The sequence below is a fragment of the Coturnix japonica genome, chromosome 2, assembly GCF_001577835.2.
Source record: "Coturnix japonica isolate 7356 chromosome 2, Coturnix japonica 2.1, whole genome shotgun sequence".
NCBI lineage: Eukaryota > Metazoa > Chordata > Aves > Galliformes > Phasianidae > Coturnix > Coturnix japonica.
Window position 1 is genome coordinate 131,586,399 of NC_029517.1, and position 60,948 is coordinate 131,647,346.

Below are 60,948 nucleotides of genomic sequence, written 5' to 3' on the forward strand. Positions count from 1 at the left end.
AGCTAGACTGATTTACAGCAGTTAAAAATCTGCCCTCCACATCCTGCGAAATAGGAGATTATCTCATTAACCCCCAGACTTTCCTTGCCACACTGGGCAATAAACAACTCAGTCAGTGCATCATTGTGCATCTGTTGCTTTTTCCAGTGGAGCAGATGTTTGGAGACTGCCTGCGTGAAACACAGATGCTTACAGCAACATTCTTGAAGCCAGACTGCTGAGCTGAGCCTTCCTATTGAAATTCTCCAGGGTTTTCAAAAACTTCTTTGTGAACCCATCCATACAGTTGGCCTCCACGACACCCTGTGACAAGCCCCGTAAGTTTACTGCACACACCAAGTAGATGAAAAGACCTCTCCTTTTGTTGGCATCAACACCTTCTCCTTACTTTCCTTTCAGTACAGATTGGTTTCAAGCATGATCAGCCATCAGAAATCATTCCTTTTTCTTTTTCTATTTTTTTTTTGCCACGCATGCCATGCTTTAGACTTGCTGGTCTCTAATTTAAAGATCTCCACCTCTGAAATGGCAAAACTTCTGCATACATTGCATTGGGATCTGAATGTGAACGTGTGCCAAATGAAATGCGTGTTGTTTTTTCATTTATTGTCTTTCAAAAGTCAAATGATTCTCACATGCCTTTTGTGTTTTCCTCAGGCAATCTGTTTTTCTGAGAACTAAATACATAAGGAGAAATTGACAAAAAAAATGTGTTCTTGCCAGTAATTGCTCAAGTGGCCTCAAGTTGAACTCTTTCCTTTTAGCTTTCTGACCACTTTAGACTAAGTAGCAGGTGTTTCTACCATACAAGAAGGAGAAATTGATATATTGCCATAAACTCATGCCCAAAAAGGCTTCACATCTTTGAGCTTCATGACTGTCCTTAGGAAAGAACTAAGAACAATTCTGAAGGTAATATTGGCTGTCAGCTTTGGTTTACTCCTAACCATCAAACCTTTTCCAAAGAGGGATGTTTCTTCTTGATGGGTTGATTGTTGGACTAGATGATGTTAGTGCCTTTCCGATCTTAATGATCATATGATTCTGCATGTGAGCTATTGAGGAAAGCAAGGAATGAACAAAGGTTTGATGCAGGAACATGGCTGAACTAGACGCAACAGCTGACAGGAGCTCTGACCAAGACAATGATGAACAGCAGATCTGTGTGTGTGTGTGTGTGTGTGTGTGTGTATGGGGTGAACCAAGGAAGCATCCATGCATGTCAGAATATTTTATTTCCAAAATTCTGAAAAATTCATTCAAGACAAAGAACGGCTTTGTCGGCCATCTGAGGCTGTTTAGGCTGAACTGGAGAGATTGAGAAACAGCATCTTAAGAAGGAAGGAAGTTATGTGGAACACAGATGGGAAAATCATGTTGTAACCACTGAAATTTTTAAGTCTATACCAGTCCTTTCTGTTTGTTTTAGCCTATCTTTATCCAATGAATAAACAACACTGGGAGGAAGGAAGTCTTTAGTAAGGATTCAAACTCCTTTCATTGCTCTGAAGAATTTAGAGATTGCAATAAAAATGCTTTTGACTCCAGAAGATGTTTTTCATCAAAACTATGGAAGGACAATTCTAACTCTCTTAATCAAATAAAGACAAACAAAATCATTAAACACAAAGCTTTCATGCCATGTTTTTACATCAGAAAAAATGTTTTCTGGGTACAAGCTGAAAACTCAGATCCTTTTCCAAATTTAAGGAAAGTCTTCTGTGTATCTTTTGAGGTAAATTTGTCTAGAATAGGCTGGAATGCTTTCTGATGAGTATTTGTTTTTCCCATCAATAAATCCTGTTTTATTGGAAACTGAGTCTTTCCATTGGAAAATAACAATTACAATGAAAATTCGGTTGAGAAGAGCTTCTGAGGTCCCACAGTGAATTTGTGGTCAAAACTGGAGAGGAAGGGACTTTGTATACAGTTTTATTTGAGTGTGGCTAATACAGAAATCCCATAGCAGAGGGAAATACAAATCTCTGCTACAGTAAACACTGGCTTTTGCAAAATGAAGTAGTTCAACACAGATATGAGCCAGCAGTGCATCCTTGCACTAACCCAACACTGGACACTATTAGCAAAGATGTAGCCAGCAGGTCAGGGGAACTGACTATTCACCTCTGTTCTGTGCTTGAGATGCTGCTGCTGCTGGAGTACTGTGTCACGTTTGGGGATCTTCCAGGACAGAGGCCAAGAAGATTTTTGTGGGGCTGAGCCCACGTGTGCAGCTGCTGAGCGAATGGGGTTGGCTTTGAAGATAAGATGAAAGGAGGATGTAACCACTCACTTCCACTGTCTAGAAGGGAATTAGTAAAAGCTGTAGCCAAGCTCTTCTCAAAGGTGTAAGAAGCAACAAGCCCAAATATCAATAAAATTTCTAACTAATATCAGAGAAACGTACCCTGAGAGTAGTTAAGAACTGAGATAGATTTCCAGACAGCTTGCAGGATCTCCAGCTATAGGGATATTCAAAGTTTGACCAGATAAGGTTCTGAGCAACATGCACAGCATGTTTGAGCAGGACAGGTAGACTTCTGCAATAGTGGGGGTAAATGTCGTGGTTGAAAGTTGTGTTGTTGTGTTGTATGAGAATGAAACAGAGCTGTAGACTATCCGAGAGATGTAAGTGACTTGCCTATGAACTGGCCAAGCAACAAGTATCATAGGATCATAGAATTGATAAGGTTGAAAAAGACCGCTAGTTCAACTATTAACCATTAAGTTGTGTCTGCTCCACTCATTCTGTTTTTCCATGAAAAACTTAGCTTCTTCTTTCTTTTCTTCTCTTTTCAGACAGAATTTATCCAGCAGTTCTGAGAACAAGGAAACCATTTCATTACCTGCCCCACTCAACACAGGGGTAGGCATGGCCAGTATGGCAAGTACTTCCAAGACACCTTCATCCAGCCCTCTATGGTCCTTTCCTCATCTCTTCCCCATGCCAGATGGTGCTCATCCTGTCATGCAGAGGATTGATACCTCCTCTGCAAAAAGCCAGGCTGGCTGGAGGGATCAGCAGAGTCATTAAGTACATCACTCCTAAATTCCTTGAGGCTTTCTGGAAGAGAAAGGTGGATGAATTCCCAGTGTGCTCTGCCACTGATTTATATAGCTTGGTTCCATAACTGCTAAACAATGAGTGATCAGGGTTTGTTTGACAGCATGGTCTAAACCTTTGCACATGTTAGTGTTAGCACATATTTTCTTTCTGATGCAGAATTCCCCTGAGATCAGGCTGTTGCTTGCAGGGGCAAATGAGGGATTAAAATTTCTGCTGACTGAAAGCAGAGCTTTTAACCCACTAGAGCAGGTGGTTATTATTGCTGTGGGAAGTGCCAAAAGACATGTCCCACTGAGGTTAGATTGGTTTCTTCAACCCAGCCACCTCCATCCAGACCCATCCTTCACCTTTGGGTAGAAGAGAGGCCAGACTCCTCTCTGATCAGATATACTGTTCAGGAACAAGCTCTGCAAATTCAATTGCTCTTTACTAGGTAACTCCCTGTCAGGTTTTGGGTTCACTGGGGGTGATGGAAATGTTCATGGGTAGGCAGACCATGGTGCCTGCAGCTCAATTCCCAGAGATGGGCTTATAGGAGCTTCAAAAGACTCAAAGGCAGCAGCATCTGTTTTACATCTCTAGAAGATTGGTACCACAGCATATGAGGGCAAAAAAACAGAGACCAGAGGCCTGTGCAATCTGTTTTCATCCCTTTTCTATTAAGGTGAGGAATATTTAGATTAGATATAAGAAAAAAGGCAGTGAGGCAGTGGTGCAGGTTGCCCATAGAGATGCCTCATCCAGAGACATTCATGGTCAAGCCGGACAGAGCTATGATCTCCCTGAACTTGCTGTAGATGTCCTTGATCATTGCAGGGAAGTTAGATTATGTGACCTTTAAATGTCCCTTCTAACTCAAATGATTCTGTGATCTACCAGGCTAAGGGGCTATTTTGTTGGCTGCTGAACCCTGATCTTGCTCCTGGCATGTTCCAAGGCCACAGAGTGAGCCCTTATATCCAGCTGTGCTTTTCACCTATAAAGTGTGCCTTGTCCCAGACAAATTAATGGTCCTCTCCTCCACTCTTCTCCTCTCTTCTTTCTTTTCTCCCAGGATATTAGCAAAACTGAGCACATAGTGCCCAAGAAGGTCCACCTAAACATGGACAATCTGGGACACTTGCATGGTCCAGGCATTAGAAACTAGCACACAAAAAAACAACAAAACCCAGACAATTCAGGAATGCTACAGTGCTTGCCTCTGCAGTATCTTAAGTGAAGCTGGAGATGGGCCGGCACCGCCATCTGCTGTAAGAATATGTGAATTAACCGATTTTGAGCAGCTCCAGGATGAATACCATTGCCTGCGATTTTACAGCTGATCAGTGCTGGTACTGATGGTTCTAACCCAGCAGTGCTGATCTGAACGACTCAACTCATTCAGGCATCATTCAATGACATCAGTCTGGTCCTCTGTGTTTTCTAACTTGATTTCCTCTTCAGAAACACCCAGAACATCAAATTGCAAGATGCTAAGTGGAGGAAAAAAGAAAGTGATTGGCAATGGAGGCCAGACCCCTGTCTTTTATAAGAAGTGTTTGAGTCTATGGGGTTAGTAAAATTTGGGTAGCTGTTGTCTTGAAGATGGCTGCTAGGTGTGCTGAGTGCCACTCTGAAAATAGCAGTGTCATCTCCTATCTATGGTAGCAAAAGGCAACAGAAGTCCCTATATAAGACTTAATGGCTAAAGTTTAATTTTTCTCAGTCTCCTCAATGCTTTCATCTGCTTCTTGTCTGGCTAAAGCAGGGAGCTGTCTCAGCTGTGTTCACAAGCAGTTGCTCTGTGTATCATGGCACTGAGTTAAAAGCAGATGTCTGGCACTAAACTAAACCAAACCAGGACACTTTATTTGAGCTTTGAGGGAAGAAAAAAGAAATCAGACACACACAGAAAAATAGAATTACTTGAACAAAACCACAGCTTCTTCTCATAGTAAAACCTGATTTTGCCAAGCTTGCCTTTCCTGCTGAGCAGTTGTTCCTACAGACAGTTCCCACAGACATGTCAGAAAGGCAGGGAGTCACAAGCTGGTATCTCCTGGGTTGCATGTTGTCAATTAGTTCAAGCCAGTTAAGCAGTTACTGGGTGTTACTAAACTGGAGTTGATTTCAATAAATTGAAAGCATTTGAGGCATTTGGCATCAAAAAGTAAATCTCAAAGATTCCATTTGTGTTTCCCAAATAAAGTATTTCTCTTTCTCCCTTAAGGTTTTCAAGAAAAGGTTAGATGTGGCACTGAGGGACATGGTTTAGTGGGGTATGGAGGTGATGAGTTGATGGTTGGACTAGATGATGTTAGTGGTCTTTTCCAACACTAATGATTCTATGATTCTCCACTTATTTTCTTAAACCTTTTCTATGATACTGGCCTTGCAATGATGAAAAAACCTCATTGCTTCCCCAGTAAGTGAGATGTAGTCTGAGCTCATCATAAAGACAAAAGCCCTAGCCTGCATTCTTTAACAATCTTAATGTTTCTATGATTCCATAAATTAAGGCCATTACTTAGAAATAATACTATCCCAAGTGATATAATTCAAGGCACTCTGTGGGATAAGTGTCACCCAAGCTGTCCTGAAGTTTCTGGGGCATATAGAGAATAATCCAATTACCTAAACATATGGTACATTTTGAGATATTTCAGGATGCCTTGAAGATATGGGGAGGAGGCCAGGGTCTGAACACACAAAGCTGGTTGCCAGCTAATGTGATATTTCTGTGTCCCAGCTGAACAAGATCCTTTATTTTCTTCCAGGTGCTCTACAACCTTTGAGTTCAGCTCTCAAACTGAGGGAGCCCACATTTAGAGTGCTTTTCTTTCAGATCCCTTTCTCCTCTGGCTTTCTGGCCTGCCTTGTTTCCCAGAGCCCTACAACCCAGAGACCAAAGGCAACAGAGCCAATCCCTATTGTTCTTTTCACAAATCACTCATGTTATATTGAGTTATGGGCCTAATTGGCCTAAAACCATGACAGGCGTCTTCAGTCTGTCATGTGAACTAGATCCACACAATCCCGAACATCCTCATCTTTACAGAATCATAGAATCACAAGGTTGGAAAGGACCTACATGATCATCTAATTCAACTGTCCTCCTACCACCAGTGCTACCACAAGCCACTAAACCATATCTTGTAGCTCCTGCAAACTTACTGAGGGTACACTCAATCCCCTCATCTAGGTCACCAATGAAGATAAACAAGATGGGCCCTAGTACTGACCCCTGGGGGACACCACTTGTAACGAGTCACCAGATGGACTTAACTCCATTAACCGGCTGGGCATGGCCCTCTAGCCAGTTCATTACCCAAAGGAGGTTATACCTGTCTAGGCCACAGGCAACCAGTTTTCCCAGGAGAATACTGTGAGAGACCATGTCAAAGGCTTTGCCTTTGTTTAGGTAGACCACATCACCAGCCTTTGGTCTTCCTTATGGCCAGCTGCAAAGTAATCCCACACATTCATTTGAAATTGAATTCGCAGTATCAGAAGACCCTCAAAATTAAACAGAAAAAATATGTTATTGTGGGTTGGACTGAACAGATCTGGTCTCAAAGAGGATCCTTTGCCATTCTGTAAGGCACTGGGCAGCAAAATGCCTGTTGAATGCTATGGCAAGCGTTTGGTTGCTTCTGAAGGATTTGAGCTGGTCAGTATGGGATTGAGCATAGGAACTTGTGTTTGTTCTCAATGTATTAATTTTCAAAGGGGATTCCCTAGGGAAAAAGCAGAGAGGATTTGGAAGGTATCAGGTAGCTAAATATATTCCAGCTCAAAGCTGACAACAGCTAGAACCACATGTGATATGCCTCTGGAATCCTAGCAGGGTTGATTTATCTTGGTGTTAGGCCTAATATACTTAAAAGCCCTTTATAAATAACTCAGGACCTTCTGCACTTGCTGTTCTACAGACTTGCTTTGTTTATTTGTCTGGTTGAGCTGGACCTGTCATGTTTAATGAAAATAAACTCCTTGTCAGAGACCTTTTCCTTTTGGGACCTTCAAAAGGACACATAGAGCAATTCTCTGCTTCCCAGCAGCCCTATTAGTTCTCATCTTTTTGGCTTTGAAAGGCAAAGTGGTTTGGGGAAAGGTTAACTGTGCCTCTGTGGGTTATGTTTCTTCTGGCCCAAAGAACTTGCTTCCAAAGCTGAACCGTGAGGCTTTGTATTTTGGGCCTGTTTTCATGGGGTGTGTGCCCAACATGGTGGTAGGTCCAAGAAATCCACTCTAAAGGACAAGGCATACACAGAGGAGTGTGGATAAAAGACGTATCACTGTCCTGACCGTAGTTTTAAGACTGTTTAAGAGGGTGAAACCCATCTGTCCCCTTCTTGCCTTGTCTTCTATCACATAATATCGAGCTGCTGAGGGCCACTATGACCTGAGCATTCACTGCAAGACGGGGAGAGGAAAAAGGAGCAAGATACAGCATCTCTGAGCTTCAAAAGTAGAGGTGGAGAAGTGGAGATTTGCCTCCTGCCTTTCCTAGCCCAGCCCTGACCACTCCACTTCAGTCTGGATCACAGTAGCAGATGAGACTCGAGTTTGAAGCCTTGTGAAGTGTCCTCACATACTGAAGTTCCTCAGGGGGCAAGTTGAACAGGATAGATGCTAGCTCTGATGGTGCATCCATTAGTGGTGGGAAATGGGTCTTATTGTCCTGACCTGCAAATGTAGGACTGTACCAGGCATAACCAAAAGGGTTTTTTGTCTTTATTTGCAGGAGCTCTGTTTTTCCAACTCTGTGTGCTATTGATTTGGTGTATGGATGCACTAGTGAAAGGGAGCTGACAGCTTTACTTTCTATACCCTGATGCTTGCTTCCAAAGGCTCATCTGAACTTCCCTCAGTATCCAGAATGACTTAGCTAAAATGATAACAAAGACAGACATGCAGGCATCTGCAGTCTGATACAGCTCTGGCTGTGCCAGCCCAAAACCACATTGCTGTCTTAGACATGAAATGGATTACGGGCACGTTGTGTGCTTTACATCTTTTTTTTTCAGGTAAGCTCCAGTTTGTACAAACTGTTCCATTTTCTGTTATACAAAAGCGCCCCTAACTTTGCTCAGCTCTGGCTCCGGCATTTCTCTATTTTAATAGAACATTTGGAACGGCAGAGGGAGTGCAAGAGCAAGGAAAAAGAAGTGAACACACTGAATGTAAGAAGTTTGGTCCCCCAGGTGAATAAAACAACTGCACGGAACAGAAGCCAAGTGCCACATCAACATGTTTCTTGAACACCTCCTGGAATGGGGACCCTACCACCTCCCTGGGCAGCCTGTTTCAATACCTCACCACTCTTTCTGAGAAGAAATGTTTCCTAATACCCAGCCTGAACCTCCCCTGGCACAACCTGAGGCCGTTGCCTCTCATCCTGTCACTTGTTATCTGGCAGAAGAGGCTGACTCCAGTCATCTTTTGTAGAGGGAAGACTCAGCATCCTCTCTCTAGCAGGCTCTAGGTCCTTAAACATTAGGTAAACAAGCAGTGTCTAGGAGCAGACTTGAGCACTGGAATTTGTCTATCCACCCTGGTTAATTCATAGGGTGTGTCCTGAATAGTTCTGGTCTGGGGCACACAGCACAGTCCTTTGGCATATACTGGGACTCCCCTTGATGGAGTCCAGCTAATCCAGTCATGCTTGATTTACTTGGACACACATACCTTGGAGAGATGGCTTGGACTTCAGCAGCCATTGTGTGGTCCACAGATTGTCTGGGCACCTGGTACACTATTGAAGGTGTCCTGGTATCCTTATGTATTACCAGGTAGGCAAGTGGACACCAAATGGGATGTAGCCCATTAAGCTACAACTAAGCCCTCCTAGCTCAGAATCCAGACTGAAAGTGCTTCATACAGGTCAGATAGAAATCAGCATTGCTACACATACACACAAAAGGTAAAAACACATAAGATCACATTGTCAGTTACTATTTCACTGCTTAAGAGAGAACAAAGTGATGAAGAACATTGTGCTAACTAGCAAGATGACTTCATGATACTTATTTTGGCAATTATGAGAACATGTTAATTTAATTTTTTGTAATCCAAAAAATCCAAGGTCCTTAAATTCAGCAAACTGCACAAGGTTGCAGTCAAGTGACACTGAGGCCAAGAGATTTAAGCACTCTGCCAAGTGAGAGCCTTGGCCTGAAAGTGTTAGCATAGTTCAAGGAAATAGGGAACGCAAATCTGATGAATCCAATGAGTAATTGGTGCAGCACACAAGACACCCAACCTGTTCCATTGTTTAACCATAAAAAACAGACTTGAAACAGCTATTCAAGTGTCTGCTCTTTGTTAGTCTCCTCCCTAGTTCAGTACTAGTCTAATAAGCAACAACATCAGATTGCTATCTATAAACACAAGGCATTATTACCTGATCAGCTTGTACTGAATAAAGCAAAGAAGAGCATTCAGATTATGTAATTAAGATACAGACCAAAACTCTCATCTGTTTGTCTCACTTCTGTGTCCCAGAGACATGGTGTTGGAAGGTTTGGTCAACAATGTTGTTGTTACCTGCATCAAGCCTGGAAAGGTAGGAAATGTGGAGGACTCTGTGTTGAGACAGTTCCATGAACAGGACAGGCCCCAATATCTGCCCCTGGGGAACACCACTCACGGTCAGTCACCAGCTAGATTTAACTCCAAGAGAGCCAGACACCATACTGACTGAGCAGTGTGTTTAATTAGCCTACAATTGATTCTATCCCTTTCCTTTAAAAAACAGTTTAATGTAGGAGAGCTGTTAACTTTGATCATCTGCTTTCCACTCACTTGGGTCATCTCATAGATGATGAGGTTGGCCTTTTGCATGTACTGTAGGGTCTGCCCAAAGACAGGCCATAACAACTAGAGCTACAAAAACCTGCTCCCAGGTGTTTTTAGTGCCTGCAGTGTGCAGCCCTGTCCTTGCAGCATGTGACGGTGCCTTAATGGTTCCTGCAGAGGGCATTGATGCACCATGCATGGCTGGGGGAATGACAGCTGAATGGGCAGTTTTATCCCCTATACCCTGAGTCACAGATCTACTGCTGTCCTTCAACACAGTTAAGTGGCAATGAATTCACAGCAGGGGATGGGCTCTGTTTAAACAGCTTATGGAGGCCTGCAGAGCAGATGCTGGTCTTCACCACTCCTGAAGGTGGTGGTCCCTAAAGCCATGCCAATCCCAAGTGACTTTTTATAGCCACCCAAAAGCTCTGATTGCAGAATTGGGTTGCAAACCACCAGGGAAGGTTTAGTAAACCCAGTAGGGATGTGTTTGGCACAACAAACTGCTTTTACACTACACCCCAGCTTTTTCCCTTGTTTTCCTAAAGAAAACATACATAAAGTACCTTACTTTAGGAACAAGATGTTAGACAAGATGTAATCCAGGTCTACTGTGCTGGGCCGAACCAAAGATTATGGAAGGGTGCAAGCTTGGAGCCAGCTCTTTTGGCTGTTCACATTCTCTCCAAATCCAAGTTCTGATTGCAAGAGCCTGTTTTACAGGAAGAGACAGCAGTGAAAAAAGAGACCATAAGACTAGGTGATTCTTCATCCAAGCTGTCTATTAAAACAAAGTGGTTGATGTTCTGTGTAGGATCTCAGGTCAGTTTGGCATTGCATGCACATACTAGACAACATGTCTGAGCCCATCCATGGTCTAACAAGAGAGACTTTGTGCCATCTCCCTCCACTAACAGTGGGAAAACAAAGCTGGGACAGCCTCTACTTTCCCATGGGAGGACACAAAACAAATCCCTAATTCCCTCAGATGGGACTGCACATGGGTCCACTGAATTTGCCCCCATGTGAAGGGGTGGCTTATTGACTCAGGAGATTACAAGACTGGGTAAACCCAGCCATGTGTGATGAGCAGAAGAGAATTGAAAAGGCAGGGTGCTTGGATTCATCTCACTGGGTTGTCATCTCCCCCCCAGATTTATCACCCGCTGCTAATTAGAGGCAGCCAGCTCTGACTGATGTGGATAAGCTCTGGCTGCGTGCTTGCAGGCAGGGAGAGCAGGGCTTGCCACCTCCAGGCAATGGGCTCTTGGCTTCTCAAGCTCAAGTTCGTGTCCTCAGGAGCTCGCAAGCTGAGTGGGGCAGTGGAGAAAAATGAAGGGCAGCAAAAGCGAGGCAGGCTCTGCAGGGGTGAGCACAGCCCAGAGCAAAGCTTTTCTTCTGGCAGCTGCTACCAGATATTCAGAAGGAGACTTCTTTGAGTAGATATATGTATATATTTTTTTTTTGTCACCCAAACAGAACCTGGAGGGGAGAAAATTATTTAAACCCACTGTGTTCACTCTGGTCCTGTTTGAATGCTGCATCTGCTTTCACCTTTCCATCCCACTCACCAAGAATTACAGATCCCAGCCTTCACTCAGCCTCGCCCTTAATCTCCCTTGCCAAATGGAATCAGAGGAAGCAACCAGCCATAGCTATTGTCTGAGGGCAGCCTATGCTGGACCCAGGATCTCCTTATTGTCTTCTTCTCCCCATTGTCTTCCTAACACCAGGGAAGTCCCCATGACACAGCTGGGGATGATTCCCAGTGAGCCTTGGTGGGAGGAATATCGGATGAGTTTGTGAGAAGCGGGAAGGACCTGCTGTGCAGTTTGGTTTGGCAGCTCCATATGGACAATAAAAGGTCAGACTGCAGAGCAACTTGTTTTGGTTTAATTCCCTGGCTTTTGTTCAAGGCTGTGTCCTTAAGGACATTGATTCTCTACCCTGGAGGTAGGCAGCTGGCTTTTTGTGCTAGCTGATGGTTTTAGTGTTTTTTAGCATTTTACTGGAGCAGAAGAGAAGGTTGGGTTAGGTGCATGCTCAGGTTGAGAAAAAGATGAAGGGGTCTGTAGTGGGACAGGTACCCTTTAAGATCTTTATCAATGACATAGATGATAGGATCACGTGCACCCTCAGTAAGATTGCTGATGACACCAAGCTGAGCAGTGCAGTTGATACAGCAGAATGTGGGGTTTCCTTCCAGAGGGATCTTGATAAACTCAAAAGGTGGACCCTTGTGAACATAATGAGGTTCAACAAAGCAAAATACATGGTTTTGCACTTGGGTCAGAGTAATCCTAGGTATGTACAGAGACTGTAAGAAGAACTTGAGAGTAGCCCTGCTGAAAAAGACTTAGAACTTCTATTAGATGAAAAACTTAACATGAGCCAGCAGTGTGCACTTGCAGCTGAGAAGGCCAACTCTATCCTGGGTTCCATCAGAAGAGGAGTAGCCAGCAGAGAGAGAGAGATGCTGGTTGGATGGAGTTGGATGGGGCCCTGAGCATTCTGCTTTAGTACTTGATCAAGTGTGTGTCAACCCTGCCTGAGGCAGGGGGGTTCAAAGTTGATAATATTTGAGGTCCCTTCCAACTCTATGATGCTATGACTAGGATCTGGCTTGGTGTTGAGTTCAAAACTTGAGACCTCTTCTGCTTTAGATTCATGGGAATTCGATTGAAGATTTGATTGATTGGGTATTTCTTGGAAGACCTGACAGAACAAGACTTCATGCCCATATTATGGAGGAAACTGCACAACTGGAATGAACTGGGAGCAAATCCTTGCCAGACAGTCCCAAGCAGAGGCTGAGTTGAGGCAATAAGGAGGATCCATATGGAAACAGTGAAGTTTGCTGATCTTCAGCTCCATGGGAGATGCAAAGACTTCAATACATGTGCCAACATCTTCTCAGTCTCCAGCCTCCATACTAATGTGGTGCTAAGCCTTCTGAATAGCTCAACAGCCTTTATGGGCCAGACATGTCTAGGAGTGATGTCAGGATAATAACAACAGTCTGATTGTTAATAATAACAGTCTGATCTAGAATCTGATTAATAAAAACATAGAGAAAAGCAATATAAAAAGTGCCGGTCAAAGTGATTTTGTAGAAAAAAGGTCCTGTTGGACCAACTTTATTTTGTTCTTTTAGATCAGAGGATCGGTTCATAAACATAACTGCACGTGCAACATGCTTGTGAAATATTTGATTTATACAAAGTGACGTTCCAGTGGGGGGAAAAAAGCAACACACAGCATCAATAGAGCATATGTTATATGACCTAAGAGTTGGCTAACTGACAGATCTCAAGAAAAGATGATCAACGTGGAATCGTTAGTGAATGGATCTGTTTTGTCTGAGGAAAATCCAAAGCCATGCAGTATTCTCCACCAGTGTGCTGGAAATAAAACCCAAATTGCTCCTGATGGAGCTGGGGAGGGATTAAAAAGAGTGGAATGATGTGAATGAGGAGACACAGCCACAGAGACTCATCTTTTGTATACAGAGTTCAATCCAGCCAGTTGGAAAAGTTATATCTATGGGGAAGAGAACCACGGTGATTGATGAAGGGATAGAAATGTGATGGACTGAAGCTCAGCTTCACTAAAGGTGTGATGGACTGTGTGGTGACAGCTGATGGAGACAGAAACATCTCTTTGCAGAGCTTCAAATTTGGAAAATCTGAGTTTTAGGATTAAAAGAGATTACAAATTGAGTAAGAGGTGCACGCAGGGAAGAGGTTTAACTGTTGTACAAAAAGCAGATTAGATGGGTCTTCATAAGTATCAGTGAATTGTCTGGGTGGGGAGCATTGCAGACCAGACTTAGTTCCTTTTAATGCTATGGACACCTTGACCCTAACACATGGAGCTGGAAGAGACAGTGTCAGTGTCTGAATGTGCATGCTCCAAGAGGAGTATTTCTCTGAAAACTCTTTCAGCAACCCAGCTTTGCATTGTATGAACTGCCAAATATCCTTTACTCTGTTGAGATCTTCATGGGACTACAGGGTAACACAGGATGGAAGGGACTTGAGAAGCTTCCAGTTCAACCTGCTGCTGAAAGCAGGGTCAGCTATGGAGTTAAGACCAGGTTGCTCAGGGCTTTATACTGTACCCCTCCCAGAATGGAGAGTGCAGCTGTCAGAGGCTGAGGAGCTGCAACCACAAAACTCAACTTCAGGCCATGAAGATGATCAGAGGGCTGGAGAACCTCTTCTATGAAAAAGGAGAAAGGTTCTTCACCAGAGGGTGTTGGGCTCCCCAGGGCAGTCAGCATGGCCCTAAGCTTCCAGAGTTCAAGAACAAGGCTCTGAGACATAGGTTTTGGATTCTGGGTATTCCTGTGTGGAGTCAGGAGCTGGACTCGATTTTTGTGTGTCCATTCCAACTGGGGATATTCTATGCTTCTATGAAATTTCTCTCCTTGTCTGTCTCCCATGGCAGCCTGAATGCTACACAATAAGCCAGTGTTGTTTGTTCATTTAAATGCTGCACTTCTCCCTGTCTCCACCTGATATCAAGATGTGAGTGAACCACTCTCGGGCTGAAGTCAGCAGTGCTTCCAGTGTCACAGTTATCTGTGCGAGGCAGAGGCAGCTCTGGCTTCTCCCAGCACCCAGCTGGCACTCTCAAATCATCTTCCACCTCCAGTCCTTGGACTGAGCCCCAGCTTGGCCATGACACATCCCTGGAGGCTGCCTGGTTCCTGTGGGAGAGGCACGCAGCCTCCTTTGCTCCATGAGCCCCAGGGAGGTGTTGCAAGAGAAACCAGCACCTGCAGCCAGGGATGGGCATTTTCCATAGCAGGGAACTCCCTAGCTGTGTGCAGCACACGTAGCAGGTTGGCGTGCAGGAGAGGATGTCATTTCAACCAATTTTCTTCTCTTCTTTTTACTTCTATTTCTTTCTTTTTTTATTTTAAGGATGCTCTGACAAAGATCCAGGTGGCTGTTTAGCAGCCTCTCTCACTCCTCGGATGCTACAGCATGTGACTCAGCCCTTTCCAGGCTCTGTGCAAGCCTCTTCCCTTCCTGACACTCAAATACTTTCTCCATCTGGTAGTTAAAATGAGTTCTGCTCTGAGGTCCTGCCTGGTGAGCATCTTGCATGGGGCAGCATAACTCCTTGGTTTGCAGAACCCCCTTCTGAACTATGGGGATGGTGGCCTGTGGGCACAGGATGGCTCCTTCCCTTCCTTGCTCTGCTTGCAGGGAAATATTCCAGGGCAAAACCCACCTTCAGCGACTGGGGTTCCTGAACCCTTGCCAAATAGCACCTAATTCCTCAGTTGACTTTTTAACTCCATTTGTTGGGAACATTTTAATTTTCCTCCCAACCCAAGCTCTGCCCTACATGCATGGGAGTTTCCAGATACCACAGTGCAAGTGGGACAGCACCTCCCATCCTCCTGTACCTCGTGCGTATCCCAGCACCATAAGGAGATGTGAGACCTTCACCTTTGCAGCCTCCCACCACACAGAGCCTCTCCCTAACAGGGCATCTCCCTCTGGGCACAGGCAGAAGCTGGAAATCCCCTTTCAGACAGCACAAATTCCTCTCCCACAGATGGAGATATTGCAAAAGGGCAGATCCCAAATAGCTTGATAGGAACAACAAGGAGAGATGCGTCATGCCCAAGACAAAGTAGTGTTGGCTGTTACAGCACTGTCCCATGGCTGGTCCAGGCTTTGGTGACAGCTCTGCAACTTCTTCCTCCATGTCTCTGCAGAGAGCTGGCTTTGTAAGGCTTTGTATGGATGTCCAGCATGGGAGCTGGATACCTGGGGTCCCACTGTGATGGTGAAGCTCTGAAAGAAGTGTCTATGTCAGCATGAGACTGATCCCTCCCAGATCTCCTGAACTGACTCTTGTCTTGATAACTATTATCTGAACAGAATCATGAGTTCACATGATGGATGCTAAGCTTGAGCTGGGTAGATCTCACTAATTTTGGTGGTGGCATGACTGAAGGCTCTGAGGTATTTGGTTATGGTAACTCACATACGTACCCACCTTGCTCACCTCCTCCATTAAGAGGGGACTGGGGCACTGAAGACCATGGTGTGATTTGGGAAGAGATATCATGTGGAGCCCTGGGGAACAAGAAAGATGTGATGCTGTTGAAGTGGGTCCAGAGGAGATCAACCAACTCAAACCCTTCTAGATATCCCTGATTTGTCGTGTTTCTCTTGTGCTCCTCTGCATGGAGTGGTACCAGCCAAGTGCAGGGGAAAGTTGAGGTCTGGCCTCTAAAGGGGTGCACATTTTTCAGTGATGGAAGGAGAGGAGGAATGCTGGCTGGTAGAAGACAGCGTGTACGGGCAGGATTGTGGGTGGGTGTTCTTCCAGCACACGCACTTGTGTTCAGAAGTCCTCCTGGCCCTTCTGGTGGGGAGTTGAGGGAGTAATTAGGCTGATTGAAGGCCCAGTTGCTTATTGCACAACCCTGGAGGCAGTGCCCCTTGCAGCTGCCTGGTTCAAAGCGGGTGGAGAGATAACAATCGGCCTCGCACAGTGCTTGGGGAGCACTGGGGCGAACCAAGGACATCTTCTGCTGTGCTGCCCCAGTGTGATCTGACCTATGATTCTCCATTACTGCAAACTGGAGCCTACAGCAGTGCAAAGGAAGCTTCCTCTACCCTCTCCTGCTTACCCCACCTGACCCTGTGTAGTTAATTACTCGGGAGCTCACACAATTGGCCTCAGCCTTTCTTACTGGTCTGTTCTTGTAAGCTTCTGCTTCTTGGTCTCCAAGGAGCATCCAGCTATTGCCTTCTTGCTATGGTCATGGGAGGTAGAGTGGGAAACCCCACTGGTATCATGAACAAAGCTGGGTTTCATGAACAAAGCTTAGTTTCATTTCTCATGGGTGGTTCCTGATTGTAATGAAGTATTGAGCAGATCTCACATGGGTGAGATATGTGTAATATCTCCCCTGCGTAGGACATTAGGTCGTTCTTTTATCTGCTGTTGTCTTCAGCCCTGTAGGAATGTGACGGTGTTGGGAGCTTTTGTGATTATTATCAGTCACAAGATTCTAAGTCTTGGGGTAGAAAGATGGACAAATTGGCCCTGCATCATTAAGTTTAATGTTGAACCATCAGTGTAGTAGGGTTAGTGTAAGGAAAACTGATTACACTCTTGAATGTAAGTAATGCCAGTACCTACCCTGCAGAAACCTTGTAGCATCTTCACATGCACCAGTCTGCTGGCCTGTGCTCTCTGCCCTAACCCAGCACTGAGTCAGTTGAATATTTTCCCTTCAAAGACCTTTGCAGAGCACAACACTCATTGGAGAGGGTCAAAACTACTCCCAAATGTGTTGGTTTTGATGAGCTGTGATGATTCCCCAAATCCCACCTATCAGGCAGCTCAGCTGATACATTACAACGATTGGTCCTTCAGAGAATTCTGGCTATACAGGCCCATCCTGCAGAAAACATTATGAGTTCTAACCATTTCAGTCTTACCCCTCTCCCACGCAAGGGAAGATATTTTCCCATAGAAAACATATTCCAATTCCTGCAGAAAGGCCGAGGTATCCATCATGTCTCAGAGTGCCCTATATCTTGCCTGGCTCAGTTGTCTCAGAAGTTTACATTTGTTATGTTGGTCCTGAGCTTGGAGAGCTGGGCTGGACCACAGCTGACCCCAGAGCATTAATGTGGTTTGGGATAAAATTCACACTGCAGAGGTCATACTCCCATCCTGAACTTGGATGGGACAAAACAGCCTTGTTCTTCAAGTCCTCCAAAAGCTGGGAGACCACATCCTCCCTGCAAAAGTCCACCTCTTGCCAACAGAAAATACACTTCCTGCCCGAATATCCGGCCTGTCTCCTTGCTGGTCTGCTGACCAGTCCACCCAGTAGGTACACCAGTCCACTTCTTAGGTAGGCTGAGGTCAACTTGCTACCCCAAGACCTCAGTTGCAATGGCTGCTCTCCTCCCAATAGACTTAGCTGTCCTTCTGGTCTACAATAGGAGAAACAGCAAGGGAGGGCAAAGCAACTCCAGCCACAGTCCCCAACCCAGGTTCCTAACCCAGACATCCCAGTTGTATTTATACTGGTGGATAATGGTTACACAGGAGCTGCTTCCTCCTACTTCACGCCAGAGCTGAGAGAGGCCATTCACATTTGATTCCAGATATTTCTGCTACAGGGGCTGCACAGATGAACTCAAGAGCAAGTAGCGTTTTGATTTAGTAGCCATGGCCCTTCAGGGTCTCAGCCAGTGTGCTCAGCTCATCAGACTGACCAGCAGCATCCTACAGCCTTGCCACGAGGCCAGCTCTTTCCACGTGGGATAAAGGCATCTTTGAATGTTACAACATCTACAGCAAAACCATTTGTCCAACTCCATCAGTTGAGACATGCTAAACACAGGATAAGGGTGTTCATTGAGACATGCTAGATATTGGATAAGGGTGTGCGAGAGGGCTTAGCTTACGCAAATTATTTGATGACGGTGGATATCTAAAAGCTGTGACACACTTTGGCAGCTGAGGTATGCAATTAGCTTCTTCAGCTTAGGCAAGTCTGGTGCTTCAGGGCCTCCCCATTGCTAGAGCTTCCTCTGGAGAAGTCCTGCTTGGACTGGAAGGAGATGTGATAGTTGGGCTCTCTGACAAGGCTGCCACCTCATAACCCTGCTGTGGTGGGATACAAGATGGACCATGAAGTGACAGTGCTGGATGGGACAGAGATTAGTCCAAGGGACTCCAATGTGCCCTCCCTGTGCACCTCTCCATTAACCCTTGCCTCTGCCTCCTCCCATTTCGCTGCCTTCCCCATTAGCAGCACTGCAGCACACAGGGATGTACAAAAGAGTGAACACTTTTTATTTTGCGGCTGCTGGAGTGAAACCACTGTAATTTCATAAAACTCAAAAAAAAGAAAAAAAAAAAGAAAAAAAAGTGATTACTAAAAGGCATACATTTTTTTTTTCCTTTTTACACAAGACATAAGTAAACAGACAAGTTTCTCTTTAAAAAGGTTATAAAGTGTCAAGATCCTATACCTCATCTGCATATTCAAAGTGATGCTGTCTTGATACAAAAAGCAATGGGTATAATAACTTAAGCTATGGCTCAGACCGAAAAAAAACAACCAATAAAAATAAAAAGTCATCTGGGCTTAATCTACATTCTACTATGATTGCCCACAGAGTTAAAAAGGAAAACATGCAGCTCTTTTGTTGCACAGAAAGAAACAGCTGGGAAGTAGAGAGTTCATCTGGAGATCATTGTCTGAAGGGAAGCTGAGCGTGGAGAAACGTCCCCCTCGCCATCAATGTCTGATAGTCTGTGAGGGGGAATGCAGCCCCCCATGACCTCCGTCATGCAAAGAAACTGGCTGCATTTCTCTCCCACCAGACAGCATCTCATCCAAACCCATCCACCAAACCCCGCCTACCCAGCCTGATGGAAGCAAATGAGATATAAGACCCTGGAAACTGCGTGGAAGTCACGAATCTCCCTGTGCACTTCCCCACTGGGACTAATAACAAAAAGAAACAAACTCAAGAGAAACAAAATAATATAAATTGACTCGTTCTGTTGTAGACAATCACTCTGCGTCCTCAGAACATCTGTTACTCATAAACATCCTCATCTGAAGCTCTCAGCTCAAGCACCACAGTGTCAGCCTTACTACAAGACCCATAATATATATTTGCAATGTCTGCCACCAGACCTTTCTTAAATAATTTGTGATGGACGTGGTGTTCTCCTTTCAATCACTGCTCCCACTGTGCAATCCATCATCAGACCGGCCAACATGGAGAACACAAGGGGCATGCAAAGCCAAAATGCAAAGAGAGGCACACCTGTAACACCACAAGAGGACACAATCACGGACTGCTGCTCAGATTTATCCCCCATGTGATGTTCAGCTATGACTGATGCTATGATATGATGGAATGATAGAGGGTATCCATGGAGGAGGGGAAGGAGATGGATGGGGGTAGGAGGGATGAAACCCAGTTTGCGCCTTCACTTCTGTAGGTAAGGGCAGGATTAGGTGGCTTGTTTGCGGACAAAGCCATGCAGGTGTCCATTCTCTATGACTTCTACAAGACCCAATGAAGACAAATGGAGCCATGACAAAACTGGCAAATGTAGCATTTTTACATTTCTTCTTTCAACGTGTCTGGTATCTGAGATGAAACAGGAATGAAGAAAAGACTGCACAATCAGCCAAGCTATAAGCTCTTGGTCACTCAGGACTTGCTCAGGTGCTCTGTATCTACTGAGCTCCAGCCTTCCCTATTACCATCTCAAGACTTACATTAAGGAATTGGCTTGAGATTTCTAACCCAGTTGGGATACCCTCAATTTCCTCACCCTGTTGAGTTTCTGTGATTGACTGCAGGTCAGAGAAGCACATGGGAGGTGACCGAAAGTTCCACAACAAGAGGAAACACCCAATAGAGAAAAAAAAGAAAAAGAAAATAAGGAAAAGAAACAGGGCAATTAAAGCAGCATAATTTCTTCTGCAGTGACTCACAAAACCAAAGGACATCAAGACACTGCTCTGCCAGCCAGAGGTGCTTAAGATTTGGCGACATGGATTTTTCCAGGTCAAGGACTGCTCTTATGTGAGGAGTTCCCTATTTTAAGGTGGTTGGGTTGATGCTACATGAAGTGAAGAAGCACTGCAAAGCCCGTCCCATAGTGACTCCAAAACAATCTTAGACTTAAAACATTTCTCCTCTGTCAGGGCAGAAATACCTCTATGGTGGTTCCCATCACTTCATCCCAAATCCTCCATAGGTCTCTAAGAGGAATTGGGGCTGTCTCAGTCACAATGCCAAGCCACTTCCCAAAACCTCTGGGGACGAAGCAGCAGCCACAGCACCTATTTTAGCAGCAGGACACGATGGGGCAGGAAGGGGAGGATGACCCAGAGTGACTGCTTTAATACAGGATCAGGCTTTTTAATCATCCTTCCCAACAGAGCAGGCCCTAGAGCCACCACTGTCTTCACCATGAAACATGGGAATCAACAGCCTGAAATGGGGCAGCAGAAACTGAAGCAATCTTGGGCAGCCCCACTATGTGGGGCTTGGTATAGCAGCTTCGTATAGCAGGTCCACCTAGCTTGGTACCATCAGTTTCTCCTGAGGTGGTTGTCCCTGCTATACAGTGGGTCTAGCTCTTTGGAAAGGGTTCCAAGCTCATCCTCAGCCCAACTTCCTCAATATTTACCCCAAGAAATAAGCCCTCTGAACTGTTTCTGGATAGTCTGCATTTCAGAAGGCACACAAAGCTCTAGAGACACCCAACACAGGGCACTGAAGGCATAAGTTGGGAAGCCCCAGACCACAGACATTGGGTGACTAGCTTGCCCTGCCCAAACACCTGTGACTCTGCAGCTGACAGGTGAGTGACAGTGAGCCCTATAGGATATATGGAACATTACTTGGGCCACATGGATGTCCCAGTTATAGTGCTAGGGATCAGGCCAGAGGGCTGAAAGTCACCTCCTGGACTCTACAGGGCAGCAATGGGAGAAATAAAGGCCAGAGGACGTGCGGAAGACAAAGAGTTTTTTTTTTCTTTTTTCCTTTAATTAGCAAATTTCTTCTTACCCTCATCAAAAGAAAAACCACACCTGTGCCCCCTATGTGCCCACTGCTCCCACAGCTGCAAGCATTCAAAGGCAGAAAGTTGAGAGATGTTTCCCATCCTGGCTCAGGGGCAGCTTTGTATCCACCCCATGGCATATACTGGTGAGGTTTTGAGGTGCCAGGCGCTGCGTATGTTGCAGATGCCAACAGAAAGGGAGGAAAGGAAGGTGCAAAATTTGGTGATGTGCTCTTGCCAGGAGCACCCAAAATCCCCCGGGAAAACTGCACCCACCCCTTGGCCAGCAAATATAGTGGTGGAGGATGTGGACATGCCCCAAAATGCACTTTGTGTTCACTGGGCATCACAGCCAGAACTTGGGTTTGCGCCATGGCTTTGGGGATGCAATGGCAAAGATGCTGAGCATGAGCTCAGTCCCACTGCATCACTGCAAGCCCAGCAGAGGGGACATGGTGGGATAGAAACCATCACCCCATGCATTGAGTCTGGAAGCCATAAATAAGAGCATCCAGCACTTGGTGGGACCCAGTGTTGACCCTGCACCCCTGAAAGCTGGGTAAATCAAAGCCCTGCCATCATCCCCAAATTTTCTGATGCCTTCGCCATATACCTGCAGGGTCCAGAGGGGGCACTGAGCCCCCTGCAAACCCTATATGGAGATGGTGATGGAGAGGGGCAGGATAAAGGGGACAGTGCTGGGGGCATTTAGCTCAGCTGTTCCCACGACCACCATGCTATGAGCCCCTTTCCTCTCCTTGCCATCACCATCTACCCCCCGAGGTCTCTGAGCCATCCCCCACTTCCATACCCACTGCTGCCCTTTTTGGGGTGGAAGAGTTGGGAAAGGGTTTTTTCTGTGGGTACCCCAGTTTTCCTGCTCCCCACCCCTCCATGGCTGGCATCACTCTACCTGCATCACCCCCAAAACAAGTGCCCTTGTGTGCACTCTCCTTGTGCCGGACTTGACCTCAGTGCAACAGGAAGGGAAGGGGAAGAGGAAGAGGAGAAGGAAGGCGACAAAAGAACCGGCACATGAACTCATTGCCTGCTAATGCCAAGAGTCAAAGGGCAGCACTGCCTTCCCTCTTTGGGGCTGCAGCTGGACTGAGCATCCTTTCTTGGGGATTCAGCAAGGCAAGTGCGCTCCAGGTGCCGGGACACGTTGGCGGTGCTCTGTATCCCCCCCGCCTCCCCAGCCCCCAGCAGTGGGGTCCACGAACAGGGCAGTGCGTGGGGGTGCATGGGGCTGGGAAGAGACAGGGGAGATGTGTGCGAGTGCCCGGGTGTCTGTGTGCACAAATTTTGGCAAGAGGTCATTGAGGTTACATGATGCAGCATTTGTTCTTGTGGTTATGAGGGTCCTTAAACCGGAGTCTCTGCTTTGGTCGGTATTTTTCCAAGTATGTCAGCTGCTTGCTGTTGATGGCTCCTCTGCGCTTTCTGCAAGGAATGATAACAGAGGGGTTGGTACAGTCAGCAACACAGCAGGAGAACACCAGTCCAAACCCACCCATCATGGTGCAAAATCCCCTGCCTGGAGCAAATAATGGATTTTGGATGTTGAAGCTGTGTGCATCCTCAAAGGATTGTGATAGATATTGAGCCTTTTACAGCTCTGATACTCTGTTCCCTTGGAACAGGGCTGCCTTTTCCCCACCTTACAGTGTCCCTCCTTGGACATCTTCAGGAACTGCCAGGATATGGTTTTGGGCAACCAACTCTGGGTGTCCCTGCTTGAGCAAGGGCTGCACCAGATGGACCCCTCTTCCAACCCCAACCACCAATCTGTGATTCTGCCCCTGTGCTGAAACAGTGCTCGCCAGGGCACTTACTGTCGGATGAACTGGATGGCGTCTTCATACTTCATCCCGCTCTCAATCAAAGCCAGGGCAACAAGGACGGGAGCGCTGAAAGGCAACAGCAGCAGTGTTCAACTACAAACCATTCAGCTTCCAATCTGGGCACTCATATTCCATCCCAGGTTGGGGACCACAGGGTGGTTAGGCTGCAAGCCCCAAAGAGTGGCTGATCCCACAGGTCAAACCCACAGGATGGGGGCTGATAGCTGTGCTTTAATGAGTGGAAGGATTTTGGAAGCAAACTGTACAAGCAGATACAAACATCTATGCAAAACAAAGCCTTGACTTGCTGCAAGGGGAAGCAGCAGCTCCTGGTTACAATGACAGGACTGCAATAAGATTACAAAAGCAAATGCCCTACTATGCAGTGAGCATTGCTGATATACCCCTTGGTACCCAGAATTTACTAACTATGCACTCAGAGAGCAGCACATCCATACCTATTCCCACTAACACCCTCACTGCTGCAAAACCCCACTAAAATGGGGAGGGGAAACAAGTGGGTGTTTCCCACTTTGTGCCAGACTGTGACTCACCGCCCCAAGCCGGCCACACAGTGCACGGCCACGCAGCAGCCGGGGTCTTCGCAGAACTTTGTCTTCAGTAAGTTGAGCCAGTCTTCCACTATCTTGCTGGGAGGAGGTGCTCCATCATCAAATGGCCAATCCTGCAGGGATGGGAGAAAGATGAGGAGAGAGAGAAACACTATACAGGACTGTTTTTATCCTGAGGTCATGCCTTTTGGTGGGTGCATGTTCTTGGAAATGAGCTCATAGCGCTGCAAGCTGAGAACAAATCCTTTGGCTCAGAGTTTGGGTTGAATGATGCCAGGTCCATGATCTTCCCATCTCCTAGGAAGAGGCTCATCCTTTACAAGCACCTCCATGACCTCCAACATGGTCCTGTCTCCATGTCCTCTTGCCCTTAAAGGCCGTTGTCTGCCTCCTCCAAATGCATTTGGTGTTTCATTCCAGCACACTTGAGTTTGGCAATGGCCATTTGGATGGCTGTGCTGAGCTCTGGGTAGCCACAATCCCTATCCTTCCTCTCATCTAAATCCAGTGCCAGGACCACAACGCCACGTTGCAGGGAAGAAAAGCATCCCCCTCCTCCTCTGCAGTGTTTTGGGTAAGGGACAGTCCCTCCCCTCCCTATGGGCATCATCATGCAGCTGACATTGCACATTCCTCCCAGTATGGGGATTTCTCTTCCAAAATGGGGGATTTGGCAGGAGAAACACGGCATGTGAGACAGTGATGAGCAGGACAGCATAAATGGGATGAGATGCAGTGAAATCTGACTAGTGATAAGCACAGGGCCAGAATCCTTGTGTCTATGGGCTGAATCACTGAGCTGCTGTGTTAGAGTCATCCCTGGTGTATGACAGCAAAAAAAGCCACTAAGCTTCACTTCACTCTGGGATTTGAACAAGTGATGCAATGTGTATCAGGCTTTGAGAGGAAATAAGCATGCTGGGCTTTAGGGCATTCTAATGCTTAAGCCAAGGAGAATATCCAGGACAAGACTAGTTTGAACTTATTCCTCAAAGAAAAGGTCAGGATATCTAGTCTATATATGATGGGATGACAGTTGGGTAGGTTTATCTTAGTGGTCTTTTCCAATCTAAATGATTCTGTATATATGGATGTACTTGGTAAATAATGTGGAGACTTTTCTCTATATCTGCACAGATATTTCTATCCACAGATAAATACAATCTAGATATCTCTCTTCTGAATATATAGAGATATCCATATGCTAAAGGTTATCATAGATCTAAGATGTAAGCATCTTTCTATATAGGATATATCTTATACAGACAGGTAACCATATCCCATATATAGCGTGTATAGGTAGGGCACAGTTCCTATGCATAACAAATTCTGCCTCCATTTCTGTCTGGAGTCCTCCAGGCTGAGTTTCTGTATCTAAGATATGTATCATAGAATCACAGAACTGTTAAGACTGGAAGGACCATTAACATCATGTAGTTCAACTGTCAACCCATCACCATCATGCCCACTAAACCATATCCCTCAGTGCCACATCTACCCTTCTCTTGAAAACCTCCAGGGATGGTAACTCCACCACCTCCCTGGGCAGCCTGTTCCAATGCCTCACCACTTTTTCAGAGAATTTTTTCCTAATATCCAAGTTGATCTTGCTCTCTCTATATGTCTTTCATCTAGGACTTATCTTTACTGATGGTTAAACTGGATGATCTTAGAGTTTCTTCCCAACCTGAATCATTCTATGATATCTATGATATTCGTTTAATCCAGGACCCATCTCACATAACGAGAACTGTCAACCATCCCACACCAGGCAGTTCCCCATGTGCTCTCAGTGCTGCCAGACTCCACAGACCCTTCCTAAGAACTCCCTGTTTCAACAGCAGAAAGGCTGGAGCCCACCAGACACATGCCTGCCCTATACAGGGACTTCTCCAAAAGCTTGCTGCCTTTATTCAATTACTCACTAGCTGCCCCGCGGGGCTCTCAGCTCATCTAGCACTGGTCGTGCCAACTCCCCAGCACGGCAATCACACCTGACATCATCTCCAATTATTTATCACCTGAGATAAAGACCAAGCTGTGCCAGCTCAGCATCCTTGCTTTTTTTTCTCTCCTTGCTGCGCTCTCCCTTTGATTCCCCAGTAAAAGAGCAAAAAAAGCCGCCCGCTTTTCTTAATACCCCTTAGATAAGATAACGCTCAGGGTAACGGGAACGATGGATATCTATCTTCCATGTGGGATCAAGGGCTTTCATTCCCTGGTTGCTTCCAAGCCCCAGCACAGGGCAGCACAGGCAGCTGCGGGCTCGGCAGCATGAGTCACAGTTTCGAGTGCGTGGGCAATGCTTTCTTTTTTTAAAGCACCAGCCCAATTTCAGCCTGACGCCAGGGAAGCAGGGAGTTTGCCTGCCTCTGCCTGAGGCCAAAGCTGGCTTTCAAACCCTGCCTTCAAGCTCCTGGGCAAGCATGAGCGACGCTGAACAAGGGATGCTAAGCAGACCCCAGGGATGGCGTTTGCTGCTCGGTTTTGTCCCAGCTTTGGGAAGCATGTGCTGCACGCTGGTTGAAAGCAAGCTGAATCTCTCCTTCTATTTGTAGCTTTTCCACTCTGTTGACCAAGGAAAGCCTGTGATATTTCATTTATTTTGGAAAGAATTCCCCACTTGTTAAAACACTCCCTTCGCTGGCTGCGTGGGAAGGTTTGCTGCAGGAATCCTATTTGAGCAACAGTAGCTAAGTGGGAAGCTCTGGTTGCACGGCAGGGAGCCTGCAGCTCAGACAACACAAAAATCCTCCAAAGGCTTCTGCAGTGCCGTGGAAAGGCCTCAACTGCCCCAAACCCACATACATCTCCTCCGTCATCTCATATCTGTCCTGGACAGAGACCAGCCACTTCCAGCTTTCCCAGCAGGAGTCTGGTTATCTTTTTAAGTCCCTCTGATCGAATCACGTGGGTGCTTGGAAATGAAGCAGAGATGCTGCTCACACCATGACAAGAATGAGCTGACTGAGCAGCCTTCTGTCTCACAAGGGATTGGGTAGCAGAGAGGTGTCAGGACCTTGATACCATCCCCAGTTCTTCCCCTCCGTGCCTTAAAACCCATTTGAGCCAAACCACCCATAAAACATCCATTTTGGGATGCGCAAAAAGCTGGATGGTCATCTGGACCAATACATGTCTCTGCATAAAGCATCATATCCCAGTGCTGCCTTCCAAGAATGCAAGGACCTCAAGCCTCTCTGTGTACCATCATGGAGCAGCATTTCTTTTTGCACCCATAGGATGTGTAGGAGGCATAGACAGGGTGCTGTCCACCTACCATGACAGTGATGCCATCCTTCTCTAGGGGCGTCTTGTCGTAGGTCACTTCGCACACTCGCACAACTGTGGTGGCACCATATTTCTTCAGATCCTGGAGAGGGAAGAAGAGGTCTTATGATGGACAGATATAGTAAAATCCCACTGGGTTGAACCCTGGTTTTCTCCAACATGGCCAAGCCCTGTGTTGACAGGTTGGCCATGGAGGTGTGGGCCTTCCCCAGAAGTAAAGAGGAAGGAGGACAGATATGGCACAGAGGGACATGGGTTAGTGGGCATGGTGGTGGTGATGGGTTTATGTCTGAACTAGATGATCTTAGTGGTCTTTTCCAACCTTATTGATTCTACGATTCTATGACCACACACACCCATACGATCCCAAAAACTGCATCATGCCCAAACCCTAGATGCCCAAGCAAAAATCCCCATGGTCTACGTGGGCCAGGAAGGAAAACTGCAACTAATTCCCAATGAAACATTAAATCCTAGAGCACCAAATCTCCACATGGGCATGAGCCTTTTTTATCCAGAGCATCAGTGGAATCATGTAATTTTAAAGCCTTGAAAGTATTCAAAAGCACATCATATTCCCCACTTAAGCAGACAAAGCTTCGAATCACAGAATATCCTGAGTTTGAAGGGACACATAAAGATCATTGAGTTCAACTCCAGGCTGAGTAAAACCAGCACCTGGGGGGCCCTGTGCCAAGAGCAAAACCAACAGCATGGAGCATGATGCTGAGCTGTAATGGATATCCCAGAGAAAAACCCCCAAAATGGAAACAATTCCTACAAAGCAACAAATCCTCCAAAGGAGAAATTATTGGGTGTTCAGTGAGGATTCAACTCCTCCTGCAGAAGTGCACGGAGATGAGTGAGCGCTTGGCACATTCCCATGAATTTGCTTGAGGCTTCTCTTTGACTGATGAAGGCGTTTTGCTGCTGTACCCCATGAGTTAATTACTTGAACGTGCTGCAGGCACGCTGGGACTTGGGCTGTCTCCAGCTGGGCTTATCACCCACGGCACGGATTGCCCCTGGATTACGTGCTGGCATATCAGCCCCGGCCAGGAGCCGAGTGAGATCATCCCTGTGCCTGCTTGTGGCGGGCTGGGGGCTTGGATGATCCCATTGATCCCCTCCCTGCATCAGGCTTCCAAATCACTAAAAATCCCTTTATGCTCCGCCAAATAAACCTGCAGATCTGGAGGGAAGGTGAATTTTGCTAAAAGTGTGGTGTGAAGAACCACACAGTGGTTGTCTCCACTGTTTCTCTGCTGCAAGACCATGGTGTTTATGCTTTTCTGTGTGTGTCTGTAGAGTTTCCTTGCACTCAGAGGTAGCTTTGGAGCTACCCTTCACTGACACGCTGGAAGATGCATGGGAGGTTGCATTTGTGCAGTGTTTTTAGGGAGTTGGTAGGGGATGAAATGGGGTTGACAAACCCTATACTCAGAGTCCTCCAAATGTCCTGCCCCAAGAAACAGATGGTGATACGGACAATACATGGGATGCCAGCAGGGCTGGGGTACCAACAGGATGCTCCATTGCACCATTCAATGGAACAGGGCTTTCCCATTCCATTCCAATGAACCACTTGCAGCTTAGCTTTTAGCCCTCGAATGTGGACCACGATCCCCGCTTCTTACCTCCAAGAAGGTGCTCAGTGTGGCGTTGGTGGGGTTGTGGGTGATGAGGAACCTCATGTTTTTGTAGCAGACCTCCACCGGCGCAGGGCGGTTCATCCGGGCCATGGTGGGACAAGAGAAGGATGATGCGGAGGTGGTGCTGATGATGGAAAAGCCCAAGAAAAGAGTGGTGTGGAGGGGAAAAGAAAAACCAGCACCCCTCTCTGCACTTAAAAATAACAGAAGAGAATGGAGAACTCAATGTACAACCGTTGTGCAAATAATCCCAGCTCCTGGGAGCGCGCTGGCTTCCTTGACACACCGCAAGCCCCCGGGGTAAAAGCCAAACGGTAATAATAATATTAATGATAATAATAATAATAATAATTACAAAAAACAAAAACAACAACAAAAAAAATCCCTTTGTCGTAGTGTCGGTGTCCTCGGCGTGTGTGCAATGGCGAGCGGCTGTCGCCTCCGGTGCTGCGCTCTAGAAAGGCCTCTGCATATGGGGATGGTGGTGGCACGGTGGTGGCCCCGTCACGTTACCCCATCGGGGTATGTGGAGTACTTGGGGGTGGCAAGGGGGGCTGGGAGCCTACGGGGCGGCGACGGCCGGCAGCGGTGCTTGGCTCGGGCAATCCATGCACGGGAGCCTTGAATGGTTAAATCCGAAGGTTGGGATGCCGGGTGAGGAGAGGTGTCCGGGGACTGCAGAGCTCAAAGCTGCTTCTCAACACCTCCATAAATCCCAGTGAAGAGCGAGGCTGTAAAGGGAGGAAAAGCAAAACATAGCGGTCAGGGCAGTTCCAATGAGAACACATCCAAAGAAAGCCCTGGGATGGTGCCTTGGAAATGCCCTGCACATCCCAATGGATGGGATGCTGGAATGGGGGCTCCCCCTGAAATCAGAACAGGGATAGGGAGACAAAACTCCATTCCATCCAAGGGATGACCTACAGCCCTTCACCGCATCCCCACTGAGCATTCTGAGCCTCAGCACTGATGTTTGGATGACACACAGAGTGCAAGGAAGAGATTGGGGGGGCTGAGGTGGTGAAGCACTGGTGGTCCTGATGTTCCTCTGCCAGCTGGCATGTGCTCACCCAAATCCTTCTGCAGCCATCTGCATTTCTTTTTAATGCAATTCAGCCCAGCATTTTCGTAATCACCCAGCAGCACCCAAGGGAAGCTCGCAGGCACCCCATGGGGGTGACATGTTGGGGCAGCAACCCGATTCTCACCCATCCTGTCCCTCCAGACCTTACCAGAGCATCCCAGCAATATTTCCACCGTGTGCAACGAGCCGAGCCTGCCCCTAATCAGCCACATGCTCCCGGAGTTACTCGAGCAGCTAATGTCAACCAAATGCATCTCTAATGCTCTTAGGCCACCTAAGCTGCCTGCAAATGAGCTTTTTTCAGGGGAACTGGAGGAGGAGGGGGGTGGCATGCATGTGGTTTTGCAGCTCTTGGGAGATGGATGCTCCCTTGCTCACTCTGACTGCTCATCTGCATCCTCACTGTTGCCAGCATATCACTCCCTATAAAGAACCCCACAACTGGGACACATCTTTGCCTTCACAATCATAGAATGGCTTAGGTTGGAAAAGATCTTAAAGATCATCCAGTTCAAAATCCCTGACACGGGCAGGGCTGCCACCCACCAGATCAGGCTGTCCAGGGCCCCATCCAACCTGGCCCTGAATGCCTCTAGGGATGGGGCACACACAGCTTCTCTGCACAGTGCCTCACTACCTTATGAGTAAATAATTTGTTCCCAACATCTAGCGTGAATTTCCCCTCTTCTAGTTTTTAAAACCATTCCCCTTCTCTTTATCACTGTCAGACCACATAACAAAGAGAGTGATGGGAAGAAGGAAGCCACTGGGTTTGCCTAGGACACAGGTCCTGGATCATGCTGACCTCCTACTACGCACAGATATATCCAAAGGTGGCTTTGAACAGCATATTCAGCATTAGAATTCATTCTGGCCACCGAGACTAAGATAGAGGGTATAGAAAAAATAAGATTTCCCCCATGGACACACCTCCAGAACAGAACAGACACAAGTGAATGTGATGATGCTGTGAACTCTGCTTTGTGCTGAGGGAAACCTATCATTTCCCCACACTGTCACCCACTAGACTCTTGTTTTGAAGCTCGTCCCTTCCCTGGGTCAGCAGCTGCTTAGTGCCGCGTGGCCGGAGCCTCAAAATAGAACATAAGTACATAAGTAACCCAAGCTGGAAGAATACATGTCCCCTCACCTCTCCTCCTGTCCATCTCCTGGAAAATACCCCTTATGTTGTTTTACACCAAAAAAGCACTGATGTCAAGAGAGAAAGAGGAGCTAGGAAGGGAGCTGTGCAGTGAGTAGCCCATCACACTTCCCAAGCATTATTTCCAGCTACTCCACCTTCTCTGCCAGGTTTGATCTGCAAGTGGTACCCAAGGAATGAATAGAAACAGAAAAAGTGGGAAAAAAACCCCCAATAAACAAAAAGCAAAACCGGGGAGCAGCTGAAGTGGCTTGGGAAGCTTTCCAATGGAAACGTGCCCAAGTTGGCTGTGAAAATGTATGGACTTTCCCAATGTTCGTGCGCTAATTATTATTCACAGCACATGCCAGCCCTGGCTTTGCCCTGGTGCGCAGCACAGAGCCCAGCCCCATGCAGATGGGTTTAGGGAAAATAGATTATAGAGGGATGGGAGCTGGAAAAGGGGCACAAACCAAAGGGATTTTGGCACTACAGTCCCACCAAATCTGGTTTTTCTAGGTTAGAGATCATGAAGAAGGTAGAATAGGGACATGAGGACGGGAAGGATGGTATCCACACCACATGGTATGTAGGGTTTGAAGGAGGACTACTCCTTATTACGTGGTTGAGTGGGCATGGTGACGATGGGCTGATGGTTGGACAAGATCATCTTAGCACTCTTTTCCAACCTTAATGGTTCTGTGATTCTATGATATTTTCAGAGCCAATTTTTCCAGCCATTCTTCTTAGCTGGGAATTGGCAGCACTGTCGGCATTACTTCAATTCCACCAATGTCAATCCCATCATTTCACTCCTAACTTCTTTTTTTTTCTCATTAAAAAAAGGATAATGCTACTTTGGAGCCAGAAGGAGATGGGATGGAGGCAGCTCTGCTGTTCCTCAAGGTGATCTTCACTTGAGTGATGCTAAGCCTTGCTCCTTGGTGGAATTCAAAGCCAGACTGGACTCAGAATGATAAGAGGCTGCAGTGATTGGTGCAGAGCAGCTGGTGCTTCCTGCAAAGCTATGTTAAAATTGGGCTTGATGATATACTGGAGCCATGGGGGTGAACGGGATGTTTTGAGAGGGCTTTGCAGATCCCCCCACACACAGCTCAGATCACGGAAGGTGGGATTTTTGTTCAGAACTGGACTTTAGAAGAGCCAGCAACCCATTAAGTGAATGCCTTCCAAGAAAAACTGGCTGGCATTTATCTTCTCCAGCAAGATTTTTCCCTTCTTCTCCATATGCTTTAAGTTAAAAGAGATGAAATCCCCTTCAGGGATGGGAGGCAGCCACAGGTGCCTGCTTAAAGGAAGAAGTCAGAAAGTGGAAATTGCCTTCGACTGTATCCTTGCAAAACACATCTGTGCTTTTCTCCCATTGTATCTGCATGGTATTATAGAAGCATAGAATCATTTAAGTTGGAAAAGACCAACTAAGATCATTTAGTCCAACCATCAATTTGCAACCCACAGCAAAAAGCATAAAGTGCCTCATGCACAGATTAAAGCCAGACACTGAAACAGTGCTGTGGGATGCTGAGCTGCTGTGAACACCAACTCTGCACTGTGTGTCAGGAGCTGAAATCTGTTATCCATCATCATCTGACACAAGGTTAGTGCTCCATTGGTGCCCTGAGTATTACATGTGTTTTTATTGCCTTGGGTGTACTAGCTGCCAGCAATGGAGATTCAATGGGAACTGACTGTGTATGAGAAAAGCAAGTACTCATTTCCCACAAGGTCTCATTTCCAGTGGAAGCATTTCAAGTATTTTGGCAACTGCACGTCCTGGCAATTCAGCCCAAAGCCCATAAATTCCTAATGGATTTTCAATCACAAATCATCCCTAGCTATACAGGCTGCAATGCTGATTACCATATTAAGTATGGCAGAACAATGCAGGCAAGGGTATTTTGGCTAATATTAATAACCTGCCAAGTGAATAAATACCCTTCAGACTGCAGAGCTGCAGGGAAGCAGGATGAAGCACAGAGATATAGCTGCACCTAGCTGCAGATATCCCTGTTCACTGCAGGGGAGTTGGAACCAGACAACCTTTAAGGGTCTCTTCCATCTCAAATGATTCTATGATTCTATAGGCAATAAGCAAATCCTGGACAAAGATGCTCAGTGGTACAGTGCTGGTCTTCTAGGCTCAAACTCATTGGGGTGAAGCCCAGTGACAGAAATCTAGTGTGGGCAAGTGGAGGAGCTGGGTACTCTGTTCTATCCCCACAGCACAGGGAGAGATGGGGACCATCTCCCTACAATGCATACAATATCTGCAGTTTGGCTGTGATTCAGGAAGAGATGTTGCTGGGCTGAAAAAGGACAACAAGGGAACGAGAACAGCCCATTACTGCCATGGTGGCACTTGATAGGACCATTCTTTCCTAGCACCCATCCACCCCACGGCAAGGGACAAGCACTGGAGAGATGCCACATCGCATCCTGTTTCAATAATTGACTACCCTCTTTCTGAACAGATTCTTGCTTATATCCAATCTGAACACCTCCTGGTACCACTTGGGGCCATCCTGGAGCAGAGGGGAGCACTGCTCTCTCTTCTTAATTATTTATTTGCAGTGTGATTGCTCTGTTAAACATATGTTAGCCTTATTAAAGCCATATGGGTGTGGACTAGCAATGTCAAGGACAGGGCTACTTGTCCTTCTGGTACTGTGGTGAAAAACAGAGATCTACTCTTCCTTGATGCAGTTAATGACAGGGACCGGATAGATGAGCAGATGCCAGACTGCTGGACTGGCTGGTGTTAAGCATTACGTTGGTGTTAGTGGGATGCATCTGTTAAAGTCAGGTTTTCCTAAACACAGCAACTCCCTAAGCAAAGGAAGAGGAAGCTCTGCAGAGCCAAATTATTGCTCCACATGGGTTTTAGCAGCAGCACTTGGAACAAAGGGCCTTACTCACCCAGACGATACGTATCTTACTTGTATATAAATATATCTCCTGAATGCGCACATCTCACGTTCAAAGTTCACCTCCAGAAAAAACTTAACAAAACACTCATCTGTGCTACATTTGCTCAACTACCCTCCTGGCTTCATCCCAAGCAGCAAGATGATGCCAGTCCATTTCCCTTAAGACTGAATCCTTCTTTTCTGCTCCCAAACCCGGCTGCACCAAGAACATTTCCATCCTGACACCCTGAAAACCTTGAATGCAAGTTTCCGAGTCACTCTCATGTAGGAGTTTTGCACCAACCCATCACTGCCATGTACACTCTTGATCACACTGGGGTCTACAGGGGACCCACTACCACCTCTGTACTCCAAAGACATGGAGAAGAAGTGGGGCCAGCTGGAGGAAAGCAGTTGTGCTGAGACTTCCTTCAGCCACATCCGTGCGGAAGGAAACAGGAATTTGACAGGAAAGGTCCAGGAGGAGAGAGACAAAAACAAGAAACCCTGCAGGAGCCCAGCGTTGGGGGACAGAGCTACAGGCAGCCATCGGCACGTCCTGCTCCAGGTGCTGAGAGCAGCTGAGGAGTTCCTGCATCTCCTCCAGCTCCTTTAGAGCACATGGCAGACAGCAGCTCACACCTAAACTCATAGTAAAGAAATGTATGGGCTCCTTATATTAGAGCCCTTGAAGGAATCTGGTGGTATTTAGGAAAAGAGCAAGGATGCTGGCATGGTGTCAGGGTGGAGACTGGCAAGCATAGAAGGTGGGGAAAGAGGGAGGAATGGGGAAGATCAGATAGCTAGGCAGACAGACAGACAGAGAGATAACAAGAACAGCACAGTCCTCCCGGCATTGTGCAAGCAGGGAATGCACCCGAGGCTGGGGTAACATGATCAACTCCTTTTTATCTTTTATTTGCAGCTCTGTTCTTTGAAGAGAGGCACCTACAGCCCTGGAGATGAGAGGAGATGCCCCAGACATCCCTTTAACAGCCCTTTACTGTTGTTTTCATGTTTCTCCCCAACCCCTGAGCAATCCAAATTTGGGGTGTGTGCTGACAACATTTTTTTGGACCTCAAGTCTTGCTTGCACCCCAGGAGATTCAGCAAGTGGGTGAAGCTCATGAAAAATGAAAAACAGGCATCAAACATTCAGTGTTTGGGGGAAAAATAATCCAGCACCCACCCCATGCCCAGCAGTGGGTTAACTTATGGGCGGTGTGGACTTCGTTTTATGATCTGGGATATCCCCCTACTGCCTTACCCCACCAGCTTGTGCCTGTAAAGCCAATGGCAGAGGCTTTTCCTGGCTTGGATGTGAAGGGAAAGAAAGGAAAAAAAAAGAGATGGTGTGAGGGGGAAGAGGCCAGCTCTGCAGGGAATGGTATTGCATGCTCTAGGCTGGCTGCCACCCAAATATGCAGTGCTTTTTTGGGGAGGGTAAATGGTTGGCTGTTTGGAGATGGTGGATCCCCACACTCCACAGCAAGCTCGAAATATCAGGTGCTGGGTCCCCTCGCCTCCTTCAGGGATTTCTTTTGGTGTCAGGAGTCAGAAAAATCCCAATGATGGGATTATTTCCAAGCTTCCTGCCTCATCCAAAAGAAACTGTGAAAAGATAAAATCTGAAGCATCATTCCTGCCCACAACACACGTAGGGGCACAAACCCACTCTGGTGCAAGCCATGGTGATGATAGGTCAACAGTTCGACTAGATGATCTCAGTGGTCTTTCCAACCTTAATGATTCTATGATACACATGTCCCTGCCTGGTGGTCTGTATTTGCTTCTCACCACTTGGTTCTACCAATCTGGCAAGCCAGTGACAGCAGAGCAGCTCTATACAAAAGGGCAGCGGTCATCTTTTTTTGCATCAGCAGTCAGTCTTGCACAACCTCATCGCCAAACAGCTGTCGGCGGCTTTGATGGACGTTTGTTGACGAAAAACGAGGACTCAACCTACTCAACAGGTGGATTTGATCTGCGGGCAGTGTTCAAAGTACACACTGTCCTGTGATACATTGAGGACGGCAATATGGAAACTGGGAAAACATGCTCTGCTAGAGTGTTTTGTGGTAAGTTTTATGGAGAGAGATTCTCCAGTGACACCAAGCCAGACTGCTCAGAGAAGTCAGATACTGAAGAAAAGCAGCCCTTACTGGCACCCATAGAGTTCCTACCCCATCCTTAAGTTAATTCCATCATCCAGAGCAAGTGCTCTTGGTGGTTGTCCTCCCAGACGATTGCAATCCAGAATGTTCTCCAGGTCTACATGTTTCTTCCCACGAACCATAGAACCGTTTGTGCTGGAAGGGACCATTAAAGGAAATCTAGTCCAACTCCTCTGCAATGAACACAGACACCTACAGCTCCATCAGGCTGCTCAGACTCCTGTACAACCTGACCATGAATGTCTTGAAGGACGGGACATCCACCTCTCTGGGCAACCTGTTCTAGTGCCTCACTACCCTTATTGTAAAAACCTTTATTTACAATTTAAATCTTCTCTAGTTTAGTTACAACCCATTTCCTCTTGTTTTATCAAAACAGACCCGGCTCAAGAATCTGTCCCCTTCTTTCTTATAGCACCCCTTTAGATACTGAAAGGCTGCCAGGCAGGCTTCTGGCTGCTGGCAATGTTCTCTCCCTCATGCTGGGCACCAAAGCACTCTTCAAAAGAACCACCAGCCCATGAGGATGGTGCCACGTGGAAAACCCTGGGATAGCTCCTTCCTCATCCTCACCAGCCTTGTCTGTTGCCACCACTCAGCAGAAACTGCTCCTCTTAACATCTCTTCCACTGCTGATGCGTGGTTTATGCTTTGGGACTCTAAGCCCACATCATGTGGAGAACAAATAATAAGAGTTCCCTCTGAAAAGCCCCTCTAGAAGCCCCAGCTCTAGCAAAAAGCCACATCAAGAGCTCCTCGGTCATCCTGGGACATAGCTCTGCAAACACAGCATGAAGACAAAGCTCTGGGGATAAAAGTGAGGTTTGTGAGTGCCTCTGACCTGCCGCTTTATGATGAGCAGGGACAAAACCCAGCAGGGCTTTGTTCTGACCCGTGGCTACTCTTGCGCAAAAGCCCGGCATTGAGAGATGATGTGCTGGCCTCCCCTACCCATCAGAGCTTGTAGAGCAAATAAAGGTGGTTTGCTTTCAAATAAAAGATCAAAGGGAATTAAACGATGAAAGTCACTGCTGCCCTTGGCATTCTATCCACCAGGGAGATGGGGAATGAAACTGGAAGGAGGAGGCAGGATCAAACATTGCTTTGGAAGCAATAGCCTGAGTGAGAAAAGAGATGGTGCTCCAGAAGGGAGATGTTTTGCTGAGCTATGTGTAGTCATCACCAAACACATGGAGGCATAACCACTCACTGACAGATTATCAACCAGCCATGTGCATGGTGTTGAAAGCCTCTCAAGAGCAGCACCCAGCTTGAGCAGTGCCCTCATCACACAAGCACAGAATGGCTTGTGTTGGAAGGGACCACAAACATCACCCAGATCTAATAACCCTCCTGCTGTGGGCAGTTGCCAACTGCTAGATCAAGAACCAGATCATGCTGCCCAGGGTCCCCTCTAGCCTGGACTTCATAAAAGCCAGTAAATTGTTCACATGAGCAAAAATAAAGCCTGCTTTAAATAGGAGACACCAGAAACTCAACAGGATGCTGCTGCTCACCAACTTCCCATCCAGGCAGAGAAAGCAAGGAGGATGTTGTGTAGCACGGCACAGCTGGCTGCAATGGACTAAGTCCAGGTGATTTTGGAGAGCACTGAAGAAGTATGATGTCTTCAAGGGAATGGCAGGAAGGGGAGGAAAGAAGAGATTAAACGTTCACAGCTCAGAAACCCTTTGCCTACAGCAGCAAAGTGGATGCTACAGAGCATCATGTGAACACTGCAACCAGTGGGGATGCCACACTGTTTTAGTTTCACTTGGGATGGATTTTTCTTCAGACTTTTTGGCATGATGCTGTGTTTTGATTCCAGGGGAAAAACAATGCTGATAACACACTGGTGTTTATAGTTGCTGCTAAGCAGTGTTGCACTGAGCCAAAGCCTTTATCAGTGAAGGGCCCAAGGAGATGGGAGGGAACAGAATTAGGACAGCTGACATAAACTGGTCAAAGGGATACTCTGTGCCATATGACATCATGTAGAAGGAGTTTTGAAAGGGGTGGGGCTCATCACCCTCTTTTCTGCTGCTGGGGGAGCTAGCTGAGCATCGGTCGGGGGGTGGAGAGCAATTGCTTGTGTATCACTTGTTACATACATTTATATATATACGTAATGCTAACTATTTTCTCTATCTTAGTAATTAGCTTTATCTCAACCCATGAGTTCTACTCTCCTTTTCTCCAGTTCTCTCCCCCATCTCACTGGGAAGAGAGGAGGAGAGAGAACCACTGTGAGGTGCTGAGGCACCTGTCGGGTTAAACACACATCCCATAGGAATGGTGCACCAAGGGAAAGCAAACCCAGCAGCAGGACACTGCCTTGCCAGATGTTTAGGACTACGTGGAGATGAAGTGGTCATCACACAGTGATTTTAAGGCTGGAGGAGACCACGGATGGCAGTATGTGGCTTATAATAGAGCATCTGATTTCTCCAGAATTGCCCAAGAACACGTAATCACGAGCACACTTTGGCTTTCTTTCATAAGGATATTTGCATAAAACTGGTGCTGTTTATAGGGAAATGCAAATTCCATACAGAAAGGGAAGTGTTTGGACGTGCTGGCTGCTCAAACGTGCTGTGCAGGGAGGCAAAAAACTTCTACCACCTGAAAATTAAATCAAGGCTGAGATGCAAAGCTTCCCCACCCTGCTCAGCAGGAAACCTTCCCCAGCTCCTACAGCCGGATCTGGCAGGGATGGGCCAGGCAGGACTCTGTGTTTCATCTGTGCTCTGCACATCCTTCCCAGCCCCGCGGGGGAGGTTTTGATGGACTGGAGACACGCAAGCTGCTCCGCTCCCCAATCGTTTCAGTGACATCTTGACACCTCGGCGTGGGTGGCACTTCCTGGCCACCCTTGCTGTGCTGGAGCAGGTTCTAACCAGGCTGAAAGTGAATGAGCTTCCCTGGCTTGCATCAATTAAGTCGTGAGTGTAAATTCATCAGTCATGATGATGATGAAAATTGCAAATATTTATTTTCAGGCTCACCTCAATGCAGTTTTGTCACACACCCTGTTGTAGGCTGGGCTGGGTATCCCCATCACCCCTTCCTCCTTTGGAAAGCAGAAGTCATTGGGAGTGTTTTCTCTGCTTTGGGGTTAGAGGGATACATGAGATGGTTTCAGGCTGGTGGACACACAGCCCTTCCCAATTCTTCCTATTGCGCCTGCATTTCTCTCCACCTCTATTTCCAGCTGCTTCCTAAAGAGCCCAGCTACAGCAAACAGAAAATATAACCTTGAGAAAATCCCTGGGGACCATGCAGGAATACCTAGCGCTTAATGCTGTTCAGTTCCTCCCTTACAAACTCAGTGCAACTAAATGAGGGCATGCCTATTAATATACCTGGCTCTGTGCTGAAATCCGTACAGTTTTAACTATCTCAGCAAAAAAAAGTACATTACTTTGCCCTACAGGAGTTGTGCACAGAGTACTTAGAGCAGCCAGCAGAAAGGACGTCTTGCTACTTGGCAATACTGCACATTTGGCACATGAGAATTAGAGTAAAACCAGCCGAGGGATGGGCTGTATCTGCAGTCCAGCCTGGGTGTGGGGAGATGAAGGCCACCAAAGAAGTCCCAAAAACCACAGCACATGGGGCTCATCTGCTTCAGCAAGAAGTCAGCTGAAATCCTAGCTCGGTTCAGCCTCATCAGCAGGAGAGCACTGAAAAGTTGACAGCAAAACTGGGATTCTCCTCCATCCCTGCAAAACTCAGAACTTCTTATGAGCTCTTGCTGGTTGCTCCCTCCTGAGCAACTGCACCCAGGAGCCTGATCCTACCTTGGGGAATGGAATACAAAAAAGCATTATTTTCAGCTGAAGCCAATCCCAACCTATCTGCAATCACCCTGACACAGCACAGTGGGAAGCATGAGGCCAGGGACAAGCAGCCAAGGGATGCTAAGTGAGCGCTAATTGAAGGCACCAGCATGACATGAAACTCAACTGCTTGCTCCCCAGTGAATTTATCAGCTGTCTTAAAAGAACCCTCCACATTCCATTTCTAAATCTACTGCAAATGGCACTCTTCAATCAGATGGAACACATTCTCTCTACAGACAATAGCAAAGCCTGGGCAGGCATTTACTAGAAACACAGTAAAAGTAGTTCCCCCAAGCATTACCCACGGGCTCCATTTGCTGTGCCCGGCAGTGACACCAAAAAGACTTTGGGGACTTTGGATCTCCAGCTCTTGCCAGTGCAGGCTGTGCCTGATACCTGCGTTCAACCCAAAGCAAGTCAAGGCTTTTGCAAATTGATTTACCTAAGGTCCCCAAACACTACTTTAAATGACCCTCCTGTTGCAAAGCATAGCACTGGAAATGCAGAGAGGGGAGAGACACCAGGGCCACCAGCCATCTCCTCACCTACAGCACACTCTGGCAATCCTCCCAGCTCGCAGCCATAGCCCCAAGAGGGAGGGCAATTCCCAGCAGACTGTATGAGAGGTGCATCCCTTTGATGCCCAGGAACCAATAAATCCTGTCCTTGACTCGTCCACTTGACTAAAACAAACAGAACTAAAAAAATCCTCTGGTAGCACTTCCAATAGCTCATGGGAAGAACTACTGCCAAGCTGTGTGCACAGTGTCACTCTTTGAAAGCTAAGATGGTCAAAGCAGCACAGAAGGAGACCATCACCAAGTTTGCTCTTGTCCCAGTTCCACATCCATCCCACCAATCTCATTCATGGAGAGTAACTGAGATTGGAAAAGAACACTAAGACTATCCAGTCCAGCTGTCAACCCATCCCACCTTGCCCACCAAACCACGTCCAACCAGAGCCATGTTTACTCATTTCTTGGATGGATGGTGACTACACCACCTCCCCCTGCAGCCTCTTCCAATGCCTCACCACTCATTCAGAGAAGAAATTTTTCCTAGTAACCAACCTGCTGAAGATATTTTGCTTTCTAAGCATGAAAAAGCCAATTTCCCCCTCCTTAAATACATTTCTCCAATTCCTTTCAGTTTTGCGTTAGAGACACACGGGTAATTTTTAGCTTAAAACATGCACAAAATTGATCCAAACTCAGGAACTATGAATAAAATCGGAGTATACGTTGAAAAAAACAGTTCTGGTGACTACACAGCAATTTTTTAAATAGAAATCAGTATTTTAGAGGGGAACCAGGCACTCTGAGGATGCTCAAGAGGAGCTTGGGAATCCACAGCAAGATAACTGTGTGTAGGATTAAACCAGTTTTTGAAACACCAGATTTACAGCGTAATTTCTTGTCTCCAAATCACGCCTTTTTGAATGAGTTCACTTTCAGGAAGCTACCCCATATGCTTGCCTCGAAAAATGTTTTTCTCTGGCTTGCCTCCAGTTAATCGGATAATTGGGAGTTTATATGTTCATAACTTGAGCTGAAGTCAGAAAGTTTCATCTTTCATTTTTCCTAAGCTGATTCAAGGCCAGCCTGGGCCAAAACACGGGCTTGCTTTACATTTGCTGTTATTTCAGAGTTCATTCACAGTTTAAAATCATGCTCTGGTCGCACCCGGTATCTCCCATACTATCATCCAAACTCAGCGCTGGCACATAAGGAGCCCAGAAACGCCTGCGTGTTCCCGACTCGACCTTTATTGAGAGAAACGCCTCCAGATTCATTGCTTTGCTACACATTCAGAGGGATTTCAAGCCAGGATCTCAGTGCTGAGGCTGCCCTACGTACTGATGTTGAATGCAGGCAGGGAGCAGAGACAGGGCAGCAGACTGAGGCACGACATCTTGGACTGATTGTATGGACTTTGAAACAGACATCTGAGCTTTTCCAGTTGCCCCCTCTGCTACAAGAACTCGAGCTTCCTAATTTCACTGAACCCAGCTGTCTCGCTGGTCTGCAAAGCAAACAAGAAGAGAAACGAGCTTTTTGGCTCCCTTGGACACTCTGCAATCCAAGAAAATCAGACGAAACATTTGAGTACGCTCAAGTTTGTCCATCAACAGTCTCAATTTCTTGGGGACCTGACCCTGTGTTTGAACCGACCAACGCTACCCTGACGACAGTATTTTTGGGTCCTGTGTGAAATAATCCCACAACGGCCCCACTGCCAAGTCTTGCAAAAATTCCCAGGCCACGGGGATGGCAGCAGGGAGTCATTGTGGAAATGCACCCCTACCCAGGTGGCTTTTGGAGATCTTCAAAGAGGAGAGCCAACAGCCTTTGGGTACAGTAACCTCTCTGGGCAACCTGTATCAGTGCTCTGTTACCTGCACAGCACAGGAGAGCTTCCTGATTTTCAGTGGAAATCTCCTTGGCTCCAGTTTGTGCCAGTGCCTCTTGCCCTGGCACTGGGCACCAATGAAAAAAGCCACGCTCTGTCTTCTTTATGTCTCCCATTTTGGGCCTTGTTAAGATCCCCCTGAGCCTCTTCTCCATCCTGAACAGTCCCAATTCTCCCTTTCCTGATGTGTTTCAGTCCCACTGTTTTCATGGCCACTTGTTGGACTCAATCCAGTAGATCCATGATGGATGGATGAGATTCCTGGTCCCAGCTACTCAGAAATATCTCAGCTGTGCTCCTCTAGGGAAATTAGCATCTAAACTACACGTCTAGCATTAAAGGATATAATTTCCTGTCTCATTGCCCTGCCCACAGTCATTTGAGGACACAGACCACATGCAGGGCATCCCAGCCCATCCTGGAGACACAGACCTTCCCACCCAGCTTCTGCCTTCCAGTTCCAAGCACTCGGATGGCAGCACCAAACTCCTCCCTTTGGGCAAAGGGAAAAGCACCCCACAGCATGGTGGTCACCCCAGATCCCATCAGCAAAGCCCATTTGAAACGCACAGGAGCCTTGCTTGTAGCAAGGAATGAGGCTGAACTCACAAGGTGGAAAGTTCAAGTGGTCTCTGTTTATTTGGCTTTGCAGAGAGCAGTCACCCAGCCTGAACATAGGCCAAGCACCTTCCCATTGCAGGAAGTCTTTAAATAACCACCAGTGGTCAGGGCTTTGGTTTTACAGCTCTGCTGGATCAAAAAAAAAAAAACACAACAGTCCTTCATTCTATGTCTGCTTCAGCTATTTCCTTGGGTATAAATAAATGGTGGCTGCTCATGTTCCTACCTCCTAGGTCTTTATCTCCATACCCATTAAGATCACATGCTTCATAGAAGCTGGCAAAAAAAAATATCTCAGCGTAGGCATACGAACATTTACAGGCTTCTTTTCCCTTGTATGAGATGAATTTTACGTTTCACTTTGCTTTCTTGTGAATTAGTGGTAGATTTCACTCCTTGGGGCTCTCCTTGCCTGTTCTGTCCAGCCATTAAGGTTCATATTTAATATCTCACCATACTTACATCCACCTGAAACTTTTCTGCACTACAGTAAGGTGCTTCTCACCTTCCTGCCACTTCAAACGGTAAAGACCATGAAGAATAAAATCCTCCCTTGGTCATGGGCATCTTCTTCCTTTTCCATCTCCTCCTCATTTGGGTCTACCCCATTCTTGGTAGAGAAGCTCCTTGGACACAGACAGTGAGGGTTTACCCAGCAGGACCAACAGGGAAATAACATCCATCACTCCCAAAAAGTCTTTCTGATGAATTTACCTTGGGGATTTGGATCTAGAAACTCTGCCAAGACCTCAACTGAATGGGTCACCCAGTGGATCCAGCTCTACAGATGGAAAATACCCAAGTGCTTTTTTTTCTGGGAAGCTGTGTTGGTTTGGGATTTGAGCGGTGCAGGCATGCCAAGACTCCAGAGGATGGAAATGATTTTTTTTTTACCTATAGCTGTCATTAACAGATTGCCTTAAAATGATGGCTGGCAAGAAGATGCTCTGTAAACAAGCAAAAGAGTTTTTTATAGTCAGAAAACAAGACCTTGCCCTGACCTCCTCTTGAGCAGATTCACTGGGGTGCAACAAAACAGTATTTTATTTTAAACTATGCTTGTAAAAAGTAAAAAAAAAAAGCTGCTTCTTTGACATTCCAGTCAGGTAAGGACACAGCGGGTTATTCTGCCTTATTTATAAGCCTGCTCTTGTATATATGTGTTTTAAAATAAGCTTATGAAACATAAACATATAGACTTAAAAAGCCATTTAACTGGGGCCGAGCCAGGCTTTCTTCTTTGCTTCATGGATCTGCACATGGGATGGTAACTCCAACCCAGGAAACCACTCACAAACAGAAATAACACTCCCAAAAACCACCCAGTTCCATTCATAATTGTTGAAGAAAAATTGCAAAATGGAGCAAAATCATGCTTTTTTTTTTTTTTTTCGCCAAGAATCATCATTTCTGCCACAGATTTTAAATAGAGGAAGGGCTCCCTCCGGTCTACATGTAGCATAAGCACTTTTCATGTTGCCTATCCACTTTGTGCCACTGAGACGTGTGGGTTTTTTTATTCTTCCCTGTTCCTATGCCTCATCCGTCAGTGGAAACAATCACCAGGAAATCTGAGCGATAAAAATAAAACTCAGATTTGGCTTTGGAAGAGCAGGTGCAAGGGGAGAAGTTATTTTTAACTCTTATACTGCAAGCAGGGAATGCCAGGACCCCTCTGAGCAAGCTTTGTCTGTGTTCTAGAGATTTATTTGGAGGTGGTGCAGGGGTCTGACTGGTGGTTAATCCTGGTACTGGGTGCTTGGGGCTGCAAGAGAAAAAACATCAAAGCATTCCTGCAGCTGCTGGGGAAAAGGGAGAGGCAGCAGACGTCTGCCTCCTCCCTGCACAGCTCTCCACCCAGCAATCCACAAGCAGGGAAAGCTGCTGAGATGTCTTAACAAGCTCTCTGAGTGTGTGCAGAGAGAAGCTGGGGAGGCCCAATGGGAAATAATACAGCCCAAAACCAGATCTATCACTACCACTAGCCAGAAGATCTGTGTGTGACTTGATTTCACACCAGTTAGGCCTGGACAAACATTAATTTCGCATTTTATTCCTTCTTGAAGTAATATACAGAAAAAAGGCATTTTTTGCTGTCTGTGAAGCAAAACAAGTTCTGGAAGTCTCTCTCCATCCCTCATACTAACTTCAGAAGGCGCGCAGGACACATCCCTAACATTAAGCAAAGTACTATCCATGAGCATAGAGAGAATGGCAGCTGGGAAGAAGCAGAGCTTTGGTAGGAGCCTTTCTGTGGCATCCATGCAATCAGACAGTGCTCTTCATAAAGACATGCCTAAGACAAAAGCCATTTTGAGGATATAGGTTCCCAGGAGTCAAAGGGCTTGTCCATCAGACTGGGATGATAAAGAAGGAAGCAGCTTCTTTGATGGATAATCTGATCCAGCTGGTGGCAACCCTGTCCAGAGCAGGGGTGTTGGAACTGGATGATCTTTAGGTTTCTTTCCAACCCAATCCATTCATTCTGTGATTCTTTGAATGAGGAGAAGGATAAATTAATCTCACCAGGGTGGCTACAGCAACTTCGTCAAAGGCTGGTGCTCATGACTTCTTCATCTGAGGAATCAAATGGCCTCAGGCAGGCTGTCCCATGAGACTTCTGCAGACATCTCCAACCTCATTACAACTCCAAAGACCACAGAATCCAGCTCCTGACCTTCTCCAGAGCAGAGATGACAAAGTGTTTCCTGTTATTTATAGCAGCTGGAGAGTCTGATGGGAAAACCCCACTTGTGCAACGTGGGCTGCTTGCCATCACTGCTCAGCAGAGAACTGTTGGGCTGCTGCGCATTCCTGCTCCATCCTGCAATGGTCTCACTGTGGGCAAGACCATGCCAAGAGGATGCACAAGGAGAACGATCAGGCATCTTAGTCCCACATACTCCTTAGCACAGCGTGACTTGAATTAAGGGAGAAAAACAAAAACTGAGTATTCCAAGCAAGGGGGCTTCACTTGAGTCTACACAGACCCCGAGGAGCATACTTCACCCACATGGAGCACAATCTAAACGTGCCTGATCTTACCTAGGAGATGATAGCCTTTCAAAGGAGACGGAGGGCACTGCACAGCCCCTCTGTCAGGTACTACCCATCTCTTCAAAGCTTGGTAGCACATTTGTTCACTGAGCCCTATTTCCAGCACCCTGGCATGTACCAAAGGTGCTTTCCAGCATGCTTATTAACTCAGGTGTAGGAATTCTGGCAGCCCAGGGCAAGTTCTTCCTGAAATAGGATGGGTTTTGCTGCTGGCTCGGCAGACAAGAGCCTCCCAGCACCGGCCCCAAGTGAGACAAGTATTTGCTGTCACGCTGTTGAGGAGGAATCCCATAGCTTCTGTTCTGGGCCAGCGCCAGGACTGCTTTCTGCTTGCTTTTTGAGCTGAGAGAAGCAGATGGGCTGTTCGCTGCCGTGAGATCCTGTGAATCAACTTGCCAGCCACTATAGGAACAGACGGCTCCTGCTCTGCAGATGAAATACTGTGGATGCACCCAAAAGAGCCACAGTCACTCCGCTGTGATACAGTGAATCATCTAGCTGGTGGATCAGGATGGTGAGCATCTCCAAAACCATGTAGCTCTAATTGGGGTGAAGTTTAGGACCATGTGCTTCATAATGAAGCTCTTCCTCCTGTCCAGGTAATGATGCTATGGGAAGGACTAAATTTGAGAGAAGATACCTGAATTTGGGTTTTCTCCTGCTGTAGCCCCACTATCCAAGACCCCCCACAATTCCATGGCCATTGTGGAAACCTGAGATACCTCCACAATTATCCTTAGCAATAAACCCAAGACCAGAGCCATGGCCAAGACCGTAGGTACACGTCCAAAGGCGTTATGTTCTTGAGAGATGAAGTTTGTGGCTGGAAGAGGACCAGAGAGAGAGCAAAAAAAGCATAGTCTGCTGCAACATCCTCTCCATCTGAGCTCTGCACAGCAGCATTGGCTTTCAGGGTAGCTTGGCAAGCAAATAAATCCTGAAGAGATTTCATTCAGCTTTCTGCAGAGCTCTCTAAAGAGCAGGGTCAGATCTGCTCTCACAACACTGCCCAGGGAGGTCTCAGCCACTGTGATGGACAAACTCCTGCTAAACATCCTCAGGCTGTTTGCCTGCAACTCCAATTAATAATGCCGTGTTTTGTCAACAACTTTGGGTCAGCAGCAAGTCCAAGGCTTCAAGCTGGTTAACTTTTTTTCCACCAAACATGCCCAGGGATATTTTGACTCCCTGCCCTTGAGAAGTTTATTTGTGTAGGTCCCTTTCACTTCCCAGATTCCAGCAACGGAAGACGCTTTCTAATAGCTGGGGAAAGACTCGACGGCTGTGGCCGGGGCTCCCCATTGCTGGAGCTAGAAAAGCAGAGCACCTGCCAAAGCCGCCTGAGAGAGTCCAAGAGGCTTGTAATTAGCCTGGGAGAGAAACCAAGGCAAGTGTATTGCAAAGACACCATCCCTGGTGTGTCGGATGCAATGAGATCTTCTGCAGAGAATTTGTAGAAGCTCTTCTTGCTGGAGGCAAAAAGTGACTGGGGTCATGGTGCTATCCCCACACCATTCCCACATCTCTCTGAGCTATGCTCTCACTTCAAGGCATCACTGGGCACAAAGAATAGATCCAAATGGCTTCAATTAACCTTTGCCTGGCAAGCATTTCATGCTTCCCAGAAGCAGGAGGAGCAAGGAGGGAGATTTACCAACCTTCCTGCCCAGCACCCAACGGAGGGATGTGGTTAGTGGAAATGGTGGGGACGGGCTGATAGTTGGACTAGATAATCTTAGTGGTCTTTTCCAACCTTAATGATTCAATGATTTTATTTCCCAAGATATGTAGGGTGTTTCCTTCATCACTGGCACGCTGAAGCTTCATCTCCAAGCACTGAGAAATAAATTCAGGGATTCAAAGGGTTGGGTGAAATAGATCTGATTGAGACTCCCGTGCTGTCTGGGCCCTCCTAGAAAACAACTCACAGATGCTACAACTGGCTGGCACGCTTTTCACCCAGACAGAATAAGATTCTGGCAGTCTCATTATTTAAGAGGCATTACTGCCTTGTGTAAAGGGTGCGTCCTGGCCAGCCATGAGATTTATTGTTCAGATACCAAGTGGCTGAGCTCTGTCCCAGGAGCACAGTGAGGAAAAGCAACAAGCTCCTCCATAGGAAAGCCATACAGCTCCTGCTTATCACATCTGCAACTATTTGCACATGAAGGGGAGGCCAGGAGGGCAAAGGCACCCCAGGGTGATATGCGGAGGGAAGGAGTAGAGAAAGTCATGCCTTTTCACAGCAGTTGGGATATTTTCTCTGGCACATTCCTCTCCCTCCAGTAATCTTGTGGGAGCCTGAAAGGTTGTGAAACCCAATTACTCCCTGCTGGCAGCAGTACGGGGATGCTGGCATCCAGAACTGGGGAGGAGAGGGGGATGAACAAGATGGATGCCTGCCACATTACAAATGATGACACCCATCCCTGGAGGTGTTGAAGAAAAGGACAGATGTACGGAGTGAAATGGTCTAGAGCAGACACAGGCATGGGTTGATGGTTGGATCTTATTGTCTTTCCAACCCTAATGGTTCTATGATTCTATAATCCTACCACTTATCTCCTCCCCACCTTCCCCAAACTTTCTGCTTGGAACAGAGCTGGGTTTGAACTTCAACATTTCAGACTGGTGCTAAGCAGTGATCATTTGCATCAGCACAAAGTAAGAGCAGCAGTGCCTCTCCAGCTGGGTGACAACCAACACCACTTCAAATGAGCAGCCAATACTACTGAGCCCAACTGCTGGTTGGGCTGTAGATGATCTTACTGGTCTTTTCCAACCTTGATGATTCTATAGTACGTTCTTCTCTGTCAAAAGCACCGGGAAGGATGACAAAGAAAACCTACAAAGTTTCTCAGAGTGGGGCAAAGGAGGCAGCCAGATCTGTGTGATGCAATACTTACCTGTTCCTGAGATTTGGGTCAGGTCATGCATTTGCATCACTTCAAGATGTGTTTGCTCAGGGCTAGAAAGTTAAATCCTTTTGAGTTTCACTGTAAATCTCAGCTGAGAGCAAGAGCTGGAGTAGAAGCACAGTGAGATCACAGAATCAACTGTAGGGGTTGGAAGGGACCTCTGGGACAACATCTAGTCCAATCCCCTTGCTAAAGTAGGTTCCATAGAGTAGGCTGCATGCTCCTCTTGCTCATATGGCACTTCCTATGTTCAAGTTTGTACCTGCTGCCACTTGTCCTGTCATACCCCAGACATGAATCTGACCCCATCCAATTGTCTCCTTTTCCCATTAGATACTGATAAGCATCGGCATGATCCCTGCTCTGTCTCCTCCAGGCTGAACAGTCCCAGGTATCTCAGCCTTTCCTTGTAAAGGAAATGCTCCAGGCCCTTAATCACCTTAGTGGACCTTGAGATCCTCTAGGATGGCTCCTCCAGGCTCCTTGCATGATGCTTTATGTCTCCATCCATCAGCTGGTCAAAGCATTGGACAAAGTCATGTGCCAGCCAGCGTGACATACCTTTGCCCACCCTTAGTTTCAATTAAAGCCATAAATAATTTTAGCAAGAAAGGCGTTAACAGAGCACAATCTGAAGGAGGCTTGCTAACGGCAGACACATGTTTTGCTGTTGGCAGCTGCAGGTGCACCTCAAGATGCAACCAGTGCGAATGGGCAGGTGGCTTAGCAAAGAAACCAAGAAAAAAAAAAACAAACACAAATGTTTTGGCCGATGCCATCAAAACAAGACTTCTGGGTTTGAGAAAACGGCATTAAGTTGATCCTGGATGCTTTGCAAACTGCTTGGGGGCCATAATCAGTTTATTTGGGGCATGCAATAGCCTTTGGCTCCTACTCTGTATGCATTTGCCAGAAAGACAGTTGGTCATGCTGGATTACAGCTGGTGGTAATTACATGCCCATGCCTCCTCAGTAGCATGGAGGGGAAAAAATGAGAGAGAAAACTGCACGTGTAACCCCCTGTTCGTTGCTTTGTGCAAAGACTGTTTCTGTTAGCAGAAATACAGCTTCTGCTCTGTATCAGAACCTGAAAAAAGTATCAGTGATGCACACTGAAACAGAGACAAGATGTGGAAATCACTCCCGTTGAAGCTGTTTCATAAGCGCTGTCGTATTCCCTAAAGGACACCACTCCCCCCTGCCCAGCTATAAACATGGCGAGCAACATTCCCTTCTGCCCCAAACACGTCTGCAGAATCCAAAGCAGATACCCCAAGATGTCTAGATGCCTGCACTGCCTTCATTTACATCTGATAAATTGCTACTCCCAAGGGAAAAGATTTGAAGCAGCCCTCAAGGTGCTTTAATAATCCAGACACCTATTTCTTTCTTTTCTGGACCTCAGAACATCTCATGCTTCAACACCTTATTCTCTGTCCCAAGCATCTTGCAGGTGGCCTGAGTTTCCTTACCAGCACTGGCGCCCTTAGGACTGGCCAACCTTAAGCAAATCCACTGCAGGTGATGGCACAATGCTGACAAGATGGACAACACTGTGCAAAAAGGGTCGATCAGGGGGTTGCCAAAACATGGTGCAAAACAAGAACTTGAGATGCCATTTGCAATGGTAACAACTCCATGAAAATAGTATCAAGAGGAACCGTCTCCAAAAATAGGCAAAAAAAGATGGTGATGGGTTCTAAAGCACAAGTCTTATGGGGATTGGCTGAGGGAACTGGGATTGTTTCATCTGAAGGAGGCCTAAGGGAGACCTCAATGATCTCTATAGCTCCCTGAAAGGAGGTTGTGGCAAGGTAGGGGTCAGCCTCTCCTCCCAGGTAACAATGACAGGATGAGAGGGAACGGCCTCAAGTTGTTTCAAGGGAGGTTCAGATTGATATTAGTAAAAAATCCTTCTCAGAAAGAGTGGTGAAGAATTGGAACAGGCTGCCCAGGGATGTGCTGGAGTTACCACCTCAAAGAGTCTTATGACTTGATGAAATCCTCCCACTCCAGCTATTGTAGCCATGTTCCATCCATCCTTCTCTGCTTCATTAGTCATTTATACTCCCCTTAGTTCTGATGTGCCCGAGCCTGAATGTAATTGAGGTTCATTTTTTGCTGAGGATTTCCTTTCATCTCCTTCAGCATTTCTAGTTTTGACAAACAAACAGCCAGTCCCCAAACCTCGGGCTCTTTGCTGCTTGTGGTTCCTTCCCTTTCATTTCTAAGAAGCAAACAAACAGGAGCAGAAGGTTGCAAAACATGCACCCCTGCCTTCAAATCAAGGAAGTGGGGAGAGAAGAAAGAGTAAAATCAACTGCAGGGAGAAAACACTCACCTGCACCTATAACAGGTGCTGGAAACAGTAGAGGGTGATTTAGGTGGTGAGAAAATATAATGCCACAAAATAAAGCAAAACAAGTGAGGACGACACAATGGGAGACCTGGGCTGCAAAGGAGCCTGTGGGCTGCTTATAAAGGATTTGGGTTGGAGATTTAATGCCCGATGTAACATACAAAACCACATAGCACAGAGAAGCTCAGGCTGGAAAACCACTTGATGTGGAGCGAAGCAGTGGGTTCTGCTGGTTTACTCCCAGGAATTTGCTGCTGATCCTCAGCGTCAGGTTGGCACCCGACAGCAAAGAAGAGCTGGGAATTGTGTTATAACAGCAGAGCAGTTTGGCTGGTAAACGGAGAGCCAAGAATAATCCTGCTAATAACCACAGAGCCCAGCTCCTCCTCATTGATGCCAATTTACACGTGGTTTAACAACGACATGGCATTATGGAAGAACGTTGCGGTGGAATATAAAACTATTGCAAATGGGCACACGCTGATGTAATTTAACTTAAGGATGAAAAACCCACAGAAATCAGCTTCTAACTAAAGGAAAATAAGATGATCTCAAACGGTCCCTTCTAACCTAAGCCAGACTATGATTCTATTCTATGAAAACCTGGAGTAAGCATAAGATCTGGCTGGTGATGTCCAACAGACTGGATAATTTGGACACCTGGAGCATCTTTCTATGCATCAGAGGTACCAACTAAGTTTCACCTGCCAAAGAGAGCATCCAGACCACAATGAGCATCCCAGGAAGGAGCAGAGTCTCCTAGGAAAGACCAAAAAGGCACCAAGAAATCGCACGGCAAAGACATTCAAGAGAAAGAGTGGAGAGAAATGAGACACCAAAGTGAGAATTTATCACCTCTAAGGTGGAAATCTCCTTGCAGCAAATCCTGCATTTGAGCAGGCTCCCAACCTCCAACCTGAGTTTTGCAAGGTCTCACACACAAAGCCCCAAGCTCACTCGGTGGGGTTTTAATCAAATCATTTTGAGTTATAGATAGCCCCATGCATCTGGAGGGGACCAGCGCTACGTGCATTTTGCTCTGATGAACTTAAATGTCATAAATAAACATCAGCGTTGAACAAAGCACTTGGCTCAGCCACACACAGGAAACTTCTGCTTCACACAACCAGGGCAGAGATTAGCACGAGATTAGCGTGGCCAACAGCAAGCTGCGGTGTTGCTACTCAAGGTTGCAAGCTGGAGGGAAAGGGAAGGGTGTTAGTGAAAGCTGCATTAAGAAAAACCTCCTCTGCCAAAAAGGCTTTTTGCACTGCAAAACAGAGAGCGGTAATGAAATTAGCTGATGGCAAAGCATTCTCCTGCAGGTCTAGATGGTGCAGCACTGAGGAAGCTTGGAGGACGGAGCGGCTCAGCAAGAGCTCTGCATGGTCCGTACAGGGACAAGCATCTCAACATCCCTTCCAAATGAGCACAGTGCTCCTAAAATAGCAAAACCTTTCCCAACCACACTCAGAACAATGAGCACTGGTGTTATTTAGGCTTGCGGACACAGAAAACGGTAAGTACTGGAGCACAGGGGTTGGAACTGGATGATCTTCAAAGTCCCTTCCAATCCAATCCATTCTGTGATTCTAAAAGCCAACGCAGGCACAAGAACAAATGGGTCCAAGTCATCTACAACTGAATTCAAGTTAAAAACAAGAACGCGTGACAAGCAGCATGTGTCCAGAAGATTTGCTGCAGTCAAACGGGTTTGTAGTTTGAAGAAGGAAGCTGTCAGAGGGGCTATGCCCAAATCCTGCCCTATGGCCATACCTGCCCAAAGGGATGCAAAGCAAATTCGAGCTGTACATACCCCTGATCACTGCAGGGGAGTTGGACTAAATGATCTTTCAGTGTCCCTTCCAACTCAAAATGACTGTTTGATTCAATGACTATATAAATCCACTGCAATGCGCCTGCCTATGCATCCTCTTGGGGAAACTGCATGGGGATTGAGAAGGGATAAAAAATAAAATAAAATAAAATAAAGGCATGGCTCTGTTTTTCCAGCTGACAGAAGGAGGAGGGGAGCTTAACTGCTGACTAGATTTGGGCTTTGTGAAATTCAGCTTGGCTTCTCTTAGAACAGCAGCCCTGCTCCCCTAAGCACCCTACCAACATTTCAGTACTAGCAGGGGGGGAATGGGGCTGACTTGTGTTGCTAGTCGTGTGAATGTTCTGTACCAGAGGGGAGCCTGAAGAACAAGTCCCCTTTTTATAGCGTGTTGGATGCTGGCACCGAGCCTGTAAATGAGAAGGAATTCAGAGAGGAGCAACAACAACAACAACAACAACAACAAAGCCTAAGGGGCTGGAGAGATTAGTTTGGGAGGGAGAAATGAGAGAGCTCAGTGTGTGGTCTGATGGATATGAATTGGGGATGGGAGTCCAGACCTGGCCAAGAATATGGACTGCACCCACTGAGCTCCCATCCCATGCAATCTGAAGTTCTCTGCCATTCCCCTGTTCTGTCTTTAAGGAGACTCATTTCTCCCACCTCAATAAACTGTAAAAATAATCATTAATTTAAAAGCTGTCAAGAGTGCAGAATGGGTTGGTGAAAGAATGGGAAAGGAGACCATAAAGAATTGAACAAAATGGGTTTGAGCTGGGTGAAGGGTGGAAAAAGAATATCACTGCATTGGATTTCCAGCACGGTTTGAACCCATACAGGCTCAGCTCATCCCCACACTGCTCTGAACACACACACACAAACAAACACCCCAAAGATTATGGGGACACAAAGGTGTTGAGTGTGCACACAGCCCTGCTACCAGCATCCCCATAATTTGGAGGATATCAGGTATCCATCTGAATAAAGACAAGATGAATTTTGCCATTTGTTGACCAAAATCCCCTTTTTACTGCCTTCTGTAGCTGCAATCCAGCACTGACAACGGGGTGCAGAAGAAGGGGGATGCAAAGGCTGGATAAACCTCCTCCAAAATGCCTCCAAACTCCACCTTAAAAAATAAAGCAATCGGGACAGCAGAGGTTACAGCTTTGGTATGAGAATTTTCATGAGCATGAGAAAAAAAAAAAAAAAGGGAAAAAAAAAAGACTGCATTGCTCCAAAGTGCTTCTTTTTTTTTTTGTTGTTGTTGTTGTTAAGCAAAGCTTCAGGGGCTCTGGGAGAGCAAAGCTCACTGCAAAGTTTGTTTTCTGTTGTGCCCACGTTACCAAGCAGTGCTGGCTGAGGAATGCACAGCAGAGGGGCACCGAGCCCATGGGGACGAGTGGGGACAGGTAGGGTGGCACAGTGAGGGCCATCGAGCCCCAAGGGCAACACCTGCAATGCTCAGTGAGTACCCGAGTTTAATGCAAGCTGTACTTCCAGCAGTGCTTTGTTGCATTGCATGTGCAACTGCTAAACAAAAATCATGATGTATACATACAAATAACAGTATACACATCATGAACGATGATATATACATTAAAAAGCATTTTCTAGAGGCTGAGATGATCAAACCAATTCCCCTGACTCCCTTCCCTGCAGTGCCAGGGTGCAGCACAGCAGCTCTCAAAGTCCTCTCCGGAAAAGTTCAAACCCTCAAATACTTGGAATTGCTCTCAGAGGGAATTTATTTTAAAGCCGCTTTAATGGCAGCTGGGAATTACCACGGAGGCACTTTGCTCTGCAATTTCCCAGCTGCTGACCCCGTTCACATAAAGGGGGCCCCGGTGGCCGCCCAGATCGGGGACATATGCTGAGTTGGGATCACCCCGACTCTCATCTGAATTTCCCCTTGTTCCTGCGTGGGAAGGGCTAATTTGCATGGCAGAAGCAAGAAAAATTAACTCCTGTACCCAGCAATTAAATGTGAGTTTGCATAGGCTGGATGCAAAAGTCTCTTTGGAGCCCAAGTGAGCAGAAAACTGCATCTATGTTGCTTTCCTGGAGTGAAAGTAGAGCTTTGAGGCTGTAGCCCTCCAAAAACCAAGTCAGGTGTGAGACCTGCTCTGCATGCAACCTCAACCCCAAAATTCATCACAAGGTCTGCCAGAAAACATCTTGTCCTTCTTAAGAAATAATAATAAAATGGATTTAAAATAACTGGTATGAAGCCTGAGCTAATGGCAGGTCCTGCTTAAAGACTGGAAGCCCTAGGAGATGCCGCCACCAGGGCTGAGGTTGTTGTTCTATCCAAATCCTATTGCCCGGTCACTCACCTCATTGCTCGTTTAGGGTTATGGGGACCTTTTCAACTAACTGCCTACATAGGGGCATCTCAGTTAACCCACCAGGGTGACCAGAAGGAACCCTGGAAAGGGTCGGAGACTCTATGTCCAGGTGGAGGCAGGGAAGGAAATGGCTTGGTGAGGAGGGAAGGGCTGAAGGATGCTGCTGTTCCCGTTTTGGTGCACAAGTCTCAGGGGTGCCACTGGAAGCACTTATTGACCAACTTACCCACTCCCAACAAGCTGGCCCTGCAAACCACAGCCAGGAGAGGTGTTATTTCTGTCCAGACACATCTACAGAGATGCTTTAACTCTATCATCAAATGGCAACACGCAAGGGACTCCCAAATCCAAGCTGGGAGCTGGGAATGGCTCTGGCTCTGCAGGTGATAAGGCAAGGAAAAAAGGGGGGGAAAAGAAGAGGCAAGTAGAATCATCAAGGTTGGAAAAGACCACTAAGATCATTTAGTCCAGTGGTCAACCCAGGTCCACCAAGCATCATGAAACAGGCTGGCAGTGGACTCACTGTCCCTGGTGGTGCTCAAGACCACCAAAGGGTGGATGTGGTATTCAGGTAGTTTAGTGGGTATGGTGAGGATGTGTTGATGGTTGGACTAGATGATCTTTGCAGTCTTTTCAGCCCAATGGGTCTATGGTTCTATGCCCAATAAACCATGTTCTTCATGAGGGACAATGAACGCACTCAGGTTCTTGACTCCAGCAATGCAGCAGGTGTAGGGATTGAGTTGCTTCCCTCAGTATTTAAAGGAGAAATAATAATTAAAAACATGAGATGTAGGGAAGGTAAAGAGCTCCACACTCAACTCTCCCCCACCCCAAAGGCTGCCTTGATCTGTTCTTCCCCAGCACTGGGCTGCCTGGGCACTTGATCCCCTCCCTGCTGCAACGCGATAACGCGGCAGTGCTGCCAGCTCCCAAGTTAAACATCTTATTAACAGCTGTGACGCAAAGAGGAAATCGCCAGGAACTATCGCAGAGATGAGAGGGGACACATTTGCCATTGATTGGGTGTGATAGCACAGCGGGGAGATCCGCGCATGAAAGGCATTTGACCCTTCCTTCCCCCCCACCCATGTCATGGGAAAACGAAACCCGACGTTCAACCAGCGCGGAGGCAAGAGGGGAAAAATTAATTATTTTTTAAGATAAAACAACTCGCCTTACAGGAAACCATTTGGATGCAGAGCTGTGTTCAGCTGCAGCCAGCCTCCGTCACAGCCATCCATCACTCTTGTTTGGAAATCAGGCTTTTTAGGGTGGGAAGGTAGGGGAGAAAGGGGAGGGGAAAGGAATTAAGAAGCTCTCTTGCAGCTGAAGAGCTGCAGGAGGCTGTTGGCAAAGTGGTCCAGTGATCATCTGAAATGCAGACGGTCACGTGAGGAGCTGTCTGCAGCTCCAGCGCAGCCCAGAGAAGTGCACACACAGCATTTCCCCACCCGGCCGGCGGTCCCCGGCTTTTACTCTACAAGGTGACCCTGTGCTTTACACTGGAGACACAGGGACAACACCCAGCTCCTGCTCGGAGAGATGGATCTCCCTGCCTTATCACTTTGTTTTTGCTTTAATTTTCACCCCATGCATCATTCCACACTGAAAGGGCTCCAAGTGCATCACCCACCAGCCCCGCACCTCCACCAGCACCAAGCCATCAGCAAAAGTCCCTCTGCAAAAGCTGCCCCTCCACCCCAACCCAACCCCCACTGACAAATCCCAGTCTTTCACTCTGCAATGATGACTTTTAGTCCATATAAATCAGCACTACGCTCCGGAGACGCATTGCATTGCACTAAAGTCAGGCAGATGCAGTTGGACTAAAAAAAGAGCATGAGTTGTGCATATTTTTTTTTTTTTTTAAAGGCAGATTGCCTTTCACGCTTGAATATATTTATAGATTTATAGGTAGGGCTGTTGAAATCTTAAGGGCTCCTTGCCACAGGAATCCAGGCCTTTCTCATGTTCACAAAGTGGTGTAACCATATAAAAATGGGACTGCAGTGGAGCAACGGGTGCTGCTCGCCTCCAACCATCAGGGATAAAATAGGGGAAAAACAAATAAGCATTCAAGCAGTAAACTTGTTGTTTCCATTCGGGATGCAGATGAGGATGTCCCAGAGGTGGGATGGCCTCATGCAGTGCACAGAAACCCCATACTCCCAGCCCCACAGTTGGTTGCTTTCTTCCACAACAGAACAGTATGGGATAAAATAGGGGAAGAAATCCTATTTTTTTCCCCTACTTAGGCTATAAAAACACATCCGGATGCTAACCTTGGGTTTCCCTATAGAGTGGCAGCGTGCAGCTATTTAAGACAAAACCCAAACTGTAATTAAAGTTATTGATAGAAGCCAACATTTGCTGCTGGCTATTTTGATACCAAGTGTTGCTATACCTCCAGATACTCATTTCCATAGTCTGCAGAGGATGATTAAGTTGGAAATGGGGCTAAATGTTCATAGATTATTTTTTTCCCAATGTTTTTACAAGCACTTGTACTTTGGGATCAAAGAATTGCACTTTGCAGGCTGATCCTAGAGGATGCTGCTCAGCAGAAAGATGTGGCACTGAGGAACCTGGGTTAGTGGGCATGGTGGTGATGGGTTGGGTTGAATTGGATGATCTCAGAGGTCTTTTTCTCTTTAATGATTCTATGAATGGACATGGTGGTGACAGGCAGAAAGAGCTGGACTTGACTTAATGGTCTGGTCCAACCTTACTGGTTCTATGATCAGGAACTGCCTGGAAACCAGCGTGTGATTTCCAGTTATTGAGTTACACATAAAAATGAAACTAAAAGAGCATAAATGAAAGAAGGGGGTTACAGCAGATAACCTCCGGAGGTCCCTTCAACCCCAACCATTCTGTGGTCTTACAGAAGGTTTCAGCTTCTGAAAGCAGAACTGACGGGGCTCCCCTGACATGACTATTTTCAGCCCCATGCAAACACAAGTATCACCTTCCAGAGGGAGAGGGATTTCAGTGCCGAGCATTCACCAAAGGGTAAAAGTCGCTTCCTCCACCTGTTCAAGTGCCAAATCTGATAGTGGCTGCTGGCATCTGACACCCCCAAAATGCAGCTCTGCTGATGTTGCAACACCCTTTGCCTGCACCTGGATGGTTAACTCTGAAACCTACTGATAACATGAGATTAACCTCCTGGCAGTGTATAGGTATCGGTGCTGAATGCTGGTGGGTATACAGCTCCCCAAGCTTTAAATCCACCTGCAGGCTTTCACTGTGTGCTGTTAGCAATCATCTGACCTGCAACATTAAGAAACATTATAACTGCAAACTACAAACACTGCGTAGGGAGATCCATATCTACCATCCGATATACATTTACCCAAAATACTCCTTCCCCATTGCTACCAATAAATAACACGACTTCTTTAAGGTGCTGCTTGGTTGCTGATCCTCCTTCAGCACACGAAGGACGCCAGGCTTGCACAAAGAACCCCCCGACAGCTCCAGATGCCCCATTTACGTTCCAGCTCCCATGAGCAGGAAGACAAAGCTGTAACCGAATTAACTGGAAACTGGCAGCAGTGCCAACATGCCAGATTCCAGCTCATTGCTGCTATTAGCAATCCCAGTCGCAAGCAATACCCACCTTATGTAGGGTGGAGAGACAGTGCAACCCCACACACCCAATCCAATGGATGCTGTTTTATGCAAAGAGCCAAAATCAGGACTTGCAAGGGAGTGTATGCTTGTCCCTTGCGACATCGAGTTATGCGTGGAGCTGCTTTGCTGGTGCACAGCACCATGTACAGCCCCATTAGGATGGGTGTCTGTAGTCTGCAACCCTGCACGTGGCCTCCTTGGGGCTGTTGCACTGATATAGCACACCAAGCACGAAACCCCAGCTGCTTTCATGTCCGCTGCTCAGTGCATGACCCTCTCTATTCCCCAGCACTGTTACTGCACTGTGCAAAGCCACACATGTACCCCCTTGTACCTGCTGCACCTCGCAATGCAGTACATAACCTACTTCACCCTTCCACCCCTCAGGGTTACCGCAACCTGAAATGCTATGCTGGACATATATAGACCCCTCCCATGATTACTGCACTGTGCAATGCCGTGCTATCCCTCCCCCAGGGTTACTGCACCATGCAACGCACGCACGACCACCATCCCCCCCCCAAACCACACCCAATGCTTACTGCACCGTGCAGCGCTATGCAACCTCCCCCACATTCACTGCACCGTGCAAATGCATGACCCCTCACGGCGCAAGATACCCCCTACACCCCCTCCATGCTTGCTGCACAATTCCACCCCCCACCTCGGCCTTACCGCACCGTGCAATGCCACGCATGCCTCCCCCACAGCTACCAGCACGGTGCAATGCGGTGCACGAACCCCCCCCTTACCCCGTGCTACAAACAACCCCTCAACACCACGCAATCCCAGCTCCCACCGTGACAGCGGAGCCCAGTTCCCGTGCGTGTCCACCCCCGCTCATCGTGATCACCCCCGCGGGCGGCCTCCCCGTGCCACGACTGCATCGTGCGGCCGACACCGCCGCTCTCAACGCTTCCCCATACCACGATCTCGACCGCAAAACACGCGGTCCGTCCCCCCACTTCCCCATCCCCATCCCCATCCCCGTCCCCATCCGGCATTGTTGCGCGGGCGGCCCCACGTGCTTCACCACCTCCCCCCACCTCCTCCTCCGCGTTTCTCGGTCCGCACCGACCTGCTGCTCGCCTGGCTCCAGCTCCGGCCTCGCCGCTCCGCTGGGCCCCGCTCGGTTCCGCACCCGCACATGCAGCCGCTGCCGGTACCGGTACCGCTCCGCTCCGATGCCGCCGCTCCTTCTCCCGTTGGTCCCGGAGAAGCGCGCGCGCGCGCCGCAAGCTCCGCCCACCCAAAAACCGCGCCCCCGCTTGAGGTCACGTGACGGCGGGAGAGCCAATGGGGAGAAAGGGGAGGTGGAAGGGAGGGAAAATGGGCGGGGCTATTGAGTGGGCGGGGCTACGCTATAAGGGGGCGGGGCCAAGGGGAAGGTTATAGTGAAGGGACCACGCACCAGGTCCCTATATATATATATATATATGGTATATATGGTATATATACAGTGCTATATATATAGTACTATACTATATATACACTGTATACTATATATATGCACACTATATATATATAGGATATAGGATATATAGGTATAGTATATATAGTATATATTGTATATATGATATATATGGTATATATAGTGTGTATACAGTATATATAGTATATATACAGTACTATATATACTATATATATACTATATACACTATATACTATATATACACTATATATATAGGATATAGGATATATAGGTATAGTATATATAGTATATATGGTATATATGGTATATATAGTATATATATAGTGTATATATAGTATACATAGTATATATACAGTACT

The 60,948-nt window shown here is 46.9% G+C and overlaps 1 protein-coding gene across 1 annotated transcript; it reads right to left on the reverse strand.

Moving 5' to 3' along the window:
- Nucleotides 1–18,674: 18,674 nt before the first annotated feature.
- On the reverse strand, nt 18,675–60,401 carry PTP4A3 (protein tyrosine phosphatase 4A3). The gene is made up of 6 exons (XM_015856403.2): nt 60,236–60,401; nt 28,787–29,532; nt 27,139–27,231; nt 23,841–23,971; nt 23,278–23,352; nt 18,675–22,885 (listed from the first exon to the last, which is right to left on the reverse strand). Exons 2-6 carry the CDS (start codon nt 28,889–28,891, stop codon nt 22,768–22,770), a joined length of 522 nt encoding a protein of 173 aa, XP_015711889.1. The 5' UTR covers nt 28,892–29,532; nt 60,236–60,401; the 3' UTR covers nt 18,675–22,767.
- Between the last annotated feature and the right edge of the window lie 547 nt (nt 60,402–60,948).

Coding starts and splice junctions, on each gene's coding strand:
- PTP4A3 (XM_015856403.2), bottom strand. CDS start 28,891: ATGGCCCGGATGAACCGCCCTGCGCCGGTGGAGGTCTGCTACAAAAAC. Junction 23,972..27,138: donor AGGATGGCATCACTGTCATG/GTAGGTGGACAG, acceptor CCATCCCTGCAG/GATTGGCCATTTGATGATGG. Junction 23,353..23,840: donor TGTGTGGCCGGCTTGGGGCG/GTGAGTCACAGT, acceptor GTTGCCTTTCAG/CGCTCCCGTCCTTGTTGCCC.